This window comes from Zea mays, chromosome 1 (genome assembly GCF_902167145.1).
Source record: "Zea mays cultivar B73 chromosome 1, Zm-B73-REFERENCE-NAM-5.0, whole genome shotgun sequence".
NCBI lineage: Eukaryota > Viridiplantae > Streptophyta > Magnoliopsida > Poales > Poaceae > Zea > Zea mays.
The window spans coordinates 27,793,096-27,864,216 of NC_050096.1; the positions used below are offsets into that span (position 1 = coordinate 27,793,096).

At 46.3% G+C, this 71,121-nt stretch overlaps 4 protein-coding genes, 1 long non-coding RNA gene and 1 pseudogene across 12 annotated transcripts; 4 read left to right on the forward strand and 2 right to left on the reverse strand.

Moving 5' to 3' along the window:
• Positions 1-11,918: 11,918 nt before the first annotated feature.
• On the forward strand, positions 11,919-19,222 carry LOC100285543 (caleosin). The gene is made up of 7 exons (NM_001366730.1): positions 11,919-12,018; positions 12,185-12,339; positions 12,501-12,650; positions 12,731-12,816; positions 18,238-18,332; positions 18,466-18,591; positions 18,786-19,222. The coding sequence occupies exons 1-7, from the start codon at positions 11,942-11,944 to the stop codon at positions 18,931-18,933; spliced, it is 837 nt and encodes a 278-aa protein (NP_001353659.1). The 5' UTR covers positions 11,919-11,941; the 3' UTR covers positions 18,934-19,222.
• LOC103632908 (E3 ubiquitin-protein ligase XB3-like) lies at positions 15,775-17,846 on the reverse strand (annotated as a pseudogene).
• A 6,187-nt stretch (positions 19,223-25,409) lies between the features above and the next one.
• On the forward strand, positions 25,410-36,131 carry LOC103644518 (uncharacterized). 7 transcript variants are annotated; one of them, XR_004853047.1, is made up of 9 exons: positions 25,410-25,505; positions 25,593-25,865; positions 26,236-26,436; positions 32,882-32,989; positions 33,074-33,445; positions 33,552-33,664; positions 33,852-33,917; positions 34,332-34,418; positions 34,550-36,131. It is a non-coding gene; the product is annotated as an uncharacterized lncRNA (long non-coding RNA). The 7 variants fall into 7 exon arrangements; XR_004853052.1 differs by lacking the exon at positions 25,410-25,505 and having other exon boundaries at positions 25,536-25,865; positions 33,531-33,664; XR_004853048.1 differs by lacking the exon at positions 25,410-25,505 and having other exon boundaries at positions 25,536-25,865; positions 33,750-33,917.
• A 9,761-nt stretch (positions 36,132-45,892) lies between these two features.
• On the forward strand, positions 45,893-62,498 carry LOC100382193 (uncharacterized). 2 transcript variants are annotated; one of them, NR_159445.1, is made up of 11 exons: positions 45,893-46,168; positions 46,425-46,493; positions 47,541-47,636; positions 51,231-51,355; positions 51,433-51,628; positions 51,916-52,091; positions 52,369-52,498; positions 52,767-52,904; positions 60,329-60,396; positions 60,504-60,594; positions 61,884-62,498. NR_159445.1 is itself a non-coding variant. In NM_001366777.1 (11 exons), the coding sequence occupies exons 2-11, from the start codon at positions 46,437-46,439 to the stop codon at positions 62,098-62,100; spliced, it is 1,317 nt and encodes a 438-aa protein (NP_001353706.1). In that variant the 5' UTR covers positions 45,893-46,168; positions 46,425-46,436; the 3' UTR covers positions 62,101-62,365. The 2 variants fall into 2 exon arrangements, 1 of the variants encoding a protein (NP_001353706.1); NM_001366777.1 differs by having other exon boundaries at positions 52,767-52,927; positions 61,884-62,365.
• Positions 62,499-62,688: 190 nt separating this feature from the next.
• On the forward strand, positions 62,689-66,822 carry LOC100273765 (uncharacterized). Its single transcript, NM_001148170.1, is given in 5 exon segments — positions 62,689-62,945; positions 63,043-63,092; positions 63,194-63,299; positions 63,385-63,443; positions 66,594-66,822. Coding segments are annotated over 5 exon segments (405 nt in total). The 5' UTR covers positions 62,689-62,810; the 3' UTR covers positions 66,649-66,822.
• A 786-nt stretch (positions 66,823-67,608) lies between these two features.
• LOC100279836 (uncharacterized) lies at positions 67,609-69,403 on the reverse strand. Its single transcript, NM_001152790.2, has one exon. It carries the CDS (start codon positions 69,352-69,354, stop codon positions 67,795-67,797), a length of 1,560 nt encoding a protein of 519 aa, NP_001146262.2. The 5' UTR covers positions 69,355-69,403; the 3' UTR covers positions 67,609-67,794.
• Positions 69,404-71,121: the final 1,718 nt, after the last annotated feature.

Consider the following 71,121-nt stretch of genomic DNA (forward strand, 5'->3'; position numbering starts at 1 on the left):
ACACTGGACACTAAACAATGACTGAATGGTTACATTACATACTTCTTGTTGCAGTAGGAAGAGAGATGGTTGTTGCAGACACGTTTGGCTCATTTGCTCAGATTGTCCTGCTGATTCTTGGTGGATTCTTGATAGCAAGAAGAAAAGGTGAATTTGGTAAAGCATTTATTTCTTACAAGTCCCTTGCTTCAAGGAGTTACAGATGACTTCCAATGATTCAGGTGGTAAAAGGTTCCCTGTTGCATTGATTGAGACAAGGTTTGGTGCTTGACATATTAATTTGGAAACAAAATATGCTGCTCTGATCCCACCACGATTCTTACTACAAAATATAAATAATGTCAGTGAGGAAACTGACATCTATGCTGAGTGGAAGTGCTTGGTTCTACCTGATATTGATGTGGGAAAGAGCTACTTCTGTTGGCAATGTTTCCTCAAGTATTTGGAAGCCTACTGTTCCCAAGCCGATATATGTAGCATTTAAAGCTTGTACATGTGAACCTAAGAATCTGGCCAATGCAGCTGCCACAGAACTGCAATCGCATTTCAATTAATATGTTGACTTAATACAGTACAGCAGGACAAAATGCATGAAAAGACATACAACTCACCTCCCTAGATGATTGTCTGCAATAGATAGCACATCAAGGAGTTGCTTCGCATTTGTGAGGCACTCCAGAAGTATAATCACACCAATACTGGACAACTCACAGTTCTCAACTGTTAATCTCAGAAGTGGATTTTCCTTTTGAATAGACCATGAAATGAAAGGGATCACGATCTGCAATTTAAGAGAAACTGGTGAGTGCTTCAGTAAATCAATAATAAACAACTTGGCTGAGGCAACAATTATTCACAAATATTCAGAAGTACTATGCATAAAACCTTAGGTTTTGGAAAACAACTCTGCTACTAATATGGTGCTGCTGAGCCATATCCATTTGGAGAACAATTATACCAGTGTTATCGTCGTAGAGAAGAATTATACCAATGTTGATGTGTATAAAACCTCATATTTTTGCTATGCGGTGAATAAGCTCTAGATTACTTTCTAGCTAGATACAAAGTCAGAAATGACGTTATTGAGGCCATGATCAAGTAATAATGTCATTGAATATATGCAATGGTATACTGAAGTATTATATATTTCTAAACTACAATGGTATACAGATAATGCACGGACACCAGATCTACTACTCTATAAGGACGCAACGAGAGCGTCCACCACGGCTTCACCACGCCTCCGCCCGACATTGCAGCAATCTCCCCGCCCCGGCTCTCCTCTCCCTGCGCCGAGGCCGCAATCCCCCCGCCCTGGCTCTCCTCGCCCCCAGATCTTGCCCGCGGCCATAATCCCTGCCGCCCTGGCTCTCCTCGCAGGAAATTGTTGTACACAAATTTATATTTAATATATGTCACCTAAGTAGAAAGCAAAAGATATTTGCTATTATAGAGCCTCATGTCCCAAGGTGGAGATAAAAAGGGATAACAAAATCATATCATCAACCCATTTATATTTATACCGCCAAACTAAAAATTAAACCCCTTTGGGTTCCCCTAAAAAGAAATAAACAAGAAAAATAAGGTAGTTAGCCATGCAGCTCCACATGACAGTTATCTAGACTGGAGATCGTGGCCAAGGGCACCGTGCCTCATGGAAAGATGTTTAGCAACTTCATACTGGGCATAGATGGGTGAGGAGGGTATGTATTACATTTCTCACCTTAACATCTGATCTCTGATTTTGGCATCGATGATGTTCACTGTATTTACAATCTGCAAAGATGGATTCACAAAACATTTAGCAATAGCAGTTTAAAACCTCCTGTCAGGTATAGGAATTGTTGATGCAACACTACTTCAGTATGGTCTTTACAAAGTTGTATACTTGCACTTGAACATTGAGTGTTGGTGTGACATGTATGTATCAGATTTCATGGTGTACATATAAAAGACCAAATTTCCAGCAAAATTTGATATGCCGCTAGAAAGAATGAGTGATAGAATATGGATACTCTATTATTGATCTAAGAACACATCGAAGAACACGAGGTAGGAACCAGGCTGGACTGAATCGAACCAAAAGATTTTATACCATATTGGTTTGAAATCAAAACAATATATCAAGTTTTGTGAATGGCTGTATAGTATAGAGATGTGTTATTAAAATTAAATAGAGCATCAATCATGTTACATTTATTTTCTTTCTTCTCTACCAATAATCAAGTATGTACCAACATCAATTTAAGCCTCACTTTAAATACATCGACAACTATACTGGCTACAAAAGAACAGAGCTGCTTTTGTTTGAATAGCTAGAGGTAGCAGAAATGGATTGCAAGACAATAATTTTAAGTAATTCGATGTATACATGTGAAGATGCATATTTCCAATGCGTTGAGCTAAAAAGATCTCCAAGGCCATAAAAGAAATAAGTAAAGGAAGCAACATATCAAAATGGAAGGTAAAAATGCAGTCAACCTATTATGTGCAACCCAAAAATGCCACCATGTGTATCCATATGCAGATAAGCACTACTTTGCATCATACCAATTACAATCTGAGTTACCTCTGAGATCAACACAAAGCCCCTGCGAGCCATACTCAACTGATATTGCTTGTACAAGAACATCGTTGCGCTTAAAAGCTAGAGGCCAAGGGTAGCTGATTTTGGGGAATGTAGCAGTGGTACTGAGCATGCTATCAGTCCTAGAAACCGCTACTCGTGTGGCGAAAAATCCTTGCGAGGCTGAAATGCAAGGGCATGCAGCCACCATCTGCACCAACTTCAATCAATAAGCTTGATGTCTATGTATCTCCAACATTAAAATCTTGCAGCAAATGCGGTGGATTGGGTTACTTAAACAAGATGGTAGGGAGGTAAGCAAATGAAACAAATTCATGACATTTTGTCACATCCTCAGCCTTGACCAATGTCAAGAACCCTAACCGGCCTTAGGCGCTATAGGTGAGGCCGCAGATGAAGACATAGTGTAACCCAAACCTTGCAGAACCTGTTTTTCCTCTATTTTGCCCTCATTCGTTCGCTATCTGGAACATTGCGACGTGGGCTACTCATCTCCAAATTCTTCCAAGACAGGCATCGTTGTTGCATTGTAGAGGTGAGGGGATGGGGATTCCTAGCGAAGGGACACTGGAGGGGTGGGGATGACGCGGGCATACCTTCCTGCAGGGCGATAGGCGATGCAAGAAAGTCTAGAGGTGGACGCAGCCGGTACAGAGCTAGAGCGCCTCCTCCTCCGGCATCAGTTGCGTCACGACGACGTCCACGGTCGTGAGATCCTCGGCACCGGTACTAGCCCATGCATCCACCATGTCGCGTGAGGGGGAGGGGGTAGTATTCCTGACGGCGCGGCGACGGGGGGCGCTGCACACAGCTCCCTCGATGTCCTCCTCCTCCTTGGCGGGCTCGGCGGCGGGACACATCGAGTCATCGTCGTCATACTCAACATTTGCACAGGACTTGGTGGTGAGCGACGTGGGAGCCCAGAATACCTCCTTCTGTGGCGGCTCTTGCTGCTGCGCGGCCTCTACGTGCTTCTTCCTAGAGGACGGCCCAACCGCTCTATCCTTGTCGCCCTTCTTCTTCTTGAGGGACTCGAGCGCCATGAGCACATTGTCTATGTCAAGCTTCACCTCCTCCGCCGCTCGTTCCCGCCTCCCCCCGCCCACCATGCTCCTCGACCGTCGCGGTGGGACCTCGGTGAGGCAAGGAGACCCGAGCAAACCCCAGATCTGCAAAGACGATGGGGGCAGTGGGTCTGGTGCGTAGAGTTGCCGGACGGGAGCGCTAAACGGGGTGTCGAGCGGGGGCACGACATCCTACCTTGTTGGGGGGCAGCGACCTCTCCGCAGGCCAACCCGGCGGTTGTAGCGGCGGGGATGAGGGGAGGGCTGGGGGAACGAGGTTCCGGGGGACAGGGTAGGGATGACGCGACGGAGCTCGTGGAGGGGTGCGGGGCAGGGTTTCGGGGAAGGGCGGGGATCTGGCGGCGGACGCGAAGGCGGCTGTCACGGCGGTGGGGCAGGCAGGAGCATCACGAGCGGAGGTGGGGGCACGAGGTGCAGGACAGGGTTTGGGGGGAAGGGCGGGGATCTCGTGGCGGACGGAGGCGCGGGCATCACGGGTACGGAGGCGCGGGCATCGCAGGGGAGGGCGCAGCGTCGTGAGGGCGGAGGAGGCGGGGGCAGAGGCATGGGCATCGCGGCGGCAGAGGCGAGGGCACGCGCGGGCATCGTGGGAGCGGGGCTGCGGGGGCATGGGGAGGCAGAGGGAGCGAGACGGCAGAACCATGCACCATCGTCGAATGTGGACGCCTAGGATACAAACATAAGGATATGGATACTCTATTATCTAGACTGGAGATCGTGGCCAAGGGCACCGTGCCTCATGGAAAGATGATTAGCAACTTCATATTGGGCATAGATGGGTGAGGAGGGTATGTATTACATTTCTCACCTTAACATCTGATCTCTAATTTTGGCATCGATGATGTTCACTATATTTACAATCTGCAAAGATGGATTCACAAAACATTTAGCAATAGCAGTTTAAAACCTCCTGTCAAATATAGGAATTGTTGATGCAACGCTACTTCAGTATGATGTTTACAAAGTTGTATACTTGCACTTGAACATTGAGTGTTGGTGTGACAAATGTATGTATCAGATTTCATGGTGTACATATAAAAGACCCAAGTTTCCAGCAAAATTTGATATGCCGCTTGAAAGAATGAGTGATAGTATATGGATACTCTATTATTGTTTTAAGAACACATCGAAGAACACGAGGTAGGAACCAGGCTGGACTGAATCGAACCAAAAGATTTTATACCATATTGGTTTGAAATCAAAATAATATATCAAGTTTTGTGAATGGTTATATAGTATAGAGATGTGTTATTAAAATTAAATAGAGCATCAATCATGTTACATTTATTTTCTTTCTTCTCTACCAATAATCAAGTATGTACCAACATCAATTTAAGCCTCACTTTAAATACATCAGCAACTATACTGGCTACAAAAGAACAGAGATGCTTTTGTTTGGATAGCTAGAGGTAGGAGAAATGGATTGCAAGACAATAATTTTAAGTAATTCGATGTATACATGTGAAGATGCATATTTCCAATGTGTTGAGCTGAAAAGATCTCCAAGGCCATAAAAGAAATAAGTAAAGGAAGCAACATATCAAAATGGAAGGTAAAAATGCAGTCAACCTATTATGTGCAACCCAAAAATGCCACCATGTGTATCCATATGCAGATAAGCACTACTTTGCATCATACCAATTACAATCTGAGTTACCTCTGAGATCAACACAAAGCCCCTGCGAGCCATACTCAACTGATATTGCTTGTACAAGAACACCGTTGCGCTTAAAAGCTAGAGGCCAAGGGTAGCTGATTTTGGGGAATGTAGCAGTGGTACTGAGCATGCTATCAGTCCTAGAAACCGCTACTCGTGTGGCGAAAAATCCTTGCGAGGCTGAAATGCAAGGGCATGCAGCCACCATTTGCACCAACTTCAATCAATAAGCTTGACGTCTATGTGATCTCCAACATTAAAATCTTGCAGCAAATGCGGTGGATTGGGTTACTTAAAAAGATGGGAGGGAGGTAAGCAAATGAAAAAAAATTCATGACATTTTGTAACATCCTCAGCCTTGGCCAATGTCAAGAACCCTAACCGGCCTTAGGCGCTAGAGGTGAGGTCGTAGGTGAAGACATGGTGTAACCCAAATCTTGCAGAACCTGTTTTTCCTCTCTTTTGCCCTCATTCGTTCGCTATCTAGAACATTGCGACGTGGGATACTCATCCCCAAATTCTTCCAAGGCAGGCATCGTTGCGGCATTGTAGAGGTGAGGGGATGGGGATTCCTATTGAAGGGACACTGGAGGGGTGGGGATGACATGGGCGTACCTTCCTGCAGGGCGATAGGCGATGCAAGAAAGTCTAGAGGTGGACGCAGCCGGTGCAGAGCTGGAGCGCCTCCTCCTCCGGCATTGCGTCACGACGACATCCACGGTCGTGGGATCCTCGGCACCGGTACTGGCCCGTGCATCCACCATGTCGCGCGAGGGGGAGGGGGTAGTATTCCTGACGGCGCGGCGATGGGGGGCGCTGCACACAGCTCCCTCGATGTCCTCCTCCTCCTTGGCGGGCTCGGCGGCGAGACTCATCGAGTCATCGTCATCGTACTCGACATCTGCACAGGACTTGGTGGTGAGCGACACGGGAGCCCAGAATACCTCCTTCTGTGGCGGCTCTTGCTGCTGCGCGGCCTCTGCCTGCTTCTTCCTATAGAGGATGGCCCGACCGCTCTATCCTTGTCACCCTTCTTCTTCTTGAGGGACTCGAGCGCCATGAGCACGTTGCCGGTGTCGAGCTTCACCTCCTCCGCCGCTCGTTCCCGCCTCCCCCCGCCCACCATGCTCCTCGACCGTCGCGGTGGGACCCTGGTGAGGCAAGGAGACCCGAGTGAACCCCGGATCTGTAGAGACGATGGGGGCAGTGGGTCTGGTGCGTATAGAGTTGGCAGACGGGAGCGCTAAACGGGGTGTCGGGCGGGGGCACAACATCCTACCTTGTTGGGGGGGCGACCTCTCCGCAGGCCAACCCGGTGGTTGTAGCGGCGGGGACGAGGGGAGGGCTAGGGGAACGAGGTTCCGGGGGACAGGGCAGGGATGACACGACGGAGCTCGTGGAGGGGTGCGGGGCAGGGTTTGGGGGAAGGGCGGGGATCTGGTAGCGGATGCGAAGGCGGCTGTCACGGCGGTGGGGCGGGCAGGAGCATCGCGAGCGGAGGCGGGGGCATGAGGTGCAGGACAGGGTTTGGGGGAAGGGCGAGGATCTCATGGCGGACGGAGGCGCGAGCATCACGGGGACGGAGGCGTGGGCATCGCGGGGGAGGGCGCAGCGTTGCGAGGGCGGAGGAGGCGGTGGCAGAGGCACGGGCATCGCGGCGGCGGAGGCGAGGGCACGCGTGGGCATCGCGGGAGCGGGGCAGCGAGGGCATGGGGAGGCGGAGGGAGCGCGACGGCAGAACCGTGCGCCATCGTCGAATGTGGACGCCTACGATGCAAACATATGGAGTAGTAGAGATTTTTGAATTTCTATACTATACGTAAAGCATCAGTTTCAACAGTCGTCGTGCGTCATTTTTTACAAAAAAAGTCCCTATATTTCTTTTAAATCAACTCAGTGTAAAATATTAAAAAGCGGTGTGCGAGGTGGGGTTTGAACCCACACTCTAATGGAAGAAGAGTGGAAGACTTTGGGCGAAGTTGTCTAACCAATATCTTGCTCAGATGTTTATAATATTGAATATAAATTGTACATATGTATATATGATTTTTTTAATAAAAAAATTGTGTCGGGCCGGGCCAGCACTATGATCCGAGGCTACGGTCCAAGCACCGCACGGTGCTCGTGCCGGGTTGAACCAGACACTGTTAAATGGGTCGTGCCTCGGACCGGCTTGCCAGACACGACCCATTTGACTATTTATACCTCCGCACGATAATGATGGTCCTCAGCTCAGTTTTCACCACCTCGTTCGTCATTCTACTTCTTTTCTCTCTCTCCTCATGCCTCCACCTCCGCGCCACCCCATTCTCGGCAGAGGGTGTAGGAGCAGGCGCATCCTCCTCGTATTAGTTCGACACTAGGCCCAACATCGACTCGCGCGGTGGCTATTACACGTCCACGAGGACGTTTCGCATCATGTGTGCACCATCATTTTTACCGTCGTCGGACGTCCCGTTCGTCTTCCCTGCCTTCGCCCTGTTCTTCCATCCCAACATGCTGCCCCCGCCCATAGTCACAGCCGCGAGCCGACCAACGCTCGTCGACGCAGGTACGGGGCGAGTCGGTCATGCTTCTGGACTTTCTCCATGCGTGTCGTCGAGGAGGACATGGTGGCGCCTGTCACGCTTAGGTTATCTTAGCGATGAGGAGTCCAGGTCTGAGATATTAGATAACTAAGACCCATAGCGTGGCAGCAGTCGGCATATGTTACGGAGTTGGTGATGGTGTTGTGTCGCTTCGGCGGGTCCAGGGCTGGAAGACACTCGTATTCTCTCGCCCTTCTTGGACTGACGCCTGGTGCGGGTGCCTTTTGATTTGGAGCTGCTCCGGCTGGGCTTCTTTTTCCGCTTGCGTACTCTCTCCCTATATATCTAGCGGTATATTACTTATGTCGCATCTAGATGTCTAGGTCTTCGTCGTGTCCTTCTCCGACAACGAACAGGTATGCCCACCTCTTCCGTTCCACTCCTGCTCTATAAAACTTTGAAAGTGGGGAGGCGAGGGATAAGGGGCTCTGATTTGCTGACTATGGTACTCGTGCGTTCATAAAAAATATTATGCGAAGAATCAAAACAACCAATAAAAAATCTTGATATCTTTTCGGTGGATAATTTATATAGGTATTATTGTGAGCCGTCGCAACACGCAACGCACGGGTAACTAACTAGTATAATATAATACAATAATAATAAATAAATAAAAATTGACATGGGACCTCTCCGATCAAGCGCCGCAGGGACACCACCGTCACGATCGTCCTGTTCTCCAATCAAGCGGCGCTTGGGGCCTCCGATCAAGCGTCTGGGAGAAGATACACGTAAAGCTACGCCTGGGAGAGGATACGCTTGAGATCGCAAGGATTTTTCTGACGTGGGACCATATGTGGAGGGGAAGAGCTCCATGCGTCGACCAGTTTTGGGGAGAGCTGCTTTCTTTTTTTATTAGGAAAAATCCATCAAAGAGCTTTCCGTTTAATAGATTTTTTGAAGGAGTTCTGTTTAATAGATTTTTTGAAGGAGTTCTGGGAGGAACCATACCAAAGGGTCTTTAGTTGTTAGCTGCTCTAATCTAGCTAATAACTTATTAGCTGGCTTAAAATTAACTCTAGAGGATTAGAGCAGGGGTCTTACATAGGATTTATTTTTTAGCATGAATAAGCGTATTCAAGGTTGTATCGGTACTCGACATAAAGGATTTTTATTATTCTAATTAAGGCAAATCATATTGAAATCTGCTAAGTTTATGTAGAAGAACATTAATATCTATCTATATACAAAGTAAAGTGTGAAAGCGCATCATATAATATCTTTAATGAAGCTCGGTTCGCAAAAAAAAACTAATTCCGCTCATTTGATGCCATAATAATAATAATAATAATAATAATAATAATAATAATAATAATAATAATAATAATAATAATAATAATAATAATAATAATAATAATAATAATAATAATAATAATAATAAACTTTCTATAATTTTAATTAGATTTGGAAAGGTTTAACCAAGAAAAAATTAAAATATATTAGGATGGAGCGAGTATACGTGAAACTAGAAAGAATCCCCACATCTTTGGCGCGTGACGTCCATCCTCCCACTTGCCTCACGTCACGTCTAGGATTGAAAAGGGACGGAAAAAATCTCGTCTCGATTCGTACCGTTTTCTAAATTTGATCCGACTGTTTCTGTATTTACGGAAAAATATGGAAACGGGGCGGAAACGGGAGAGAGCTTATTTTGTCCGTTTTTGTGGGATCCCGTTTTTTTCGGATTGAACTCGTATTTATTCCGTATTTGACAAATATGAGACGAGCCTAATATGCATTAGTATATAAACTAAATCCTCGTGTATTTAGGTGACAAATTATAGCACAATTGACCATTGTAACCACCGGCTTTTTTCAAATGACAAGTGATCTAAAATCTTAAACAACATCGGATGTGACTAAATGTACATATTTAGCAACCAAACAACAATAGAATGTTGTCTCTCTATATTTATTTGTTTTATGTTATTATTCTGCCAATCAATCACTAGTTAAACGGCAACAACATTTCTATTTGTATTAAATTATGAGTTTTTGTTAGTATTTCCATTTCTGTTCGTTTTCGCAGTTCCGTTTATCTCGTTCCCGTTTCCGTTCCCGACTATTCCGGACCCGATCCCGTTTCCGATGATAAAACGCGGATACGGAAATGAAAGAGAGGTTTTTCCGTCTGTTTTCATCCCTAGTCACGTCAGGAATCTTGCAACTACAAAGTTTCGTAACTTTTAAAGACCTACAATTTTTATGTTGGTGGTTTTTTCATTCGAGATCGTTTTTAAAATTTAAATTTAATTTTTTTAAAATTCAGACGTAGTTTTCGTTGATAAGATGACTTTAAATGAAAATATTGTTAACTGCAAAATTCTATAACTTGTCAAGATCTACAAAATTTATTTTGGTTGTTTAGTCATTTATTCACCCCACACGATAGTTCTAATATTATTCATAAATCTTATACATCTCTTTTATAGTTTCATAAACTACGAGAGACATATGTTTTATGAACACATCTACTTTTATTTTGTCATATGAAGAAATGACCAAAATATAAATTGTACGTTTTGATGAGTTATACAAATTTATAATTGAAAACTTTTTTATTTAAATTAATTTACTGCTTCAAATGAGATTTTTAAATTGTCTTTGTCTAGTGTTGGAAAAAACACTCGGCAAAAAAAAATTTTTGTCTAGTGTCAAAAATAAAACACTCGGCAAACAGTTTCTTTGCCGAGTGTATTTTTTACTAGGGTTTTTTGCTTGACACTAGGTAAGGAGCTTCTTTGCTGAATGTCCGAAAGAAAACACTCGACAAATCATTTGGCACTCGCCAAAGAGCCGAATTCTGGTAGTGCAGACAACATGTCCATCCTCCCACTTGCCGCACGGCACGCCACGAACATTGCACCCTTCATTTTAGACTATCTCCAGCAGTTTATTCATTCGCATACTCATGTTCAAACTCTACTATATGAACAGTGTAAAACAGTATTTTAGATAAACTGTTGGACACAGTTTTATACAAATATAAAGTAAAACTAAGCGTTTCAATTTAGGTTTGTTGGCTCCACATTCATATTTATCTAATCAAAATAACGTAAAATATTTTTATGTTTTATTAAAATAAAATCTAGACATGTGATATATAGATAGCATGGCAACTTATATTTAGGTGGTGTTTGGTTTCTAGTGACTAATGTTTAGTCCCTACATTTTATTTCATTTTAGTTTCAAAATTGTCAAATATAGAAACTAAAACTTTATTTTAGTTTCTATATTTAACAATTTATAAACTAAAAAGGAATAAAATGAAGGGACTAAACATTAGTCCCTAGAAACCAAACACCCTTTTAATTTTCGGAAGTCAAGAGAAAGAAAGCAGTAATCTATTGTACTCAGATTGGGCGAAGCGAATATGCGAATGCAAGGAGGCCAACGTGCCAAACGAAAGCGTGTTGGCCATTGACCACATTCGACATTAGTTGCTACCGCGACACATTCGTGTACCGCTGGTCCCTGCCAAGTGTCAACAACCTAATAAAAATGAAAATAAAAATGGTTTGTGGACGGCACCATCTCCATGCACGTAAGGAAAATCAGTCACAACTCAACAAGCAAGGAGATCGCGCCACTCACACATCGGCCATGTGCGGCCAGTTTATTGTGCCGTTGTAGCCCGCATTAAGAATCGGAAATCAGTCATCCCAGTGCATTGCAGGTGCAGCAGTGCTGCATTGGGCAAGCGGGCGATCACGTGAAGTTGCTTGCACAGTTGCGCTGCCTTTGCTTGCTATACGTAGTGATCAGCCTCCAGCCCCCACCCCACTTTCTGACGGTTTATTTTGGCAAGCATTCGATGCTTCTCGCAGCGCTTCTCGATCGCGCCCGTCCGTCCACGTGTGCTTGGCCCTGTGCGCTGTTCTCCTGGTGGACGGAGGCGGGCGGTGCAACGTCTGCGCCGCGCCCGAGTGAGCGGTGCACGGTGCTTCAGTTGCCGCCCCGCGAAGCTTTAAAAGCAAACCGAGAGCGCACGTAGAGACATCCCAGCAGCAGGTAGCAGCAGCGCATGACTTTGTATCTGCAACTCGTTTCGACTAGCCTGCACGCCGGGAGCCCTCGTCTCGCCCTTCTCCACCTCCGAAGGTAGGGTACCTGATACTTCCCTGCCCCGCGCATCGCATCCGCGGTTTTAGTTTGCTGGCCTCGGTTCCGATCGATTCCTCGATCCTCCCTCCGGGCGGGCGTCCACCGACTTCATCATCCACTCGCCGGCCGAACCGATTTGTTTCGTTTGCCGTTCGATCCGCAGATCCTGCGAGTTCAACCCGCGAGTGAGCATGTCGTCCTACTCCCCGCCGCCGCCGCCGCCGCGGGACCAGTCCATGGACACCGAGGCACCCAACGCGCCCATCACCAGGGAGCGGAGGCTCAACCCCGATCTGCAGGAGCAGCTCCCCAAGCCATGTACGCGCCTCTCGATCACTTCTCTGTTGCCGATCGCCTATATATGATGAACTCAACTGATAATCGTTGTGGCCACAATCTGTTTCCTGATTAGGAGAGCCGTAATCCAGCTCGAGTGCATTGATTCCGTTTCCTTTTTGTCCCTCCCTCCCGGTTCGCAGATCTCGCGAGAGCTCTCGAGGCGGTGGACCCGAGCCACCCGCAGGGGACCAAGGGGCGCGACCCCCGCGGCATGAGCGTGCTTCAGCAGCACGCCGCCTTCTTCGACCGCAATGGCGACGGCGTCATCTACCCCTGGGAGACGTTTCAAGGTATAAATATATGATACATGGCAGTGGCACGGTTGATTGATCAGTCGTTTCAGGCGATCGATGGTGTTCGTTCCTTTCAGGACTGCGAGCGATAGGATGTGGACTCACTGTATCATTCGCGTTCTCCATACTGATCAACCTCTTCCTCAGTTATCCCACTCAGCCGGTAACGTTCTCTCGGCCTCCTGTACTGTACGTGCATGCTTCTGGACGTTCAGCTCTGGAAGAGTCTTGGGTACTGTCTCGTCAGTTCCGTTTTTAATATTTATTGAAGGAGAAAGACAGCTCTGCAATGATCTGAAGCCACTTTCTCGAGATCCAACATTGTTTATTTTCGTATATACTAGACTAGGTATGTGCCCGTGCGTTGCCACGAGAGCAAAAAATAGTATAAAACATATATACGGAACGACAGACATCACTTTGATATGCAAAATATGTCTAGCAAAATACGCCGTAATATTATTATAAATATGCTGACCTAAATAGATCGAACTGATGTTAAACAAACATTATCAATATCACACAAATTCTCTAAAGAGTCAATATAAACTCTTTAATGATAGCTAAAGCATCCCTAGTTCGATGCTCGTGCATTGCAACAATATACATATTATTAATAAAAATGTTACTGCATAACGATTATATGAAAACTAACAAAAAATATATCATTATCGACCTTAATATAATAATATCTCATACAAATCAAATTATACGTTAAAACAAACGTGGTGTTACTGTACATAACAAGCAAGAAACGATTGTTGTGTATAATGTTGCTATTCACTATGTTCAAAAGGTAAAAGAGAAATCATCAAAACACAAGATCGAGATACAATACCAATTGAAAGCACCAAGATAGCACCAAGATGCAAATGGGTTTAAAAGTCAAAAGATAAAGTAGCACCAACTTAATTTTATATACCTAAAACCTTTATATGGAAACTAAAAAAAGATAGTAGCTAATTTTAGATAAAGAACACCAATAAGCATTTTTTCACCTGAACAACTACACCTCCATTAAAATAGCCCTCCTCTCTAATAATGCTAAATATCTCAATAAACTCACCCTCAAATACAACAATTTTTAATTTTCTGAAATTGAGAGAATTAAAGTCAATTTAATTAAAAAGATACCAATAACATAACAAATGGACGTCTAGTATTAGATAGGTTTCGAAAATCAGTGGATCAAGTTCACCTACCTCATCGCTACAATCCTAGCCATCAATAAATTTATATGTTAATGAATGGACAATATATTTGCTATTTATCATTAGATACTTGAGAAGATTTAAAACTGAAGAAAAAATTATTAGGATTCAGAAATACACAGAACATGTTAGTCTGTTACCTGAAGTCCTGAACTGGCCAAACAAGTGAAGTCCTTGACTCATGCGATGCGGGCTGCTTCTCTCCTCTGCTTCTTATTGACATATATAATGCTACCTGATCTTCATATCGTAAATTATTCTAGCCCTAAATACACAACAAATTTACTGATTCACGATCGCACTTGACACACAGGACCATATGACCATAACAATAGAGCTGCTTAGAATACAAAATGCACCTAGGAACAGTTCATTTTAAAAATATGTGAAGCCTATAAGCTTAAAAAAGCATTAATGAATAATGAAATCATGTTCCTGGTTGGATTTCTTTCTAATTGTTCAACAGAAACAACTTGTGTACCCTTAAACCAGAATCTTCTTTTGCCATTACGTCTAAGAAACATCTAGTAGTAATGCAAAGGTTAGTGTTCCCTTAATCTATCCATGTGTACCTAAGCCCTGCTGAACTTATTGAGTTACACAAAAGAATGAAGCAAATAGGAGGATCCAGGGATAAATGATTACATCAATACTACAGGGAACATGACGATGAACCACACCAAACTTAAGAAAAATCCATAGGTGAATATTGTTACAGGATTCAATGGTTCACACAAAGATCATAGGAACATACAGTGAAAATTATCAGTGCTACCGTTCAGGAAAGCAAATGCTAAATCTATTTCTTGGATCCGAGAAGCCCGACACATGTTCAGATGATGATGAAAGGTCATTCATGAATAGAACGGAAGTATATAATGATATTCAACTTCCACACTGCTTTGTCTAGATCATTAAATTCAGCACCTACCAGCCCGTCTTTTACTCTTCCTCCGTCTGCCCTTATCATCAGAATCACTGTCAGACGCAGACTCAGATTCAGAAGATGATGATGATGATGTGTTGTCCCTCCTGTGCCTTCTCTTCTTCTGCTTCCTTCTGTGTTGTCGCTTCTTGCCCTCGGAGTCTGATGAACTATAACTTGAACTGCTTCCAGAAGAGTATTCAGAGCCTGTCACCCATGATTCAGATTCGGAGTCGAACACCGAAGCACCACTACTGTTGCTATCTGAATCACTCGGCGATCGATGCTTCCTCTTACTCTTTCCCTTTTTTTTTTTCTTTCGGCCTTCTCCTTCTTCTGCTTTTCTTTCATCAGCTTCTGCTCCTCTTCCCTCTCCCTTATAATATCAGGATTCTCAAATTGATAAGAAATCGATACACTTTTCTTCAGCTTAGGATTCTTCAACTTTTAAAATTCTAAGTTAATTTGTAGAAAGTATTAATAATATTTTTTATCTATAAATACATTTATTATAAAATATATTTAACGATTTATCCAACCATATGTATGAAGAGAATTAATTCAGAACCAGAATCAAGATGTGATTGAGACTAAATTCTGAGAGCGGCAACTGGCCAAAACCTGAGCGGCGCTGCCCCCATTCGGGCAATCATATATGAATCGGTCTCATGGATTTGTACCGTTTCTCATGGCCATGTCGGGCCAGGTCTCTGCGAATCAGGCATGTTTTCTCAGCAGTCTTTCAAGAACTCCATCCACGGACCACGGGGGGCATGGCCGCATGGGGGCTGACAGGCAAGGACGAGCTGCTTATTCGGATCATCGCTGATCGGATCTAGCCTAGACAGCACGCCAGCGCACTGACTCTCTCTTGAATGAACCTACACAGGTGAAGAGCTCACTTGCCAAAAAAATAATCTACAAAAGTTGTGCCTTGTTCGACGCCGACGTTGCAGGATTATCATACGCACCGATTTTCACATGTGGATTACGCATGGATGGATGCATGAAAGGAAACAATGATTTTGCTACGGCTTGTCGTCGTCGACCTGCTCGCTGCTCTCTGTTCGCCGGTGGCCCATCTTGCCGATGGAGGAGGCGATGCTGCCCATGAGGGTGCTGGTGCTGCCCGTGTCGGCGTGTCGCCGCTGAGGCTCATGGACCGGCGGGACTGGCAGTGCCTGGGAGACTCCAGCTTGCCCCGCTCCTCGTCGTCGCCGGCCCTCGTGCGCGTGGCCACCACCAGCCGGGCGATGCCGCCGCGGCAGAACGGGCAGGTCGGCAGCGGCTGGGACTGCGTCGCCGGGTTGGGCTTGGCGTGGCAGCACAGCGCCAGCGTGCACGCCGCGCACATCTGGTGCCCGCACTCCCGGACCTCGATGCTGCACGCCTGCTCGAAGCAGATGCTGCACACCTCCGCGTCGCTGGCCTGCACGGGCACCACGGCAGTCGTCTAATCAGGTTCAGAACAAGGCCCACGTCATGAGGGAACCAGGATCGTGCATGTGTAATCGTACATTGATTTGGGTGGCGGTGCTTTGAATAATGCTGAGGGCTCATATGGATTGGCGCGGTTGCTCAGATGTGCGGGAAATGAGGCCGATTGAGCAAGTGGATGCGCACATTGCTATGCTGCCCGCCGTTTGACAACATGTGCTAGGCTTGGCATTACCGATAAGCGCAGTGTTAAAATAGTGCCAGAAGCCAGTAGCAATAGCCATCACGCTGACAGCTGCTGGTTAAGCTTCCTTAGTATACACATCACCTTTTGATTGAAGGTGTCATTTGTTCTCTCGGGTCAAGAAGGATGCTTATTTATAGTGCCAGTACGTGTTGGAGCAAGTGACTCTGTTGTGAAACTCTAAAACGTCCAGTGCAGGTGACACTTGGGATTTGACTAAGTTCAGTAATATGTGATCTTATCAGCAAAGCAAAAGAAATTTACCCTGAATCATACCAAGACATGACGCCACAAATGATGAATAACAACAAAAGAGCGCCGTCATCGGGGTGTGATGGCGAGGGGAAGAGTCGGAATTTACCTCAGCTATGGCGGTGCCATGAGCGCCGTCATCGGGGTGCGATGGTGAGGGCAATGCATTCTTGGCGCCTTTCAGGGTCCTCCTCTCCCTCTCTCTGTTGGCCTCCATCAGGGCTGCTTCGAGCAAAGATTTGGCATCGGGTTCCAGCTCGCTGATGAACTTGAGAGCGGACGGCCAGACAAGGGGCTCCGCGGATGACGGGTTCAGCAGTGCCGCGCACGCGACGTGCCCTCGCTTCGCGGCGACCTCATACGGAATTCTCCTGCAGAAAATCAACCCGCCGCATCAGTAGCGAGATCTCATCAGTAGCCAAACATCTGCCTCGGCATTCCAGGCGGCCGGCGTCATGCCATTGCCGACTCTGGTGTAGTGGGGCTGCGAAAACAAGAAAAAAAATGCTCGCTCACCCGACGGAGTCTCGCTGGAGGCGGTCGGCGCCCCAGGACAGCAGTTGCCGGACGCAGTCCAGGTTGCCGTCGCGCGCGGCCAAATGCAGCGGCGTGCTGCCCGAGAATCTGCAGGAGCGAGCGCTCGAGTCAAATGTATGACACACAGCTTTCCTCAAAAGGAGCGATTTTTTTCACATAAAAATAAGTCGTTTGACATGATATGGGAGGGTGAGGGGGCAGCCGGGCAGGGCAGGGCAGGAATCCTCACCCGAAGGCGCCACTGGAGGCAGACACGATGGCGCCGTTCTCGAGTAGGACGTGGACGCAGCGCCGCCAGCCCTGCCTCGCCGCGAGGTGCAGCGGCGTCGCTCCGGTGTCGTCCCGCACGTTCACGAAGCGCGCGAACCCCCTGCACCTCCACAGCTGAGAACACATTAGCAAAGGGGCCAGAGAGCAGCGGCGAGACGGCCGGGGCGACGAAGGCCAACCAGGATTTCGAGACCGGCGCGGACTTGGCCGCCGCCGAGAGGATGGTCCGGAGGCAGTCCGCGTGCCCGTAGTACGCCGCGTAGTGCAGGCACGTCCGCCCGTGCGAGGAATCGGCGGAGTCATCGGCGTCGGCGTTCGTGGACCCTCACCGCGCCGGGCACCACCCCCTTCCCTCCCATCCTCGTTTATCTCCCTCTCCAAGCGATGATTGCGGGGAATGGTAGAGAAGGAGGGAGACGTGGGATGAGGGCGCGATCATCGCACGGTGATGAGGGCGGCTCGCGTGGTGATGAGGGCGACAACATTTTTTGGAAAGGAAGGGCGGCGAGTGCGCTGGAGACGGACAGTGACAGGGGAAGGGGCATTGATGGAGACGTGGAGGCAGAACCGTGCACCATATTCTGTGAACGTCTACACTACTGTCTTATATAGTAGTATAGATATGAGCTCTCTGCTCTCTTCAGTCTCTTCGCGAAGGAGAAGAGAAAACAAAAGGCTCTTGTAAGCTGACCCTCTTTCTGAATTCAGGGATGGTTACCTTCTCCTTTGCTGTCCATCCGTATAGACAACATCCACAAGGGTAAGCACGGGAGTGATTCTGAAACTTACGACACTGAAGGGAGGTATGTACAGCAGTACACTAGTACGCCTAACACACTACTTGCAGTCTCATGCTGCTATGGCCTATGGCCAAAGGTTTCAGTGCCGTTCCAGCCATAGCTAGTTTATGCTTTGCTTTGCTTCAATTCTGCACAGGTTTGATCCATCAAAGTTCGATGCTGTATTCAGTAAGTATGGTCGAACCCATCCTAATGCTCTAACAAAAGACGAGTTGAGCTCAATGCTTCAAGGAAACCGCAATACGTACGATTTCCTTGGCTGGTAAGACAATAGTTGAACTATCAGTGCTTCCGTATTTCGTCGACCAGTTCCATTTTGAACCGTTCTCGGATTAGCCCAATTTCCCGGTTTTTTGTTTGGTAGCTCTGTTTGGACATGAAGTTTATTTCAAATGTCTTGTTCTTTACTATGCTTCTGTTTTCTGAATGTTTTGGGATCTCGTCCCTGGCCTGCAGGTTGGCCGCTGCCGGTGAATGGCTCTTACTCTACAGCTTGGCGAAAGACAAGGATGGCCTCTTGCAGCGCGAAACTGTCCGTGGTCTATTTGATGGGAGCCTATTTGAGCGACTGGAAGACGACAACAACAAGAAGAAATCGTCCTGAATGCTGAGCAGCCTTGTACAGCTCAGGGAAGTGCTGTCAGTACAAAACTACCAGATATACCATTGGTCGTGTTCAAATAACAAATGCTTCGGCTTTGTTCATCCGTCATTAACTATGAGTGCTGGGATTTGTTTGTATGTGTGTCGTGCTACCAGTTTCTTCTCCTGTCGTCTCACACAGGTACTGTATTACGCATGTGTTTTCTAGTGTCCGTGCGGAAGCTGTATTATAAGCTGAAATATGTGCGTTTGAAATTTACTAGTTAGGCCTAGTTTGGGTACTCTTGATTGAAGTGGTTTGGAGGGATTGAAGAGTGTTTAAATCCTCAATAGATCAAAAACTCTCCCAATACATCTCAATCCACTTCAATCTGTCTCATTCCTAGAGTATCCAAACCAAGCCTTAAGGGTGCGCGCCCTGCGCGCGTGTATTGTATGCTTAAAATATATTGACAGATGTGTGCGTTTGAAATTTACTAGCCCTTTAGGTTTCACCTTCTTGAAGATGTTTATAGCGGCCGGATCACTGGGGAGTGGGGACTATAAGCGCTCGCAAACGGGAGAACATCTAAAATACTCGCGGCCTATGGAGTCGCAGGCCAGCCTGTGGGAGGTGTTAGGACTTAGGAAGGTGCCTCGTCTCCGTTCAAATACGATCGTATGGTTAAAAAAAATGACAAAGCAATGAAGACCAAAGCAACAAAGAGGAGGCTTAAGTACTCTTTCTAGCCACGACCTAATCAGCATAAGCTCCTCACCTCCATAATAATACGCTAGTAGATAGAACATTTGGGATCCCTCAAGTGGGATTGCCACCCACGTTCACGGTTAAGAGAACTGTTGGACACCAAAATGAGCGGACATGAGCGGACGGTTCGGCCCTTAGGCCCAGACGGTCCGCGTGTCTCGAGATAAGATTAACTCGGATGTTTATCCTTATCTCGTATGGTTATCCATCTAATCACGTGGGAGTTTGTTGGCTACCTCTTAGAAAAAGGTCCAAACCTCCTCTCCTATAAATATAAAGGGATACGGCCGATTGAGAACCCCCGAATACATTCCAATTGAACCAATTACCTTATTTACTTTTCATGTCCTAGGAGTAGGTGTAGCATAGTTCTAGTTATAGCCTTCGCATATCCACCTCCACCCCTATTCGACTCTACGTCGTCTAGATCCGTCTTGGATGGCCTGCCGATCCCAAGACGACCTTAGGATCTCACCTCTCCCAGGGGGTAAGATCTAGTTGTCCACTCGAGACCTCTTCCTCGAATTGATCTCTTAATTCCTAAGCGACTCCACATCGTCTGGGGACGCCCCGGGTGACCTGTCGACCTGGAGCACCTTAAGATCTTTTCCCCCTAGGGGACGAGATCTAGATTCCAGCAAGGAGGAAGATGACCCTGTCGCCAGGTCGCGGACCGTCCGGTCCAGAGCTGTGGACCGTCCGGTGTGACGCAGGAAAGACACCGCTCCTGCGCCCAGGTCACGGACCGTCAGGCCCAAGGTCGCGGACCGTTCGCGTCGCCGCGGAGGACACTATCAGGCAACCCGGCGACCTGTCGCAGGCCGCCGCCACTGTTCACCTCGCGGAGCCGAACCCAAGTATTGTTCATCACGAGAAGGTCATAGGGTTCGTTGCTATTTGGTCCCAAATAGGTGGTGACCACCATAGAGGTGTTGCCCCACATTTAGGATAACCACTTTATTTGACCCTACATCATCTAAAGGTGCCAATTACCGCCAAGTGGTTCATTATAGTGTTTCGTGACAAAAAAGGCACCAATATACTTTTGGCGACCCCGCTAGGGACGAGGTTGCAGATCTACAAAACTAGGCTTACATGGCCGATTCTAAAGATCTCAACAGTGCTTCTCCAAACAGCGACACAAGGCTGACTAATTTATCGGCCGTGGAGCATGAAAACTTAAAAGATGACATGAAGAAGATGGATGAGGAGATCCAACGACAACAAGATCAGATGCTCAAGGTGGCGAAAAAGTGGTACCTCTCGCACTTCAAGGTAGATCGCCACCAGAAGGTCATAAAGGAGAGGGAAATAGACGTCGATTACATGTCATCCGTGCTGCAACAGCTCCCCACGATAGGTGTTGCCAGGTCAGTCGATGATATTCCATCTATTAAAATTTCTTTTGATAATCGGATTAAAAGTATCAGAGAGGATATAGAAAGGATGGCGCATGCATTAGGAAAAACTCATATGCCTAGTTTTTTATCACATAAATTAGGCGCCAAAACAATTGTGCCAAACACATCGGCAACAAATGAGTTTCCCCAGCCATATTCTGGTATGCCGATGGACTCATATCCAGGACGACCGTCACCACCATCTTCGCTAAATGGTGAGTCAACTCTAAGCACGGCCGGACCGTCCGCACACAATCGCGGACCGTCTGGCCCTCCGTCAGACCGTCCGACACCCTACACCGGACAGTCCGGAGTTACACAGAGCCCACCACAAGGGTCACAGGTGTTGCCTGACATGACCGGACAGTCCGAGGATAGTACCGGACTATCCGATCCACCCGCAGTCCGACTGTGCAGGTCGGACCGTCCGGAGCATCAGAAGTCACCTATGATCTGCCTAGTGCGGAAGGCCGACATAAATATAATCGGAAACCCAAGCCCCAAGAACCAAAAAAAAGTCACATGTCTCTGAGCTTGTTTGGACCACTAAGGCCAAACCTTCTGTTCGCTCTCACCCACACTCGACACAAAAGGAAAAGGTTAAGTTCACATTTCTCTACTACTCTATAAGCCTGTAGTGTAGGCGTCCACACTCCGTGCACCGCGGTTCTGCCTCCGCACCCCCGACATCTTGCCCCCGCACCCGCTTCCTTCAATCACGCAGCACTCCCACCCCTGTCCGCTCCCCGTCATCGGTGCCTCCTCCCTCGCCCGAGACCCGGATCCCGCCGCTCCCCCGTCAAGCTCCCAGTCTCCCCCGTTCCCCGTCTCTCCTCACCTTCCTTCCCTCTTCCTCCCTGCTCGGTGCTCGCACACGCTGGCGCGGCTTGTCCCCACGCTACGCTCCCACCACCACTCGCTGATCGCCCGCCGCCGCCATACGGACCCACTCCTCCTTTGCCCTGGTGCGAGCAGGCTTCGGCAGCAAACCCCGTAGGCTGCTCCCGAACGAGGGAGAACGCGCGGGGCTGGGCTAGCTGCTAGCCAGGGGGCCGAGGGCGGAGGCAGCGAGGAGGTACGTATGGACAAGTGAAGCGTCAAGGCAGCAACTGCGTCGTCGCCGAACCCTAGCAACTTCTCCCCCGACGTCGGCGGTGAGAGGGAGAAGGCGGCCATCGCGGCACACCCGCTGTATGAGCGCCTCCTGGAGGCGCATGTCGCCTGCCTACGCGTCGCTGCCCCCATCGACCAGCTCCCCCACATCGACACGCAGATCACCGCGCGCCCCCTGCCGCTCGCCGGGGCCGCGGCCGCGGGAGGGCCGTCCGGTGGGGAGGACCTCGACCTCTTCATGGTATGGCTCGACATGTTGACAGATTTCAGGAAATCTCAGTTGAATTTCAATTGAATTTCAAACTCAATTGGTGATTCTTTGGAATTTCAAGCACAAAATTAATTTCGAACCTGACAAAAATGGATGAATTTCACCGAGGACTATCTCGGTCGAATCCATGCTAGCCATCGGTGTAGTGTGATGGCTTTTGGCCTTTTGCCTTGCGCCTAAAACAATAATAATGACTAATGGAATCAGCGGGGCAACATCCGATATATTATCTGATTGTCATGGCTGGTGCTGAGGCAGTTGTGTTGTGTGGTGGGCCTTAAATCCCAATTAGGCTAGGAAGATTAGATTCTAGGTTAGAAATTGCAATGATTTTTTAATTTACTCCTTCGGCTTACAGTTCTAAGAAAGCTATGTGTTTTGTCTTTGTATCATTAGTTTCCTCAAGATAGCTTCTAGAATTGAACTGAACAAACTTGCAATAGTACTCAGAGTATCTTCCTCCTGCACTGAATAAGACAACACTCCCTTTGATGTTGTTGAGGAACACCCGCATGGGAGGTCAACGGTAACTGTAACTGTAGCCCTAGGTGTCAATGGAACACCATCACCAAAATTCATTGCAAGCCCACTGAAGGTATTACTCTTGACGCTATCAGGTATGACATCCTACTCCACTTTATATTGAATTTCATGAATAAAAGCACTCATGGTGTTGCTGATAGCCTGACAATTGCATGCCATGGCCATCAACAGGTCCTCTGAAACAGAGAGACGCTTGATGGGCTAGATGAGAGATGTAGGCCTCGTTTTCTTTGATGGAGTCAAGCATGTCTTTGTCTTGCAACATTTGGCATGTTTTGCAAGGTTTATAGTTCGTTATACTTGTAAACTAGAAAAAACATAAAGCGCCAAAAAGGACAACATGATATATGTTATTTATCAATGCAGATTCAAAAAGGTACTTATTCGTTCATTCATTCAACTCAACACATGGATGTAGATCAAATGTGCCACCAATATTTCACTGTTACATAAATCCAGTAAGATTTATCTCTTTTCTGATCTTGTATAAAAATACTCTAGAATATTTTGCTTTCATAGTTTGTTACCACCTGATTTGAAGTGTAAAACTTGTACTATCTCATTTAATATATAGAAACCGTAGTAACGCACGGACACTTAACTAGGTAAATGTTTGTACGTTGCTACGGAATTAATATGATAAAATATATCGATATGCAAACTTAAATCACACAATTAAAAGAATACAATGCAGTGAGTTATATTCAGATCAGCACTATTTTTTTCATGCAATGTATTCATAGCAGTAGCACTAAATCTTTTAAGTGACTCATTACATTGGTACTACTGTGATTTTCCTATTTCTTTTCTGTCACGAATGGAATGATCTACAACTATTTTCTTGATTAGTGGTATACTCAAGTGACTCATTCATGTTTCTTGCTAGTTGTTTACGTGCTTCTAGGCGAGGAGATTCATCAAGTCTCAGACCTTGCCGGCGAGCGCATCCTCATCGACGTGTATGTAGATGTGAATTTTAAGTGCGTGATTGTTTTCAATCTTGTTACAATCTGTTAACATGTGGATGCATTCTTTTAAATCTGAATTCTGAACTACATTTATCTTTTTTGTTTGCCTTCTTTTTTGTAGTGAGACATGTGGTATACTCAGGTTGTTTTCCTGTTATACCCATTTACTATTTGATCACATTTCTATAGATTTTGTCAATTATTTTGACTCTTCAATTGGGAAATATTATGACTCGTTAAGCGTTTCTTCCTTTTCTAGACAAGATTCAAGTTTGTCCTTATCTAAGCGTTTCACCCACAGCACTCTGCTAACACATCTCTTTCTTATCCAGTTTCTTATATGCATTTTTCCATTGTTGATGACGCAAAGCTTGTGTCTAAGGTTGGTTAGCACCTATATTTTCCTTTATGTGATAATCATGCCTCTTGTTGCAAGCAGTCAGAAATAGGCAACACTACTAATTTATCTTTAGTCTGGTAGATTGTCATTCAAGAGCTAGGAAAACCTAAAGAAACTCATTTTTTTACAAGGTAATAGTTTCCCTTGTCTGAATAATTTATCTTGTTTTTTTGTAAATGTGTGCACTAAGACTGTTACTAATGGATCTACTTGCTGGAACAGAAAGAGAGACGACCATTACTGCAACTACTTCACCCTCTTTGATCAAGTTGTCTTTCTCTAGATGATCTTAAATTATTTTCTGTACCCTTCCATCCCAAATTATTTTCTGCAAAGTTTCTACGTACATAGTTTTTTTGCTTTTGCTTTGTACCTAGAAAAGTCAAAAGTCTTATACTTTGAAATAAAGGAAGGAGAATAATATTTTATTGTTAAAAGTACTTGCCTTGCAAACTGAATGAACCATGTTTCTTCGCTTCAAAATGAGTGCAAATTGAAGTAACCATGTTTTACTATATAGTGGCTACAAGTCATAAATCCATAATTATTTCTTACAATAGTTAATTGCTTCTTTTCTTTTACTCTAAGCTTTATTTTTGTCATCAGAGATTTCTCCTGAAATTGTTGCTGAACCGCTAGAAGCTTATTGATTTTATGATGTTATCGATTGTCTGTTCTCTTATAGCTTATATGGTAATTAAATTTGAGTAGAAAATTACATTTGTTCTCTATAAAAATTTATAGAGGTCACTTTGTTTTACAGGTGGGTTGGAATCACCATTGATACCATCCTGGCCACACTCCTAGGTGATCTACTAATCTTCAATTTAAAAAGGAAAATTCTATTTCAAGTAAGAATTTAGATAATAATCGTGTCAACTAGCTTGTTTACTGTAGCTGACATTTTCTGTTTGTGATTACACAATAGATTTTTGCCTGTAGTTGGTGAATGTTGTTCGTCACATATAATCATGCGAGGCACATCAATTTGGTTTCCTAAATATTTTATTTCTTTCTTACAATTGAACCTGTATCTTGTCCTGCTTCCACTTGATGGTCAAAGTGTGCCTAAACTGGAAAAGCTCTACCTCAGTTGCCTGCCAACACTATATGTTCGACATCTCTGCCAGGTTGGTTCCATAATCTTGTTGTTGGCCTTGATAAATTTAGTTTACCAGATGAATAAACAAAGGTTGTGTGCCCCTGCATCTTTCCAGTTTGTTGCTCTCCAGTTGTCTCGGCAACCCAAAGAAGTCGAGATATATATCAGGAAAAGCAAAGATGCATGCTTGTCAGCCAATTACACCCGTAAATACGAGACAAAGCCAGAACAACCTAATGGTTTAGAGAGACTGTGGGAAGAGAAGTCTCTTTCGGATCTCTACCCTTCCCTCGCCACCCGTCAAGGAGATCTGGTATTCTCACTCTCCAAATGACTGCCCAAGCACTCCTATTTCTACCCTTCCCTCGCCACCCGTCAAGGAGATCTGGTATTCTCACTCTCCAAATGACTGCCCAAGCACTCCTATTTATTTCATCGTTTCTTCTTTTCTAAAGCTGCTGCATCGTTTTCTATTTTTTGACCAAGCAAAGCTTTTTTTACCTGCTAGAGGAACTAGGTGTGATCTCACTGACATGGGCTATGAAGAGACATTTCAGCTCTAAACATCTCCTTTTTCCCTTTATTTCGAAATATGTGAATGTGATAGATTCCTTTTATACATACATATATTCAATATTGACTAGCAGAATTTTGTGGGGGGGGGGGGGGGGGGGGGGGGGGGTGGTTATAATTTTTTGCAAATTCTTAGATCCTCGATTACTCATTCTTTGTAAATTCACATGATGATACTGTGGCAGGCGGCGGCGCAGGAGGAAGCAGGGGCGTCCGCTTCTACTGCTGGTGCGGAAGAGGAGGAGCGGCGAGGGTGATTCGGCTGCAATTCGTTGCGGCGCTCGTGCTCGGGGTGGCCGTGCTGCTGTCGGCGCTCTTCTGGCTCCCGCCCTTCGCGGGACAGGGTGGCGGCAAGGAGGGCTCGGATCCGGGCGATGAGTTTGGAGGTGAGCTCCTTCCCCCGCATTGCGAGATCTCGGTTCCATTCGTCCATGGTCGCCGTGCCGGTTCTATGCTCGATCTGCGTCTGCTTTGCGCTGGGGTTCGTTGGTGAACGCTCAGCTTCGGATCTGGATGTGCATGGTGAATAGTTGTGGTTTCGGGCTAGAAATTTGAATTACATTTGGCTGCGAGGAACCTTGTGGAGAGTGGAGACTGGAGACATTGCGTGTTGGGGCCGCAAGCTGGATCTTCTGGTGGAGCTCCGAGCTCTCTGTTGGTGCGCGGATGTAGTCGCATATGGCTCGTTTCTGCTTAGGCTGTTGGACAAGTGTCGGTGCTCTTTTTTATTCAGCCGAAACAAGTGAGTCGTTATGCGTTTGCATAAAGTAAAGTTCAAATCAACTGGAACGAATGGGTCTGTTTTGGCATGTGTTAGTGCTATTTTTGTAAACATAGTAGGTTTATACAGGCAACAAAGCTTTATGCTAAAACGGGGCTACTATTCTGCGCTGGTCTGTGGTATTAGGTAATAGCTGGAGTGTGGTCACAACTCACCAGCTATTTTGTGTGGCATATTAGATTCCCCGTTTCATCAAATTTGATGATGCCAGGGCCCAAGGATATCGATTCTGTGTGCCTAACTAGATTTAGTGTGGCCACCTAGCTTTCTGTTAGCATTCCTTGGTTAGCTCAGATAATCAGTACACAGGAATTTGCCCTATTGCCTATTCTTAAACCATATGAAATACAATCTTGCACGGGGCTGTTATGACCGGCGTGCAGTACAAAAGGAAACAGCAGGCCAGGGGGCATGCGGCAGGAGAAGGGGATCAAGGCTGGGACAGCCAGCAGTAATTCAGTAATCCTAGGATTTATTTCCTTTTGAGAGTTTCCTTTTATTTAGAGATAAGCTTCCTTTTATTCAGAGAGATTAGTTTCCTTTTATTAAGAGATAAGCTGCCTTCTATTGAGAGAGAGGCTAGTATAAATAGGAGATGTAAGACAGGAGGAAGGATCATCAAAGAAATTACCTAGCCGTCTTCCCTGTGGAAGCCGGAACCTGAGCTAGCCTGTTTTCCCACGCCGTGAACACGGCGTCCCGGCGTCCCTCTCGCCCAGTCCCCCGCCAACCTCCAGCAGTACACCAGTACAGCTTGAGGGAGGTCCCTGGTAGGAATAGGAATCCTATCAACCTGGTATCAGCTATGTCCAGCGATCCTCCATTCACCAGCCACCCACCGCCACCATCGCCTTCCACTGTTCCAGGGCCGTCCACCACCATCTCTCCACCAGTTTCCACCACACCTACGCCAATACTCACGCTGGAATCTGTGGCCACAGCGGTCCACGATCTGTCCCGGTCAATGGCAGCCATGCAGGATTTTCTCCTGCGATCCATGTACTCCCAGCCAGCCCCGTCACCTACCATACCCCCACCACAGCCGCCACTCTATGCCCTTCCTCATACCGGGGCGACAGCAACACAAGGAGTGCCCATACACATGCTATCCATGCCGGCGTCACCATCACCGATCCCATCATATGCGATGGCATCCATGGGCGCGCCGCAGTACACGATGACGACGTCCCCGACACCGCCGGGAGCGGCCGGCATGCCATTGCCAGCGATGTTTCACCCACCTTACGGCATCGGCGCCAATTTCGGAGGCGTCGACGGCCTTGGACCCTACGGCTCGGTCCAGGGTGGCCGGGGACAATTTGAGGGGGCCATGTCGCACGACACTGCGCCACCTCCGCAGGGACAGGGACCAGGCTTCGGTCCCCAGCCACCTCTCTTCTACAAACTCGATTTCCCGACATATGATGGCACCGTCGACCCGCTCAATTGGATCAACCAATGTGAGCAGTTCTTCCGAGGCCAACGTACCCCGGCCTCGGATCGGACCTGGTTGGCATCGTACCATCTCACTGGGGCCGCCCAGACGTGGTACTACGCCCTCGAGCAAGACGAAGGCATGCCAGCCTGGGGCCGTTTCCGCGAGCTCTGCACCCTACGTTTCGGGCCAGCAGTGCGCGGCACGAGGCTGTCGGAGCTCGCCCGGTTGCCGTTCATCTCTACGGTGCACGACTACGCCGAGCGTTTCAATGCGGTGTTGTGCCATGCACACAACCTCTCGGCATCCCAGAAGGCGGAGCTCTTTGTGGGAGGACTGCCCGACCACATACGGATCGACGTCGAGCTACGCGAACCCCAGAACCTGCAAACAGCCATGCACTTGGCACGGGCGTTCGAATGCCGTGCGGCTGGCCCAGGGGCGTTTCCTCCAGTACGTGGCGGGAGGAGCTCGTCGCGACCACCGCCGTCCGGTCCACCCCGACAACCGCACGGGCTACCTTCATCGGGTTCGACGCCATCAACGGGTTCCTCTACACCGACACGACAGTTCCGCCGGCTAACACCAGCGGAACAGATGGAACGTCGACGGCAAGGATTGTGTTACAATTGTGACGAACCCTATGTCCGTGGCCACGTCTGCCAGCGTCTCTTCTACCTGGAGTCGGCGGACTACGTCGACGACACGTTCACACCGGAGGATCACGCCGGGGCCTTCAACCACGGCGAGCCCGGACATCCCACGGTCCCAGGGGCGGACGCCATGCAGGACTCCGACCCTCCACCGACGGTATCCCTTCACGCTATTGCAGGGGTCCGGACCGAGCAGGCCATGCTCCTGCCGGTGATCATTCACGGCCATCGGGTGGTGGCGCTTCTCGACTCGGGATCGACGACCAACTTCATCAACGTCGACATCATGCACCGCCTCAAATTAGCCACTAAACCCCGCCCCACGCTTCGGGTGATGGTGGCTAACGGGGAACGCGTGTCGTGCCAGGGCGTAGCATGGAACGTGGAGATCGCCATCAACGCCGAAGCTTTCTGCGTCAACTGTTACGGCATCAACCTCGTCGAGTTTGATCTCATCCTGGGCGTAGAGTTCCTTAGCACACTGGGACCTATACTGTGGAATTTCAAGGACATGTGCATGTCTTTCACGCGGGCTTCCCGGTCCGTGCGGTGGACTGGCTTGTGCTCGCGCAGGGGCCAGGCACGCACACCGACCTCATGTGCCATACCGTCCACACCCGGTCAGCCACTCATGGATCGCCTGCTCCAGCAATTTGAGGTGGTGTTCACCGAACCGGCCGGGCTGCCTCCACCTCGGCCGTACGACCACCGCATCCATCTTCTTCCAGGCACTCCTCCAGTCGCGGTTCGCCCCTACAGATACCCCCAGCTCCAGAAGGACGAACTGGAACGCCAGTGTGCAACCATGCTTGCCCAAGGCATCATTCGGCCAAGCACCTCGCCGTTCTCTGCTCCGGTGCTCTTGGTCCGGAAACATGACAACTCATGGCGCTTCTGCATCGACTTCCGAGCCCTCAACGCCAAGACATCTAAGGATAAGTTTCCCATTCCTGTCGTTGAGGAATTGCTCGATGAACTGCATGGAGCTCGCTACTTCACTAAGCTCGACCTCCGGTCGGGCTACCACCAGGTGCGAATGCACCCGGATGACATCGCCAAGACTGCTTTTCGCACACATCAGGGTCACTATGAATTCTTGGTGATGCCTTTTGGCCTCTCCAACGCCCCAGCGACCTTCCAGGCACTAATGAATGATGTGCTACGGCCCTATCTCCGCAGGTTCGTCCTGGTATTCTTTGACGATATACTAATCTACAGTGCCACATGGGCCGAACACCTGCAGCACTTGGGCGTGGTCCTCAATGCCCTCCGAGCACACCATCTACATGTCAAGCGCTCCAAATGTTCATTTGGGGAAAAATCCGTGGCGTACCTCGGCCATGTGATCTCCGCGGAGGGGGTAGCCATGGACACGGCTAAGGTGGTAGCCGTCTCCACATGGCCGACGCCGAGCTTAGCCAGGGGCCTACGCGGCTTCCTGGGCCTTGCGGGCTACTACCGCAAATTCATCCGCGACTTCGGCACGATTGCAGCACCACTCACGCGTCTCCTGCGCCGAGACGCGTTCACGTGGGATGAGGAGGCAACAGCAGCATTCCAAGCACTCAAGACCGCCCTCACCTCCGGACCCGTGCTCCAAATGCCGGACTTCGACAAGTGCTTCACAGTCGACTGTGATGCCTCTGGTGTGGGGTTCGGCGCCGTACTTCACCAAGGCGCGGGACCTCTCGCTTTCTTCAGCAGACCATTTGCACCACGCCACATGAAACTCGCCGCGTATGAACGCGAGTTGATTGGGTTGGTTCAAGCAGTGCGCCATTGGCGACCGTATCTTTGGGGTCGCTATTTTCGGGTACGTACGGACCACTACAGTCTCAAGTTTCTACTCGATCAACGGTTGTCCACTGTGCCACAGCATCAATGGCTCAACAAACTCTTCGGTTTCGACTTCGACGTGGAGTACCGCCCGGGCCACCTCAATACTGTGGCGGACGCACTGTCTCGCCGTGATGAGGTGTCCCCATCTTCGGCACTAAGTTCGGAGGGGGCCGCCTCGATCCATGCCCTCTCCGGGCCTTCCTTCGCCCTACTGGAAGAGATCCGGAACGCGACCAGCACCACCGACGCCGCGCAGCATCTTTTCCAGCGCCTGCAGGAGGGCACCCTTGAAGCGCCTTGGCGTCTGGAGGATGGCCTCTTCCTCCACGGATCTCGCATCTTCGTGCCCGACCATGGGGACCTGCGCCGCCAGGTGCTCACTTTGGCGCACTCAGCAGGCCATGAGGGTGTTCAGAAAACACTCCACCGCCTTCGTGCCGAGTTCTACATCCCCAGCGATCGCGCCTTGGTACAAGAATGGGTACGTACATGCAAAACGTGCCAGAAAAACAAGACCGAGACTCTGCACCCAGACGGCCTTCTACAACCGCTCGACGTGCCGTCCCAAATATGGGCCGACATTTCGATGGACTTCATCGAGGGGCTTCCCAAGGTGGGCGGCAAGGCTGTCATCCTCACGGTGGTCGATCGATTCTCCAAATACGCGCACTTTATTGCGCTGGGGCATCCTTACACAGCGTCGTCCGTCGCTCGCGCCTTCTTCGACGGCGTCATCCGGTTACATGGGTTTCCCTCCTCCATCGTCAGCGACAGGGATCCCGTGTTCACCGGCCATGTGTGGCGCGATCTCTTCAAGTTAGCCGGTGTCAAGCTGCGCTTAAGCACGGCTTTCCACCCTCAGACGGATGGCCAATCCGAGGTGGTAAACAAGGTGATAGCCATGTATCTTCGATGTGTGACAGGTGACCGACCGCGCGCTTGGGTGGAATGGTTGCCGTGGGCGGAATATTGCTACAACACATCATTTCACACAGCGTTGCGGGCAACCCCCTTTGAGGTGGTCTACGGTCGACCCCCTCCGGCCCTCTTGCCTTACAAGCCAGGGACCACACGGACAGAGACAGCGGATGCTCTCCTTCGCAGCCGCGATGAGGTCCTGGCAGAAGTCCGTCAACGTCTTGTTCAAGCACAACAGATCTCCAAGAAGTATTACGATGCCACACATCGGGAGATGGAGTTCAAGACCGGTGATTGGGTTTGGTTGCGATTGCTACATCGCACCACCAAGTCCTTGGATCCTCATGCCAAGGGCAAATTGGGTCCGCGCTATGCAGGACCTTTCCAGGTGCTGGAGCGTATCGGCAGCGTGGCGTATCGTCTACAGCTGCCGGAGGGTGCTCGTATCCACGACGTCTTCCACGTGGGCCTCCTGAAAGCCCACAAAGGAGATCCGCCTGCCATGCCGACGCCACTACCACCAATCCAGGATGGGCGACTGCTGCCAGTACCAGTGACAGCCCTCAAAGCACAGCTGCGCCGTGACATCTGGTATATTCTTATTCAGTGGCAAGGGATGACGCGCGAGGAAGCAACATGGGAACTACTGGCTGAATTCAAAGACCTCTACCCTGACTTCCAGCTCGAGGACGAGCTGTTTTCGCAGGCAGGGAGAGATGTTATGACCGGCATGCAGTACAAAAGGAAACAGCAGGCCAGGGGGCATGCGGCAGGAGAAGGGGATCAAGGCTGGGACAGCCAGCAGTAATTCAGTAATCCTAGGATCTATTTCCTTTTGAGAGTTTCCTTTTATTTAGAGATAAGCTTCCTTTTATTCAGAGAGATTAGTTTCCTTTTATTAAGAGATAAGCTGCCTTCTATTGAGAGAGAGGCTAGTATAAATAGGAGATGTAAGACAGGAGGAAGGATCATCAAAGAAATTACCTAGCCGTCTTCCCTGTGGAAGCCGGAACCTGAGCTAGCCTGTTTTCCCACGCCGTGAACACGGCGTCCCGGCGTCCCTCTCGCCCAGTCCCCCGCCAACCTCCAGCAGTACACCAGTACAGCTTGAGGGAGGTCCCTGGTAGGAATAGGAATCCTATCAGGGGCACATAGCAACGAGCATTCCATTATAACCTATCTTTACTAATTAACCTTTTTTGCAGCTGCTATAGCGGCAAGCTTTAGGCTACACAAGACAGTTCCTGAGCTAAGTGGAAATAAATCCTAGCTCGTATTGGATATCTGAGGAAGTTGGCATTCCTAATTCCACGGTAGGCCCTCTGATTGCCTTGATCTACACATTGCTTGATATTTGTATCCAGTTGCCCTAAAGTGATGCTCAAAGTTCTATACAGGTGGTTGTGAATAAGCTACATCCATTAGATGGATCAAACTGGACAAACATCATCTTCAGCATTGTCCCTTTCCCAGAGAACGCAACTATATCATCAACATGGTTGAGCATTCTTAGATCAAAGTTCATGTCCTTGGTTGTACAGCAGTCAACAATCCACTTGACTAAGCCTCTATTCGATAATTCATCATACTTTGAAGTAATTAAATTCCCAGGAGGAATAACAATTATCCCTCCACAAACTGCTTTTCTTCTTCAGAAGCCTCATGCGACATTTAATTTTACTCTGAACTATCCGATCTACAAATTACAAGACAGGACTAATGAGTTAAAGGATCAAATGGAGGCAGCACTACTACTCAATCCATATGAGGTTAGTTGTACCTTCTGGCCTTGTTTCTTTGTGTTTGTCTGTTCAATTTTATAGCTTCAAAGGAGGAAACATATGTACATGTAAGATTTGTTCATTTGATCTCCAGCTGTTTGCGTGTCCGGCTGCATTGTCGAGGAGTTACAGATGGACCAGTCCATGCAGCTGTACCTCTTGCGTTCGCCGCCGGAAAAAATTGATGGCAGATCAAATTCCAGAATGGTAAGGGTACTGTTCACATTTGTGCAAGATTTTGTTTACAGTGAACCAATCTATATTATTGTAAAGTTATGGTTTCTCTGAATAGCAACAAATTCCAAATCATTCGGTGGCTTACGTTCTTTTCAAATTGATAACGTGGTGATGAAAGATCGGGTCATGCTGACTTGTAGTTCAATATGGCCAGCAGCTCCAGCAGGGTGAGAAAGATCGTCATCAGGTTCTAAAGGATTTCTCAAAGTTGCTTGATGATCAGGTAATGCAATTAAATAGAAATATGTGCAAAGTCATTAGTTCAAACTCCTTGATCTGCTTTGACTTGCAGACTTTAGCTTCTCTCTAGATATTTAACTTGCTGATTGTAGCATCAACATGGTGATCAAGACGGTGCTACTGATCTAAATGCAGTGCTAGATGATGTCCTTTGCTTTGAGCTTTTAGCTATTGCTTGGGCCCTTAACACTTCTAGAGTTAATTTTAATAGTTGGTCGTATTCATTGTGATGTATAAAAAACAAGTGCTATATCACCTCACCAAATTTCATTCTAGCACCACCAAAAACTATCTATATATTTTGGAGTAGCACTAAGCTAATATTGGTTGCTTAGTTTGTTGTTAATTACTTAATTTAGTTTTTCATTTTGTGCTTGTATGTCTTGCTTGTTTGCAGGAGTTTAATAGTAAGTATTATCATCCAAGCAACGCTAGGATCTGGTTCTATGGTGATGATGACCCAAAAGAGCACACATTCTAAGTGGTAAGATGCAAATCTAAAGCAAATACTGATTGTATTCACATGGCTGCTGTTTTTTAACAACATTTTTCATGATCCTCCAAGTTTCCTGTTCCTTATCCCTCTTAAATGTCTATCTTTTTCCCCTTCTCTAGAATACCTTGATCAATTTGAAGATAGCCCTGCTCCTAAATGTTCGGCAGTGGTGTGCATGAAGGATTTGAGCTCCCCGTGCTCTGCTCGCCCGCCAGTCGACATCCCAGTCTTGTGCTGCAGATCGGTGTGCCCGTGCCTGATAGTGGCTAGCAGCTCTATTCTTAATTACTTTGTTTTTCCTTTTCTGATCGAACGTTTAGATTTAGATGAATATGGTTTTCACATCTTCAAAATACACATTACGGGATTTGGTGTGGGCGGTCTGCAGAGTACAGAGAGATGTGAAACATGGGCATCCTAAACACCTTTCAAAAGAATTGAAGAATTGCATGTTGAAAAATCTTGCCAAACTTCAGTGTTATAACCTCATAGGGTATAGTATATACTTGTAAGGAGGAAAGGCTTGACAAATTGAGGTTAAATTTAGACATAATGAAATGTGGCTTAACTATATTAACAATTTAGAGATCACGTATCTAATTTTGTGCCTTAGTGTGCTACACTATTTTAAATTTGTTTATGGATGGAATGAACAATCTGATAAATTTACCCTGATATAGCTGATTATTTGATTTAATATGTAGGCACTGTGATACTGTCCATACTATAGTAATGAGTTGTGTTATGTAATGCTAATACTTAACATAACTACCTCACATGCCTGATCTATTAATATGTCCATTATATATGTTTGGTTTTTCTTTGCTTTGTCCACGTTCAGTTTTTTTTAAAAAAATCTCCTGAAATGAGACAATTAGTGTGGACATAGGATTGTATTTTGTTGGTTCTTGTTCTGATCTCCAGATATATTCTTGAACCATCTTTCCCCTCTTGTTAATAATTTCTATTTAGAATCATTAATCTAGGACACCTATAGCATTATCAAGTTACTCCTTGTGCTGACGACTTTCTGTATTCTGATTTTTGCATGCTTAATGATATTGGTGTTACTCTAATGACTACAGAAAATGGCATCGGATTTCTTGGGTACTTCTAGATTTGGGTTGATGCGACTTGGTTTGTCTGTACAGTTTTGATCTAGCAGGTTGTTTTTGATGATAGAGTTGTCTGACGCCAAGGGTGTGAAGCAGAATTTAAAGCCTAAAGGCCATTTCAACTTGTCAGCTAAGGGCTCAGATGACTCGCCCTGCGAGTTTGATCTTGAGTTGTTTGATGTTGTCTATTTAATACATGTTGAATTAGCGTTTTAGATTTTGATTGTATTGGCCTTCCTATTTGCAGGAGAGCAAAGCAGTTGTTGTCCTAAGAACCATATGCTACCAGAACAAGAAAGATGAGAGCGGTTGGTGGCCAAGGCTCCTGAAAAAGGACCTGTGTTCTTGAAGGTTGACTGGACAAATGGTAGGATGAGGATGACGAAGATGTTGGATGTTAGTATTTCACTTTTGGTTGATTATGTTTTTTCTTATGCGCCTGACAAATCTAGATATGCAACCAGACATGCTTTATTCTTGTTCCTGTTTTGTTTTCCTTATGTATTAATTACTTCACTTGTAATGCACATGATGTTTTCCTTATGTATTAATTTCTTAACTTGTAATGCACATGATGTTTTCCTTATGTATTAATTCCTTAACTTTTAAAGCACATGATGAAGGCTGGTTGTCGGGTAAGTTCTCTTAAATTTTGGTAAGCTTACGTACTTTTGCTATGGATTTTTTGAACCAATTACAAGGTAATTCATTTAAAAATCGTAGTAACACACGTATACCTAAATATCATATATAAAAGTCTGCATGGTACTGATGGTTGCAATGTAGTGGTGAAATAACTAGATTAAAATAACAAAATTTCTATAACGAACCTAGTACCGTGGTATTATGTGTTTTCGTTGGAACGCACGGGCATTCACCTAGTAATATTACTAAGTGTGATAAAATATTTGATGAGTTGCTTAAACATGGTAATATTAAATTATCACATATAATTCCTCCGGTTGAAGAATTAAAAGGGCGTATATATTGTAAATGACATGGCTCCTTTCTTCATAACACCAATGATTGTGTTGTCTTTCGTCGACAAATACAATCGGCTATAAACGAAGGCCGGTTGAGGTTTCAAAAGGTGGTGAGGATTGACAGGCCACTTGCCCCTGCCACCACATTAGAGCCGACAAGCAAAAAAGTCATAGTTCGGCCCTGTGCGGCCGATAAAAGCAAAGATAAAAATATCGTCATTGGTGATCCCCGCACACCAAATATGTCACGTAGAATGGTTAATCGGAAAAACTCCGGACAAAAGAAAGACTGGAGGCACCACGGGGCAAGCACGATCGGACACCCGATCACGGTCACCTGTCCTGCGTACGTCGTACGATCTGGGTACTAAGGCCGAACAGTCCGAGACAGGAGCGGACGGTCCGGCTATAATGGTCGGACGGTCCGCAGACAGTCAGAAGCAGCAACCTCAGACCACCGGACCACAAGGTTCCAAAACAAGTGTTAGGAAACAAAATACTACTAAGACGTCTAGACGACTCAGTAGAGTCGGCCCTACTTTTGGTCAGTTGCTTGCCAAAGATACGAAGAAGGCCGTTCCATACAACCGACCAATAAAGCAGACGAAGTCAAAAGGGCGATCTGTGCAAAAGCAAAAGCCGACTAAACGGACCCAAAAGGTAGCACAACCAAGATCGCCTTGTCATCCTCCTTCGGGGATAGCATGGTGAGTCCCGTTCTATCCATCGCCGATGTGTTGTCCTGCTCATGTGTGGGGTGGTACGGCGATGAATTCGTATTACTAGTCCAATCCGTTTGCTTATTTGGGCTGGGGGGCACCACAAGTTTTTGCCTATTGACAGGTTGATCAGGTAGACATGGCCGAAGAGGGTGCGATCTAAAACGGTCTCTGTGCATTAAAGTTCCATCAAGTATTTATATTATCTGATCGCAAGAGCCGATGACTTGCATCGAGCTGAGTCCTTACTTCGGGAACAAAAGCTCATGAGGTCAATTGTTTCTGAAGTTTTCGCTGATGCTTTTGGTTCGCCAAGCTCCACCAAAAGGCAGGGGGGCATATGTTGGACATCAAAATGAGCGGACGGTCCGGCCCTTAGGCCCAGACGGTCCGCGTGTCCCGAGATAAGATTAACTCGTATGTTTATCCTTATCTCGTGCGTGGTTATCCATCTAATCATATGGGAGTTTGTTGGCTATCTCTTAGGAAAAGGTCCAGACCTCCTCCCCTATAAATATAAAGGGGTACGACCGATTGAGAACCCCCGAACACATTCCAATCAAACCAATTACCTTATTTACTTTTCCTGCCCTAGGAGTAGATGTAGCATAGTTCTAGTTGTAGCCTTCCGCATATCCACCTCCACCCCTATTCGACTCTACGTCGTCTAGATCCGTCTTGGGTGGCCTGCCGATCCCAAGACGACCCTAGGATCTCACCCCTCCCGAGGGGTAAGATCTAGTTGTCCACTCGAGACCTCTTCCTCGAATTGATCTCTTAATTCCTAGGCGACTTCATGTCGTCTGGGGACGCCCCAGGTGACCTGTCGACTCGGAGCACCTTAAGATCTTTTCTCCTAGGGGATGAGATTTAGATTCCAGCAAGGAGGAGGAAGACGACCCTGTCGCCAGGTCGCGGACCGTTCGGCCCAGAGTTGCGGACCGTCCGGTGTGACGCAGGGAAGACACCGCTCCTGCGCCTAGGTCGCGGACCGTCCGCGTCGCCGCGGAGGACACTATCAGGCAACCCGGCGACTTGTCGCAGGCCGCCACCACTGTTCACCTCGTGGAGCCGAACCCAAGGTATTGCTCATCACGAGAAGGTCATAGGGTTCGTTGCTATTTGGTCCCAAATAGGTGGTGACCATCATAGAGGTGTTGCCCCACATTTAGGATAACCACTTTATTTGACCCTACATCATCTAAAGGTGCCAATTACCGCCAAGCGGTTCATTATAGTGTTTGGTGACCAAAAAGGCACCAACAAGAATGAATCAGAATAATAGATTGTCTCAACTAAACCATGCTAATAATAGATTGTCTCAATTAAACCATTAGCATGGACAAGATGAGGAGAAATTCTGACCTTGGCGATAGAAGCAGCAGGCTCTGTCGCACCTGTCGCCTTAGCGTGCGAGGCCAGCGGCAACTTTCTACAGCAGAACTACGTTTCTTCGCACAATAGGAAAACGAAGAATTGAGGTGTCTTGGTCTACGTAACAAGATAATATTCAGATCCTAAAGTTTGCAAGCTACTAAATCCCGACGACCAGTAGCGATAAGGCATATGCATGATCTGAGCATGTTCTCGAACATTCGCATAATCGCATGGCACTGCGGAAGCTATCCGCGGTCGCGTAGGCGCTCAGCATGGCTCTCCAAGCGACGTCGTTCATGTGAGACATTCTGTCGAACAGAGCGCGTGCCTGATCCATGTGCTCGGCGTTGGCGCAGGCCGTGAGGAGCGATGTTAAGGACGACACGTCGACCGTACAGTAGACAACAGCGCCACCCAAAAGGGAACAGGCGGGCATTGAGATCCAATGTCACGGATGCGCTGTTAACGTCCTCCGTCACGCTCGCCGTCATCGCTATCGACGACCGCGAACAAGCGCATGGCGCGACGCAGTCTGTTCATGCTGTTGTGTACTTCATGGCGGCGCAGTTGGAGAAGCACGCAGCCATGAGGCTAGAAGAGCATGCGGCAACCAGGGACGAAGACGAGCGGGAGCGAGAGTGCGCGTTCCGAAAAGCACGCGGTGCTGCGCAGCGTGTCTGCGTGGGTCCACGGCGGCGCAGTTGGAGAAGCACGCGCCCACGAGGCTGTAAGACCAGCTCCAACAAGGAGCTCTAAAGGGTCCTGTACCCTAAATTTAGAGGATGAGGACATGCTCTATTCTCTCCAGCAGCGTCCTCTAAACGGTCATCTAAATTTAAAGGATGTGTTGGATCCTCTATATATAGAGTTTCTTTACACTGTTCTCTATCCATTTTAATACTTTAAACAACCGGTTTAGTAAAACTAAAATATGTACAATACATTTGAGAGTATGACAAATATGTATGTATAAAAATAAAAAATAAAAATATCTTTAATATAAATATTTGCATATAGAGGACGTGATTTAGAGGACGTTGTTGGATAAGAAGTAGATATAGGGGATAAAATCTTTTAGAGAAGACTGTAAATGACTGATATAGAGGATGTTGGGACGAGGACGAGTGGGACCGCACATTCAAAGAAGCGCGCGGCGCTGTGCAGCGCGTGCGGGCATGAACGCAGCGGTCGAAGAATTCTTCTGTTCATTTTTTATGCGGGATGTCGATGTTTCCAGTAGCATACGTGGCTAGGTTGAGAAAGGTGGCTTTTTTATATCGATGTTTCCAGTAGCACACGTGGCAGCATCGAGCGGACGAAGGTGGCCGACGAAGCGGACGAAGGTGGCCGTTACCGTCGGCCACTGATATTTGATCATAACGGTGAAGGTTAAAAAGAGTGACGTGGATGGTGTGAATGCTCTTCCTTGCTCCCGCGCTTAATATATAGAAATAGAAATGGGCAAAACTGCCTTCTTGGTCTTCAAATGTGAAATCTGGGTTTCTTTCTTTACCGAATTTCACGCTCCCTAGTTATCCTAAATATCAGTAACCAATAATAAGACGTCAATAGGCATTATTCTCTGTGAACAATAGCATTGTTTGACAATATTTGCTAACTGTACCCCTTATATACAATGGCGAAGCTAAAGTAAACCATAGGAGGATGTATATTCATTGAGGGTGTATAATAATAACTTGTGAATGGTGCATATATGATGCATAGTAATAACTTGTGGATGGCGCATATATATAGTGAAAATTTGATTTAAATCACTAATTTTACGATTTTTTGTGGGCGCAAATACATCAACCTACTCCGCTCCTGCTTGTATATATACAACAAGAGAAAGATGCTTGGACGTGTCATCCATTTTATGCAACAGTCGCAGAGTTAACCGAGGAACTGTTCCGTTTTTTATTTTAGATAAAATCGAACGGCTCCAAAATTGAAATATTGCTTCAATATATTATATCTCTAGGCTCTTAAAAAACGATCGAACCTACGTTTAGCTCCCTCTTCTATTTTGCTTCATTATAGAAACAAACTTAGAACGGAGTCGTTCGTTCTATACTTCTATTTGAAGGTTTTATTTAGAGGTAATAATATGCAAGATAGGTTGAATTAAGATTAAACTCTATTTCTATTTATTTTTAAAGTGAAATTATTTAACAGGTTAAACAAATTAGAAAAATGTTTAGATCGTGATGTATTATTATCTCTATTTATACTTCACTACAGAACCAAAATAAGGTTACTCGTTCTGAATACCAAACATAGAATGGAACCATTTTATTCTTAAAATCTGGAAACCAGACACTACCCTACACCAAGGCAACACACGACATTTGATTGATGACAAGTGAACCAGAACCACCACGGGGATTCACATCATCTGTTACTATAGTTGTCAGAATAGGGTTGTAAATATATTCTATCTAAAACGCTCGATTCCAATAAATAATAATGTATCAAAAAACTGTTTTCTGTTGATTTTACTTAAATATGCATAATTTCATTTGTAGAGTTTGAAACATCGCACGTACTGTTTTTCACTAGTTTTTTTTTCACTAGTTCGTCAGGCTACCTGGCAGCCAAATGGAAAAAAGTAGTCTTGTAGCACACTAAAAACTGTACTACCATGGATGTACCATTAACTAAACCACAAAAAAACATTTAACATTTGCTTCGTATCATCAAAAGATTACAATTATGATGTGTTTAGTTCAAATATTTGTAACGTATTGGGTAAATGATAAATCATATTTGTTTAAGTCCAACCGTATTCAGATATCATACTAGAAACTGATACATGTTTATTCAAACTTATTGCCGCTAATATTCAAGTGCGAGTTATTACTGTCATTTACGTTACATTTCGTGAACTAAACAACAACTATAATTACCATTTAGTCGACTTCCATTACAAAAGAAAGCAACTTGTAATAAAAATGAAGGGAGTAGATATAAGTATATTTGAGTTGTTCTTTGGATCGTTCCAATTGAATCAGCTCTAATTAAAGGGATGTTTAGTTTCTATAGACTAATTTTTAGTCTCTATATTTTATTCTGTTTTAGTTTTAAATTTTTTTTGAGAGAACAGGAGGGGGGCTACTGAAAATTTTATTTAAATAAAAAAAAGAAAACAAAGTTTAGAACAAAGAAGACAAGTTACAGGAGGTTAGAGAGAGATTCTACTGCTATTGCTATTCTATTGCCATTGCTGAAGCTATGCTGTGATGGCTGAATCGAATCTACCCCGAGCTCTGTGAATGACCAGGAGTAGCTCATTTGTAAACTCACGCTTGCATTGGTGCACTGTTGGATATTTGTTTTGAAAAAGCCAAGCATTACGACACTTCTAAATGCTCCAGGTCATGAGAATAATAATCTCCATAGAGAATGGGACATTGAGTTGCTGTTTTAGATTTGTCGCAGCCACCTCTGGACTAGCAATTCTAGGGGGAATCAAACCGATTGAATTCCAGCAGGCCTTCGCGAAGTTGCACCCGAGGAAGAGATGATAAAGGGTTTCCTCCTTCTGCCAGATGCAGTTCTCGCAGGTGTAAGACTCAAGAGTCATGTTCTTCCTCTTTAGCATATTCCTTGTGTTGAGCCTGTTTTTTAGCCATAGCCAAAAAAAGACCTTATGTTTAGGTTGACATTTGTTTTTCCACAGCAATCTGTAAATCTGATGAACTTGAGTCTGACCCATCAAATGCCTGTAAGTTCTTTTTGTAGAGAAAATTTCAGATCCTCAAATGAGCTTTCAAGTGTCTTTTGCGTTGGTCACCGTAATTTGTCCCCAAGCCTCGTTTAAATCAAGATACTGTTCGTAGGTTTGTACAGACAGAGGAAGATGAAAAATCTCAAGGAGAAGAGCTTTTTGTTTTAGTTTTAAAATTACGAAATATAGAAACTAAAACTATATTTTAATTTTCGTATTTGATAATTTAGAGACTAAAATATAATAGAACGAGAGAAAAAATAGTCCCTAGAAATTAGAAACCAAACACTGCCTAAATCAACTCAGGATAGTTCATCTAAGTAATCAATAGCGTGAAATCATTAGTTGTTTGGTCGGTATATCTTTTGTTTACACTCAACGGGGAGAGAGGATCCCCACCTGGAATCCGTTGCAGATGGTCGTGGAGACGACAAATTATATTGGAGTGGTACATCTTAATGCATAGAGAAGAATTGCACGGAGGTAAGGGGAGCAGAAGGGGAGAGAGAGAGAGAGAGAGAGAGAGAGAGAGAGAGAGAGAGAGAGAGAGAGAGAGAGAGAGAGAGAGAGAGAGAGAGAGAGAGAGAGAGAGAGAGAGAGAGAGAGAGAGAGAGAGAGAGAGAGAGAGAGAGAGAGAGAGAGAGAGAGAGAGAGAGAGAGAGAGAGAGAGAGAGAGAGAGAGAGAGAGAGAGAGAGAGAGAGAGAGAGAGAGAGAGAGAGAGAGAGAGAGAGAGAGAGAGAGAGAGAGAGAGAGAGAGAGAGAGAGAGAGAGAGAGAGAGAGAGAGAGAGAGAGAGAGAGAGAGAGAGAGAGAGAGAGAGAGAGAGAGAGAGAGAGAGAGAGAGAGAGAGAGAGAGAGAGAGAGAGAGAGAGAGAGAGAGAGAGAGAGAGAGAGAGAGAGAGAGAGAGAGAGAGAGAGAGAGAGAGAGAGAATGGAGCCACATGGGGCTTAGTGCAATACACCAGAGATCTACAAGAGAGAGTGTTTGCTTGCTGAGGGAGGCGGTGTGCCCATAAGCGGGTGTTGGCTCTGCAGACGGTCATAGTGCATTGGAGTGATATGTGCTGGTCCTCCCTGAAGATCTTGATGTTCCTTCTCTTCCGAAGGTGTCAGTAGCATAGAAGGATGAGAGTGTGTTGAAATTTTGTTCATGCAGATTTGGAGGACAAGGTAGACGATGAAGCATTTTGCAGTCAGCTTCCTCCATAATCTAGATGCCGAGCGCTGTGAATGTCATAGCGAAGTCACAGCGGCTGAAGAGGATGAGTGTGGTTGTTTCCGGTGCGGCGTAGTGGGTCTCGCAGGTATCATCTTCCCCAATGCCTTTTTTTAGGTTCACTCTAGTCTGAAGCTTGTCTTTTGATGCTAGACAAGCAAAAACTGCACTATACGAGTGCCTGGTTCTTCCAAATGGAAGTGGAGAGAGGGGAATACTCCTGATTTTGGTTCTTTAGCAAACTGTGGAGAAGGTCAGAGCAAGGGTGGACCCAAGGGGTGTTTTAGATAGGCCTCCGACTATCCTGCAATTTGGTTTAAAAACAAAGTATCTTTCAACGTTTAGATCTAAAGAAACAAATCTATATAACTTGCAACCTAATTTAATTAACTAGATGCATTATGTGACATTATAGTTATTTTCTAATCACGATCGAACCGATAGAAATTAGATATATATAGTACCGAATTATACACGGTATTATATGTTAATTTTTTTATACTCGACTATCCTAGGTCCACCACTGGGCCACAATGTAGGCTTTCATTTGGTTTGGAGGCTGCGCAGTGCGAGTCAGGAGCAACAGTGAGAGCGAGCATAAAGAGCTTTTCGTTCAGAGTGTCGAGCTCTTGCCTAGCTTGGTCCGAGAGACCGACGTTTGATGTGGATCGATTCGAGACCATGATTAAGCACATAATGAACGCTTAGACTGATTCCAACATAGCAGCTAAATGGATAGGTAAAGCTAAAATAGCTGTCCACGAGCTATTGTAGCAGTACAAAACACCTTCCAACAGGGTAGCCAGACCAATCAGGCAAAAAGGATGGAAAAAGAGAGGAAAGCTATATTAGCTATATTAGCTTGTACTGTGGCGGACAGTCATTTTCTTTTTCTGTGTTTGTGAACATGACCCTACCATCCGCTCCATTTGTTAGACTATACTACTGCTGCCTTTTTGCCTGTGCTGTTGAAAGAGTGTGTCATATGGCTGGATAGACAAACTAGAGACGTTAACCAAATGTTTGAATGGTTGCTCGATTTGCATGGCCTCTGATGGAGTCAGTCTTAGGTCTACGTATTTGACGTGGACACGAGGATCGAGAAAATAGTGGCAAGGTCACTGTTGGAGCACTAGGCATCGCGCTAGAATACAATGCTATGACTATTACTGACTTTTAGTGGCCACAATACCGGAGAGAATTAGAGTATCTTCAAGAGCTCACTAGAAGTCTCCACTAAATCAACTATTTTTTTTGAAAAAATATAAAAATGTGTCTCCAACAGTTCCCTAGAGTGCTCCTAACTTTTTCATGGCCCTTAAGGACCCGTTTCAATTTCACGGGATAAAATTTAACTTCCTGCTAAACTTTAGCCATATAAATTAAAGTGCTAAAGTTTAGCTCCTTATGGTGTTTGGACTACTCTAATAAAGTTTAACATATTAAAATAAAAAAAACACAATGCCCCTAACACGGAGAGAGAGAATGGAGTTAGAGGGTATGGGTCGAAAATAGGATTCCATGACCCACGTTTAGCTACTTTTAGCACCCCTTGAGCAGCTTATGGGTTAATAGATGCTAAATTTTATCATATTACCATTAGCTCTCCTGTTTAGATCACCAAATGACTAAAAGTAGCTAAAAAAGTTGCTAAAGTTTATTTTTTGAGATTGAAACATGACCTAAAACTCCCTCATTTGTAGCTATAAATGAGTTTTTTAGCTCCCGAGAAACAATCTATCGCTTTAAGAGATCTGTTGGAGAAAAAATTAAAATCTATCCCTATTAATTTTTTAGATATCCGTTAAAGCTAATTTTTACGAGTAATTTTCAGGTAAGCTTTTGGAGACGCTATTAGAGAGGCTAACATCTTCTTATTCAATTTAAATTTTAAATAAAAAGTGGAGGTTAAACCCTTCAATCCCTCCGATTTTAGGACACCAAAAACTAGTCCTACCAGTAACAATCACACGATGAGAGAATAGAGCATAAGAGCAAAGAGCGTTCCAGTGATCACCAGAAAGTTTGCCGGTAGGAGTGGCCAGGCAGGACGTGCTGTCGACCCCAGGACGAGCTTGTTTGGTCGGTATATCGAAGTTGTAGGGAACGAGTGATATATACTGTCTCTAGTTTTTGACATGGTTTGACTACAAAATTAGGGTAGTTTTGGTCGGTATCCTTTTATTTTCTATGTGACCCCGTGTACTAAAATCGTGGCTAAATATTTTTTAATGTATTGTCTATACTCTATACTTACGAGAAGCCGAAATGTACCCCCCACGGCCGGCGGCGCGTTTGCCACCGTCCAGTTCCATGTCGGCCACCGTGTTCTTTCTGCCCGCAAATCCAAGCTCGACGGCTAGTCCCGCTAACACTCTCCGGCAACTTACGCCGGCTTCCACCTCCGGAAAGCTCCACTTCGCGGCGTTCCCGCTCCGCCTCCCCCGCCATGCCTGCGCAAGGACCTATCGCTCCGCCGCATTCGGGAGGGGATCGCCTGTGGCCGGGCGTAGAGAGAAGGACTACTACGCCACGCTGAACATCCGCCGCGACTCCACGCTCCAGGAGATCAAGTCTGCCTACCGGATTCTTGCCCGCAAGGTGCTGTGCGCTTCCCCCTCCTCTTCCTACCGCGTTGTTTATATTGGTGTTTTGTTATACTGTATTAATTTCCATACGCTTATTAATTTGAGCCATCTACATAGTTCCTAGATACTAATGCTGGGAAGTAGTATAATTTTTGAAGAGTTTAGAAAATAAACCCATGCTGTGTTGGATCTGTTTTTGACATGTCTATAATTGTAGTACCAAAGCTACATACATTGACCATATTTCCCTGGTTTGCTTTGGGTTACAGTACCATCCTGATATGAATAAGAGTCCTGAAGCAGAAGAAAAGTTCAAGGAGATCAGTGCTGCATATGAGGTAATCTTCAGCCTTGTGGCTTCAGCTGAAGTGCTGAAGGAGAATAGCACTAGAACGCACTGAGTATTATATTAGTTTAGCAACATGTGTATATTTCCTATTAGATTAGTTTAATTCTAACCTGATTGATTCAATTTATCTGTGATTTTGGTATTACTTAAGTGATAGACATTAATCTACTATATCAACTTAGACATGTCTTGTGTAGAATCTGATGTATACTGAACCGGAGCGGTAATTCCTTAAAGTTTTTGGAAGACTTTTACTTAAAAAATGATAGGCTCTCTACATGTCTCATGACCTAACCATGATTGTTGTTTACTTAATTTCTGTTTTATGCCCCTTTATCTTATATAGTTTGAATTTCATTTTAAAGGAAGGCAGTGAAATGTTAATGTTACAAACCTGGTTTATCAATACTATAAAAAAAACTCGGCCGGGGAGGAAAAGACCGCCCTCCCGGTATTATATTAAGAAAAGACCGAAACATGGTCCCGATCGAGAAAATCCCGAACCCTAGCCCCCCATCACTAGCGGGCCGTTACCGCCCACTCTGCAACGGCCTAGCCGGAGGGTGGCACGTAGGACGTAACTCGAGAGCGGGCGGGGCACAACGAGGGGATTTTTTTAACCAAGCCCGAAATTCGCCCCCAAGGGTGATCGAACCCGGGACCTGGAGGTGCTACTCGGAAGCCTTAACCATTACGCTACAGGCTCTTTCGCTGGTTTATCAATAATATCTTGGAATCATAATGGAATTTACTTTGTATTTAACCAGTGTATTAGGATGTTGGTTAGTTCACTTGACTGCTTCTACGCAATATATAGAGCAGTGAGCAGAACACTTACAAATGTGATACTCCCTATAGTCATTATTACTTTACATTTCTTACAGCAAAATACAACCTCATGGTGTTCGATAAAAAAAATACAACCTCATGACAATTTGGCTGTCTGAAATTTCAATTGATATTAACCATAGGTAGTATTTGACGATGCTATCATATGACCATCCTTTTATGTGATCTGTACTATTATATTCTTCAGGTTCTATCTGATCAAGACAAAAGATCATTATATGATCGCTTTGGAGAAGAGGGGCTCAGCGGTGACTACAGAAATGGAGATATTGGCACACATGGGGTACACAATTTATTTAGCACTAAGTCATTTTCCTTTTTGACCAGTTTGATTATTATATTGGAATATAAATCTATTTTCCTTTAGCTGCTGATACGGGCTAATCTCTTGGGAGTGCGTAGGGGAGAGTGGGGCAGGGATCTGGATTGGGGAAGGGATCTCAACCGTTGAGTTTTCCTGGCCTGTATTCAATTTCGATGTCGTAGCCAAACAGTTTGCTGACTCGTGTGCTGTGATATGGTGGACAATCGCTGATCAAGTAAATACTTCAAGCTGAAATGATTTGTTCGAACTGTGAAAGCTCGGCCCCAAATGTAAGGTCTCCAATGACGAACCGCCTTGACGAGCCCAATTAGCTCGCGCTCGTAGGCTGGTAATTTCTGATGTTGAGGAGCCACTGCTCGGCTGAATAGGCGATAGCACCATCACCCTGGTGGAGGACTGTGCCAAAACCAGTCCCTGAAGCATCACAATCAATGACGAATCGCTTTGCGAAATCTGGGAGCTGAAGAATAGGTGCTGTCATCAGTGCTTGTTTCAGCAGATGGAAGGCTTCTTCGGCTTCAGTTGTCCATCAGAATGCCTCCCTCTTCAGTAGGGCAGTAAGGGGGGCAGCTACTGCGCCATATCCCGCAATAAATTTGCGGTAGTAGCCCGTAAGGCCAAGGAAACCACGCAATGCCAGCAGGGATTGGGGCTGGGGCCATGCCTCCACTGCTGCTACCTTTACGGAATCCATGGCGACACCGTCCTCAGATATGATGTGGCCAAGGTAGGGGACTGTCGGCTCGCCAAATGAGCACTTGGACCGTTCGAGGGCCAGCTTGTGCTCTCTGAGAACCTGGAATAGTGGAATATCTGTTTGACATGTTGCAAATTTGCTGTCCAAGATGGGCTGTAGACTAGAATGTCATCAAAGAAGACGAGGACAAATTTGCGGATGAAAGGGCGAAGAACAGAATTTATCAATGACTGAAAAGTGGACAGTGCATTGGTGAGTCCAAACTACATTACCAAGAATTCATAATGTCCGTGGTGTGTCCAAAACACAGTTTTTTCGATGTCATTTGGATGCATGCGCACCTGATGATAACCACTCCGTAGGTCGAGCTTTGTGAAGAATTTTGCCTCGCGAAGTTAATGCAGCAACTCATCAACTACTGGGATGGGAATTTTATCCTTCACTATCTTCATGTTAAGTTCACGATAACCAATACAAAATCTCCAAGTGCCATCTGCCTTTTTGACTAGCAATACATATGATGAGAAGGCTGATTTGCATTCCCTGATAATGTCTTGCTGCACCATCGCAACACACTGACACTCGATCTCATCTTTTAAGAGTGGTGGGTAGCGGTAAGGCCGCACTGCTACTGGCGTTGTTCCTGGCAGCAACCTTATGTGATGGTCATGGTAACGTGGGGGAGGAAGGCCCTGGGGCTCAGTGAAAATGTCGGAGTAGGAAATGAGCAGAGCGTCCAGAACCGGCCTTGAATCCAGCAACTGTTGCCCACCAATGCCTGTCCAATGTACCCGGTGGCCCTGGTGCCAAAACTCCATCGCCAGTTTGGAGAAGTTCCACAGAATCGGACCAAGGGAGCGCAACCACTGCACCCCTAAGACGTAAGACCATGTCGAAGCCGCCGTCCAGAGGTAGGGGATAGCAGGTTGCAGTGAAGATTGTCCCCTCGATTGATAGAGTAGCCTTGTCACAAATTCCATTGCTTGCCACCTGATCACCATTTGCTATCTTGACTGTGAGACCTGGCCTAGGCGTCACTTGGAGCCCAAGTCGCGATGTGATGGATCTGCGGATGAAAGTGTGGGTGGACCCTGTGTCTACCAATGCCACCAAGGACTGTCCATTGATGGTAACCTGAAGCTTCATTGTGTCGGCCACATCAATCCCGGTAATGGCGTGCAGTGAGATGCCCAATTCAGTTGTTTCTTCTAGTTCCTCATCGTCAACCATCTCCAACAAGTATACACCCCCTTTGGTTGCGCATTTGTGATCAGCAGAGTACTTCTCAGAACAATTGTAGCACTCACCATTAGCCCTTTTGGTTGCAAGTTCTTCCGGGGACAGGCGACAAAAACCTTGGTTTGGCCGCTGGAGATTTGGACAGGGAGGTAGTCAGAGATGGCTTGGCTGTCAGTGGTCCTGTGGTCCTGCTGCACGGCTTGGCTTGTTATCTGGGTGACTCTAGAGCACACATATCTCATAAGCTCTGGCCAGTCTCATGGCTGTCTGCAGATCTATGGGCGCATGAAGTTCCACGTCGGTGCGCAGTGGCTGTCCCAGGCCAGCTGTGAACATGTTGGTCCGCACTTGCTGCGAGAGTCCAGTGCAGTGACACAGCAAGGCGAGGAACTGCTGCTGGTAATCTTCCACCGACACCATGCGATACAAGTCCTTGAGGTCTGCCATGCTGTTGGTGCGTAGAGGTGGCCCAAAACGCATGTGTACAAACTCGACGAAGCGCGCCCATGGCAAGAGCCCATAGTCGGCTTCCAGGGTGCAGTACCATTCTGCCGCCTGCTCGTCCTTGTGGAGAGACGCCATCCATACTCGTTCATCGGCGGGTGTCCCCATGCCGCGGAAGTATGTCCGGCATTTGTTGATCAAGGGAAGAGGATCCCCCACACCATTGTAGCAGGGAAAGTTGATCTTAGGTGGGCGGGGTGCGTCCTCATGTTGATGGCCGCGACCGCCGCCACCATGTCCCTGCCGCGTAGATGGGTGGGAGGTCTCCGTCTCGGCGCTGGCAGGTGTGGTGTCCTCCAGACGCGGCAGACGCTGGTCATGGCTGTCCATGTGCGTGTTGAGGGTGGCCGTCTGCGCTAGAAGTAGATCTGGGAGTCGGTCAGGATCTTAGGATCGGAATCAGAGGCGGGCATGATGGCCGATCCTCCGGAGGTCTCTAATACCAAATTGATATGAGCTAATCTCTTGGGAGTGCGTAGGGGAGAGTGGAGGAGGGATCTGGATTGGGGAAGGGATCTCAGGGGATATGGACTGCGGCTGGTGGTCGGAGCTCCGACGGCACCGTCGTTGGCTGTGTAACCAGCCACGGTGACCAAGGAGCCGCCCATAGCCGGGGACTCTTTTTCCTTGATAAAAAACCCTAGTACAAACTACTTGGGCCCTTATAGATGACATGCACCTTATTCTCCAGGATAATTCACAAGCATTATCCCCAGCTAACTGACCAGCCTTATCTAATGGAACTACCAAGCCTTATCTGATCCTTATAATCCGGATTCAGTTAAGACTTGTTACGCCTATACTGCCGACCATAGAAGGAGTCGATAACAGCTGCTCTTTTTTCTGTAGCCAACACCCTCTTTGTTGGTAAGGTGCATTTATGCCCACCAGTTAATGTAATAGCAGTAAGAACTGTTCAATTTGATGTTCTTATGGGTGGACTTACTGGCTTCTCACCTTACCTTTAGCGAATGTTTTGATCTTGGAAACTCCACTTCTACATCAACCTGATTTTCTTTGATTGAGAAAATGGAAAACTGCTAGTTAATAGAGGAGTCATAGTTTGAATTTTTTGATGGACTTGATCATACAAGTTTTGTTTGATTTTGCAGATTGATCCATATGAACTCTTCAATGCTTTCTTTGGTAGTTCCGACAAACTTTTTGGGGATAGTATGGGGTCTGGGGGATTTCATTATAGTGCAGAAGCAAAGGACAATAGGGCACTTAACATCAGGTAACACTTTCAACTTAGCACCGTATCAGAATGTTAGATCTTGAATAGCTATTTACAACTCATTTTCCACTTTACAGCTATAATCTGCTCCTTTCTTTTGAAGAGTCCATCCTCGGAGGCAAACGTGAAATCAATGTTTTTCGCCATGAAACATGTGGCACCTGCCATGGAACTGGAGCTAAATGTAGCAATGACATTACAGAATGCACCCGATGCAGAGGTCAAGGCAGGTTGATGAAAACTCAAAGGACACCTTTTGGTATAGTTTCTCAGGTGTAGTTATTTCTTCGTGAAATCGATGTCTTGGAATAACTTTTAATGCTTCAACCACATCTGTACTTTCTCCCAAGAAAATGTTATTAATGGATTTGTCATCTATTTCTTTTTTTTTGTTAAATCCAAATGAGAAGAACCAGCAACAAAATGTATGATATTACTTGGTGTGTGTAACCTATTTAACATTATTGCTAACTTACTGTTTGCTCCATTTTTATAGTTTTATTTACTGAAGTTCAACATAATATAGCTTACGCAATATCTTATGTTGCTGCGTTCTGTAGATATCTTCATGCTTAAATTGTGAAGGCAGCGGGAAGGTAATTACTGAACATTGCACAGAATGTTACGGTTCGGGCAGAGTCCAAATTGAACGCATTATCAAAGTAGATATACCTGGAGGTATTGATGATGGCTCCACCATTCGAATTAGTGGTGGAGGTAATGTTGATAAGCAAAGGTAAGCATTGGTTAGCTGTTATATAATCTCTTAGTCATGTATCATTTGTGTAGTTTGTTATATGTTTGATTTGAGTAACCTATTTAAAGCTACGCTACTATAATCTTTATGAGATGACAAGGTGGTGATTGAATTGCATAACTGAGTAATACCACCTGATGAAATGTTAGCCCCATTTCAGTTATTACTAAAATTGGTTCATGACCACACCTACCTCATTTAAATAGACAGCCCCATTTCAGAATTACATGTTATGCATTTCTATCTTATTGTGCAGGGGTGCAAGTGGTGACCTGTATATATTTGTTCGCGTTAATAAAAAACAAGGCATCCACAGAGATGGTCTCAATCTGTACTCAGATGCTTCAGTTGATTATACTGATGTGATTTTAGGTACCACAGTGAAGGTTAGCTGTTAATTCGATTTCAGGAACATCATTCATATTATATTATTATGCCTTCTCAAACATGCAAGAGAGTTGTATATCATTATATTAAGCAGAAATATGCCTTGTATACCAATACCATGTGTTGTCAAAATAAATACGAATTTGACGTGTGTTTGATGAACTCAAGTCTAACTTATGTCAATTCCATAGTTCTGGCAACATTCTTATTCAGTTTTAGCAAACCTCCCAGTTCAGCTTAACCTAGCTAGTAAGTTTATTTTTTCAGGTTGAAACAATAGAAGGACTCAAGGATCTTCACATTCCTCCTGGCACCCAGCCTGGAGAGAACTTAAAATTTTCTCAGCTGGGAGTTCCCGACATTAAGAAGCCTAATGTCAGAGGAGATCACTACTTCATGATAAAGGTGAAAATCCCGAAGAGTATCAGGTTCAAATTCTGGCACTTTTTAACAGCTTTCCTAATTAGTCAGCCAAGGGCGTCCCATACCACCCTTGTGGTAGCACTTTTTTTTCGGGTGGTTCTCCATGATCCAATTAACATGATGATCTTATCATGAACAATAATTAAAACAACAACATAATTGGAACATGATCATAATAAAACATTAATTTTCCAAAACCAGGTAGAGCAATAGCAAATGTACCCAATAGTTCATCTGTTTGCAAGGTGGGGGATAACAATACTAGGGAAACCTATTAGGTCCCATCAAATTAACCTGAGCATGTCACAGTGATTAGCATGAACATTATTAGGTAAAGAAAAGTGATCAAGGGCACAACTTGCTTCAGACTCAAGATTCCCAGGCACCAGCTTGGTCTTCAAGATTCTCGTAATCTCGCTGCTAGTCGTAGCAATACAAACAAACATGTTATAAGCAAAATTAACATCACACCAAACATAAGAACAAACTTCATATAATATTCTACGCATCGTAACTAGATCCTAAGTTCGAGAACCACTAAAATCGGAGTTACGATTAAAGAGCCCTTGGTCTGATCTCCACATAAAAGTACCTGAAAAAGCTAGAGCTTTCTTCATGGAGGTGGTCATTACTGAGGTGGGGGATGGCACAAATACAAAGTTTTGGAAGGATAAGTGGTTATATGGTAAGCGAATTAAATATCTTACTCCAAGTTTATATAATATTATACCCAAGAGGATTATTTATAGCAGGACAGTCTATGAGGCAATTATAGACAGAAAATGAATCTCTGATATTAAAGGTCCTCTGACAGTGGGAGTCTTAACAGATTATCTTCAGTTGTGGGACATGACTTCAGGTTGGCAGCTGCAGCCTGAGGTTGAGGATAAACATGTTTTCAGTATTGCTCCTAATGGCATCTATTCAACAAAGATTGCTTACGAGGGCTTCTTTTTGGGGTCTGTAATTTTCCCTTATTGCAAGAAAATCTGGAAAACTTGGGCCTTGCCAAAACGTTGTTTCTTCATCTGGCTGGTTGCACAAAATCGTCTCTGGACAGCGGATAGACTTGCTAAAAGAGGGCTGAGTCATCTTGAGAAGTGCCCCTTTTGTGATCAAGAAGATGAAACTATTGATCATCTCCTTGTTACCTGTTCCTTCTCCAGGGAATTCTGGTACCTGTTGTTACGGATTTTTGGTCTGCATTCTTTGGCTCCTCAACCTGATGTTGGCTCATATCTAGCTGGTAGGAATCGGTGGGGAATATTGCTGCTGGGCTCACTAGAAAAGGGCTTGATTCCCTTATCATTCTGGAGCCTGGACCTTGTGGAAGCATAGAAACAAATGTGTTTTTGATGGCTGCAACCCCAGTGTTGCCATGAGTCTTAGAGCTGCTAATGAGGAAAGGATGCAATGGGAGATTGCTGGTGCCAAGGGGCTTTGCCATCTAGCTGTACCTTTAGCTGAGAGCTAAGGAAACTCTAATGGATTCTTTTTTGTATGCTTCTTACTGGCCTCCGTAAGGAGGCTGTTTTGTACTGGTCTTTCTTGGCCCCCTTTTATCTCTTCTTAATATATTATGAGGCGCAATTCTCCTGCGCTTTCGAGAAAAAATAAAGATTTAGGTGTTTAATATAGAATAAATTAAGTGCATAATTTTAATCTATGTTTCATGACAAAACAAGGTTACCAGATGATAAACAATATTAATATGAATTTAATGCGACTGGAATGGATCAAAAAGGAGTTACATTGAATTAAATATGAATTAAACAAGTTTCTAGAATTATTTTTATACTAGAAATCATTTTTTTGTTTTTTATTCTGAATTTCTCTAAAGATTCTGGACTGCAGACACAAAAACCAGGGAGCTCGGGGTCCCAATCATAAATATTAGGACTTATAATTCCCTATAGCACTCCCCGGACGACAGGTTTATTTCGAAATAAGGCAGGGTCTCTTTAATAAAATCGCCCGCGGCGAAGGGGTATCGATGATCGCGGACCGTAGATCGCTTGATCAGTGGTCGTGATCAGATTACGAACCGGTATACCACGACTGCCCTCAGATCTCGATCCGACGCCCGAGACCTAATGAAGGCGTGATCTATTTCGAACCGTAGGATCACGATCTAACGACTCCCTTTTTTACCAAAACGAATTGGTATCATCTGATCTAATCTCCACCGCTCATCACCCGCTCAACGGTCCACCAGTTGTCTTCTTCCTCCATCAGCTCAGCACGGCGGTGGACGCAGAGTTCCACCCAGACCGCACACCGACACTTGCGAAACATTGACCTACACACGGATCCTGGCCCCGGACCCGAATTAATCGAAGTCCCGACCATGCTGAACCTATTGACCTCCATCACGCCTTGGCCTAGCATGCTAAAAAGTCTTGCACAACGCACCATGGCTCCGCATAGCGACCATGATGGAGAGCCCCGACACAGGGCCCCCGGCGCCTTCCCAATTTAATCCAAAGGGCACTAATCGTGGCATAGGTGAACTCGAACCGCTTAAGGAGATGGTTACCGTGATTATGGGTGATGGTGTGGACACGAGCCCAACCGCGGCCATGCAGTCCCCTCTCTTTTCTTCTCTGCGCTTGGTGGCGAGGCGTATTATGGGTCGAGGTAGCCGTGATGCTTGGGTTAAATAGACGAGCGGAGCGGATTAGGGAATCCATGCATCGTCCATAACCATACCGCGATGAATCCCATCGGATTTCCTGGAATCACGCGTGGTTTGTTACGGTCGGCTTTGGGAAGAAGACGACTGACAGCACGGCCCCACCCATCAGCGAGACGGTGCGCGCGCGGAACGGGAGGGACTGACGGCCGGGCCCCATGCGTCATTTGCACCAGGGACGAGTCCGCGTGGGCGCGACTGAGTGGCCGACGGGGCGGGCCCACAAGTCAGCGCAACACGGCGTGGACACAGACTGTAGGTGTGGGGCTGTCACGTGGGGCCCGCACGTCAGCGCCAAAACCCACAGTTGGGCTGTGCGGAAGTAGAGACGATATTGGGCCGGAGGGAGGAAAACTAGCCCAGCTGAGGCTTTTTCTTTTTCTTTTCTATTTCTTTCAAAATTTCAAAATCCTATTTCAAATTCAAACCTGTTTCAACTTTCTGTTTTAAATTTCAGATTCCCATTCTCAAACATAATCCTAATGTGAATATAGATTCTACTGTTTATAATACTATTATTTATTATTATAGTTATTACTTTCCATTCTTTTAATTTTTTTATCATTTCTGTTTTGTTTTTCGACTTAAGGTAAAAAATTTTGAATTCAAATTCACACTAGGGTTTCTCTTTTAGATTAAATGCATTACTCAAAAATCCCAGCATGAGATGCACATTTTTTTATTTATTTATGGGTAAATTGATTAATTTTACTCCATTAATCGATTATGAAAATGGAAGGGAATTAATAAATCTCCAAAGGTTTCAAGGAAAAATTCCCAAAATCCTAACATAATTATATATTTTTATTTATATCATTATTTTTCTCTGATCCAAAATTTTGGGCTTTACATATCTCCACTAGGCATAGTGGTTCCTCTGGTATGAACTATAGATAATTGGATTCTAATTTGGCAAAAGCATTTCTTATTGTGTTATGGTGTTAGCATGGGTTTATGTGGTCCTTTCATGAGGATCTCTCTCGTGTTTTGTTCTCTTAATATAATAATGTGTAGCTCTACTGCATGTTCGAGAGAAAAACATGTTGCAACAACAATAACAGAGCCTTTTAGTCCCAAGCAAGCTTGGGTAGGATATAGTTGAAACCTAACAGAAACTATGTCATGTACGGTAAGCCGTGTCGTCCGCCCCTGTCCTCGCCATGCCCGACTTCGGCAAGCGGTTCGTGGTGGAGTGCGATGCGTCCTCCACAGGCTTCGGTGGGGTGCTCGTCCAGGAGGGACACCCGGTCGCGTTCTTCAGCCGACCTATTGCACCCCGCCACCGCGACCTCGCCGCCTACGAGCGCGAACTTATCGGCCTAGTCCAGGCCGTTCGGCACTGGCGGCCATACCTATGGGGACGGCACTTCATCGTCAAGACGGATCACTTCAGTCTCAAGTATCTCCTCGACCAGCGGTTGGCCACGATTCCCCAACACCATTGGGTGGGCAAACTTCTGGGATTCGACTTTACGGTCGAATACCGCTCGGGCGCCACGAACACCGTCGCCGACGCACTATCCAGGCGGGACCCCGACGAGGGCACGCTGATGGCCATTTCAGCACCCTGTTTCGACTTCATCGAGCGCCTGCGGCAGGCACAGGCTACGGATCCGGCCCTCGTCGCCATCTACGAAGAGATCCGCGCGGGCACGCGCGCAACACCATGGTCCATCATCGGTGGGATGGTCGCCATGGAGGGACGCCTCTATATCCCAGCCACTTCACCCCTACTACGGGAGATCGTGGCCACTGTACACGATGACGGCCACGAAGGCGTCCACCGCACCCTGCATCGACTACGGCACGGCTTTCATTTTCCCAACGTGCGTCATTGTGCAGGAATTCGTCAGGGCGTGCGGAACGTGCCAAACATACAAGTCAGATCACCTACGTCCGGCTGGTCTCCTACAGCCCCTGCCGATCCCAGATGGGGTGTGGTCGGACATCGGCATAGACTTCATCGAAGCTCTGCCCCGCGTGCACGGCAAGACGGTCATTCTCACTGTCGTCGACCGTTTCAGCAAGTACTGCAACTTCATCCCGCTGGCGCACCCATACACGGCGGAGTCGGTGGCGCAAGCATTCTGCGCCGAGGTGGTGAGGCTGCACGGCATCCCGCAGTCCATCGTCTCGGACCGTGACCCCGTCTTCACGTCGGCCTTCTGGAGGGAGCTAATGGCCCTGACTGGAACCAAGTTGTTCATGTCCTCCGCTTTCCATCCGCAAACCGACGGCCAGTCGGAGGCAGCCAACCGCGTCATCGTGATGTACCTTCGCTGCTTCACCGGCGACCGACCCCGACAGTGGCTCCGCTGGCTTCCATGGGCAGAGTACACCTACAACACTGCCTACCAGTCCTCGCTCCGCGAGACGCCATTCCGGGTGGTCTACGGCCGCGACCCACCGACCATCCGGTCCTACGAGCCGGGTGACACACGCGTGCCCGCGGTGGCGCATGAGATGGAGGAACGGGCCACCTTCCTCGACGACGTTCGCTACCGTCTCCATCAGGCGCAAGAATCCCAGAAACGCGCCTACGATCAGCATCACAGGCAGGTCGTCTACAACGTCGGTGACTGGGCCCTTCTTCGTCTCCGTCAACGACCATCGGCATCCCTGCCACGTTCCACCACAGGCAAGTTGAAGCCCCGCTACGTCGGCCCCTACCGTGTCAAGGAGATCATCAACGAGGTGGCCGTACGCCTACAACTTCCATCCGACGCCAAAATCCACGACGTCTTCCATGTGGGCATCCTTAAGAAGTTCGTTGGGGCGCCACCAACGGAACCACCTGCGCTCCCGGCCTCACTCAACGGCGCAGTGGTGTCCACACCTTTCCGTGTCTTGGCGGGTCGCCTGGCTCGCGGCGTTAGGCAAGTTCTGATACAGTGGCACGGTGCACCAGTGACGTCTGCGACCTGGGAGGATTTCGAGGATTTCCGGGCAAGCTTCCCCGCTTTCCAGCTCGAGGACGAGCTGTCTTTCGAGGCCGGGAGAGATGTCATGTACGGTAAGACGTACACAAGGCGCAGGCGCGCACGCGACATCCGGCGGGCAGCAGAGCGCGCCAAAAGTGCAGCAGCGCCACAGATGGCAGGCACTCAAGTTTAGGAAAGCAGCAGCCACTTATGGCAAGGGATAAATAGGAAAGTATCAATTTGGCTCTTATGGCAAGGAATAAGTAGGAAAGTAGCAATTTGGCACTTATGGCAAGGAATAAGTAGGAAAGTAGTATTTTGGCAGGGAGGATAATTAGGGAGCTTGCTCCATTTGTGTGGCCGCCGGCCCTATATATCCCCAGGTGCGCAGCACTGTTGAGGGCAATAAAATACCAAGTCATTTCCCACCTCTCTCTCTCAAGCCTGCGGTTAGGAGGAATACTCCTACCGGAGAAGACGGCCGAAGGCTATGAGTTACGTAGCCAAGGCCCGGCGAGTCAAGGGTTCGACGCTCTTGACAAACTACAAGTTAAGGTTCAAACACATGGACAATTGTTTTCCATGCACTCCTATTTAAGGTTAAATCTTTGGGTATATTTCATCCTTTAAATCTATTTTAATGCATCTTCTCATGTTAACTTCGACTTTTCCCTGCCTCATTTCCTGTTGCTATCGCGCCTTAGGATCCCACTGCGCACTGGTGCCTTTGAAGGTCTCCATTAGACATATCCAAACCAACCGGTGTTCTACGAGCTTTTCTTCAATTGATGATACCCCTATCCTATCTTGTATATCATCATCCCAAACTTGATCCCTTTTCGTGTGACCATAAATTCAACGCAACATACACATTTTTGCAACACTTATCTACTAAATATGTCGCCTTTTTGTAGGCCAACATTCTGCACCATACAACATACGCAGGTCTAATCATCCTATAAAACTTGGCTTTTAGCTTCGCTGTGTGTGTGGGGGTTATCCTCTTGTCACATAGAACACCAGATGCTTGACGTCACTTATCCACCCTACTTGGATTCTATAGCTAACATCCTCATCAATATCATTGTTTCTCTGTAATATTGATCCTAAATATCGAAATAATCCTTTCTGGGTGCTACTTGAGCTTCAAAACCAACATCTTCGTCGTGAGTAGTAGTGCTAAAGTCACATCTCATTTATTCGATTTTAGTTCTTCTGAGTCTAAAACTTTTGGACTCTAGTTTCTCGCCACAAATCTAGTTTTCTATTCACTCCTATTTGAGTTTATCAACCAGAACCAGAACTACATCGTCCGCAAAAAGCAACATTCACTTCTATGTCCTTTGTGATCTCATCCATCACCAACACAAAGGTAAGGGCTCAAAGCTGACCCTTATAGTCCTATTCTAATCTGGAAGTTATTTGTGTCTCGTCACTTGTTTGAACACTAGTCATAACATTATTATATATGTCCTTAATGAGTCCAACATACTTCGTTGGAACTTTATATTTGTCCAAAACCTATCACATAACATTCTTTGGTATTTTGTCGTAAGTCTTCTTCAAGTCTTTTGCTTTCTATATTGCTCCATCACTTGTCTTATTAAAAAAATAGCTTTATGGTTGACCTTCTAGGCATGAAATGAATCCAAATTGGTTCATAGAGATCCTCTTTATTTCTATCAGACGATGCAACGCCAAAACATACCATGTTAACATCCTAAATACTGTCTCGGTTTATATTGTTTTGACTTTTGGTGTATAACTTCAGACAGTTATTTTGACTTCTACAGTGGCCAGGAACGTTTGCTAGTTGAAGAGCTTGCTGCACTAAAGAAAGCTCAGAATATCTCAGTTCCAGGTGAAGTTTAATCTATTTTCCTGAGTTATTATTGTAGCTAGCATCTGTCTCACGGGTTGACTCCTGAGTCCTGAGCCTGTTCTGTGCCTTTTCTTTGGTTTATTCAGAACCTACAAAGATAGAAAATTTTCGGGAGAGAAACCATCATCCATCTGCAAAGAGAAGATCATTCTGGGGACGTGTCTGGAATTTTTTCAGGTAGACATCATTTCTCATTATTTTTCTTGTCATGAAACTTAAGTAGGCCTATACTGATTACACCAATATTATTTGTTTTTTATTGATCTTCCCTTATCTATTTTCCTTAGTGATAGATGAGGTCACGAGGGATATACAAGGAGATATCTCTTGGTGTATGCTTTTCGCTGACGATATAGTCCTAGTAGATGAAAGCCGGGAAAGAGTAAATAGAAAGCTAGAGTTATGACGTCAGACCCTAGAGTCAAAAGGATTTAGAATTAGCAGGACCAAAACCGAGTATATGAGATGTGACTTTGGTACTACAATTAGTGAGTATGAAGATGTAAGCTTGGGAGTCCAGGTAGTACCAAAGGACACCTTCTGTTATTTGGGATCGATGCTACATAGAGATAGTGATATTGATGAAGATGTTAGCCATAGAATCAAAGCGGGATGGATGAAATGACGTCAAACATCGGGAGTCCTATGTCATAAGAGAGTGTTACAGAAGTTGAAAGGCAAGTTCTACAGGTTAGCGATTAGGCCTGCTATGTTATATGGGGCTTAGTGTTGGCCGACTAAGAGACGACATCCAACAACTAAGTGTCGTAGAGATACGTATATTGCGTTGGATATGTGGGCACACAAGATTGGACTGAGTGAGAAACGATGACATACACGATCGGCTAGGAGTAGCGCCAATTGAAGAAAAGCTTATTCAACATCGGTTGAGATGGTTTGGGCATGTCCACCGGAGACCCCTAGAGACACCGGTGCACAGAGTCATCATAAGACGGGACAATAATAAGAAGAGGTAGAGGTCGACCAAACTTGACATGGGAGGAGGCAATCAAAAGAGACTTGAAGAAATGGAATATTCCAATTGATCGGTGTTTGGATAGAAGTGCTTGGAAAGAAGCTATCCATGTGCCCGAACCGTGATTAGACATTTTTCCTTTTAGTGCTCTCAATGGCTTTTTCCTTTCCCTTTATCTCTCTTTCTCTTTTTGGTGACATCTTGTTGGATTTCCACTCTAGCCTACCCCAACTTGCTTGGGACTAAAAGACTATGTTGATGTATTGATCTGCCAAGCTAGTTGTTTTAGTACCTAGTGCATGACGAAAAGGGCAGGCTTGGCGCTCTTGGAATCTCTAATTGCTTTTTTCTTGGAAAAAAATGCTATCTAAAGGCAATGCCATATGTATATGTGGTTCAGATGCCTAGCTTATCTACATTGCTCTCATTCTGTAAAGCTTGAATTTACTTTTGATAAGGCCATTTAATAATTCTATTCATTACATTCTAGGGATGATAAAGGTGATAAAAGATTTGCTTCAATCAGTGTGCAACCTATTATCCCAGGATGGAATTCTTGCCGAGGAACTGATACGGCTGTCCCCTTGCTATTAAAAGGATTCCTCATGACCGCAATATTCTTATTTGTAATCAGAAGTAAACTCAGGTACACTGGGAAGCGCATTGACCGTCCAACTCAAGCTGAAATACCTGTTGAGCCAGAGTGAATTTCTGTCGTCTTCATTTCTGAACGTTTGCGACATCACAGTTTTGATGATGATCATAAATACGTAACTTTGCCGCGCAAAGCTTCGTCCTGGGAAAAGAATCCGGCTTTGCTTGCAGTGTATGGTATCCAGACGCAGCAGTACAGGTTAACAGAATATGGGTTGCTTCTCATTAGTCATTTCTTGATTCATTATTCCAATATGTAGAAGACACCTGCAGCAATTCCGAGTTTTGACGAAAGCCACATGAAAGACATGAAGAAACATGGCCGTAGGCTAATGTACACTGTATGTATCTTGTCTGCACAAAGTTTTGTAACCATCCCGGCTTGATATCGTTTAACGATTTTGTTGCAACATAATTCATAAGCACTGAATTTATGCAAACAACAGTTCTGACGCGAGACGAATTGGAATAATCACAATTCACAAACACAACAATGCTCCTATTCACAAAAAAAATGCTCCTATCCATACAGTTCAAATGCCTCTGTCATGTTCAAATGGAAACGATTCGTTTCGCTTTGAGACGAAGCAGTTCAAATGCCTCTGCCGTGTTCAAATGAAAACGATTCATTTCGCTTTGAGACGAAGTAGTTCAAATGCCTCTGCCATGTTCGATCGATTTCCAGACCGAGACAAGCGCCGCAGCCCGCAGCAGAAGGCTCGCGACATCAGCTCGAGCCAGCTGACGGGATCCACACGGTGCCATGTCTTCCCGGCGGCCGTCGCATCCGTCCCACCGGAATCCACGGCGATTCCCGTCCGCCTGCTATCTTCTAGTACTCACCCTTGCCCTCCTCGTCGTCTCCGCCGCCGCCAAGTCCTCCCGCCGCCCCATCTCCGTACGTCTCCCCGCCTGACCCGACCCTGCCATCTCTCCTCCGCCCGCCTCTCTAGTCTCTATCCATCCCATCGCGCTTACCGAACTCCGTGGCGCAGGACAACGAGATCCGGCAGAAGAAGGAGGCCTGCTACACCGACGTCGAGAAGTACGTGTTAGTATGATGTGTTCTCTACTATTCAGTGGAACGCATCTGACGCGATGTTTCTGAGTTCTGACGGTGGTTTGTTTCTCTCGGCCGTGCCGTAGCGGGCTGTGGGGATGGGTGTGCAGGTACTCGCCGACGGAGAAGGAGAACTGCGTGCTGCGCTGCCTCTCGCCGGAGTGCTACGACCTCATATACGGCGGGGATCCGGTGAGTGGTGGCATCAGGATGTGGGGTTTCAGCAGCTGCGATATACTTGGTTTACTGATTTTTTTTGCTTGGCTGCCTTGTGTAGCTTGAGGAAGGGGAGTTGGACTATGTTCGAAGCCAGGAGTACAAGTATTGTATGCACAAGTAAGAATGACCAGAACATATCGAACATGTTCGTTTGGGGTTTCAAATGTTGAATTGGGCTGCTTTGTGTTGAAGATTGAAGGATCATATTGTCGTTAAGGTTGTCAAGTCGTAGATTATAAGTTGGGTTGGAGTCTACATAAGATCTCAATCATACGATCTTGATCTTAAACATACGAATCATAAAATGTGATACTATTGTTGACTGGAATTATAGAATCAGGCCCTTGATCAAGATAGTAAATGTGAAAATGCGTAAGACAGAAACATAGGTATTGACATGCATTACTGTGGGTGCATATGTAAATGAAGGGAAATGATAGTGATACTATGTCTCCCATGGTTGATTAGCTCTCTAAACATTCAATAAAACCACATGACTAGGAAGAGAACTGAAGTATTGAGTGATCAGGAACAAGTAGGAATGTTCAGACCCAAGGATATGTTCATTTCTCATACAACTGTGCTTTTTAATAGTCTTCATTTACTAATTTTATCATAACTATCTGTAAATCTTAGTAGGTGCTATGAGCAAATTAAAAAAATAAAGTAGATTATAACTCATCTGACTCAATTTTGTTTACCGTATTCTATCTAGCAACTATGGTGTCTAAAGGGGTAAATAGCGTGTAGGTAGGTGAGCTGTTATGGTCGTTAGATCAGTGAGAGATTGGAGAGGGGTATCGATGGGCAGGAACGTCGGCCGGGGGCCTCTGCCCACGGCCGAGCAAGAGGAGGCTTTCTCCCTTCTAATTCTTGCCTCCTTTATTTCTCATCATTGATTACATAAATAGGCCAACTGGCTGTCCCTATATAGCTAGAGATCCTTATCTCCTTAAAACTCTCTTAAAAACTCTCAACAACTACTAACTGATAACCTTCCTAGATAATCTCAACTAATCTTCTAATCTTATCTCTAACTATCCTTATCTAATCCTCTTGGAGGGCCCATGGTTGCTGCTGTCACAGCCCCTCCGTGGGCCTCCTTAGGCCCTGACACTACACCCCTCCTGGATAAGCAGCTCGTCCTCGAGTTGCAGCATGACGTGTGCTCAAAGACCGAGTCTACTTGACCCAAAACCAGACACCTAGAACACAAGCCTTTTACATCTCGGCTTATCTTATTATTCCGAACCTGAATTTTTTTGACCCCATAAGATAAGGCGGACACCCTGCGCGCATTGGACTTGCACGTGTGCAGCCACCTGGATCCCATGGACGCCATCTGGACGAAAAGGGAGCACATGGACGGGCACCTGGAATAGGTCGCGACAATAACCAGCGGAGGCGCCCTCGTGGCGGCCGGTAGCGGAATGTGGTGGCGCTAAATAGTGCGCCCTTGCCGATGACGAGGGGAGTGCCTTCCCTACCGCCGCTGCCGTAGAGTTGAAGTTCGTCGCCTGCGGGACACGTACCATGCTCGCACTTGGAGATAGCGGCCCGGTGCCGCTGCTGATGGCCGTCCGACAGGGCGAGGTCGCGCCCCCGTGTGCTGAGTTCAATCGTCACCAAGGCTGCCTTGAGCATCTACCGGCGCATCTCCCGCACTCTCCGTCGCGCAAGGAAGCCACGAGCAGCAGCTTGTATGCCCACAGTCGTCGACGTCCGGAGCCGCGCAGACAACGCCAACTGGTCCTGCTCATGTTGCACTGCTATCTTGATTTGCAGCAGCCCTTGCTCAACCTTTTGGAGCGTCGCTTGCATCTTTGCGAGATCAACCCTTATGTTGGTCCACAAGTCCTCCATCGATGGAGCTGGTGATTGCTGAGCCGTGACTGCCCCTAGCGGCGTCGTCCATGGGGACGGAGACGCCGTCAACGAAGATGATGTAACGAAATTTGGCGTTGTCCCTGGAGATAGGCACGCCGGCGTCCAGGATGTGGTGACAAAATTGGCAGGCGATGCTGCCCATGGAGATGGGGACGCCGGTTGCCAGGATGGCGTGACGAAGGTGGCATGCGGCGCGGCCCGTGGTGATGGGGACGTCGGTTGCCAGGACGGCATGACGAAGGTGACATGCGGCACAGTCCATGGAGATGGGGATGTCAGTTGCCAGGATGACGCCGCGAAATTGGTAGCAGAAGCCATGGGATCAGATCGAAACTCAAGTTAGCCAATACCAGATGTTATGGTCGCTAGATCGGTGAGAGATTGGAGAGTGATATCGATGGGCAGGAACGTCAGCCGGGGGCCTCTGCCCACGGCCCCACGGCCGAGCAAGAGGAGGGTTTCTCACTTTTAATTCTTGCCTCCTTTATTTCTCATCCATTGATTACATAAATAGGCCAACTGGCTGTCCCTATCTAGCTAGAGATCCTTATCTCCTTAAAACTCTCCTAAAAACTCTCAACAATTACTAACTGATAACCTTCTTAGATAATCTCAACTAATCTCCTAGATAATCTCAACTAATCTTCTAATCTTATCTCTAACTATCCTTATCTAATCCCCTTGAAGGACCCATGGTTGCTGCTGTCAAAGCCCCTCCGTGGGCCTCCTTAGGCCCTGACATGAGCATAGTATTTTCACCCAATGTCATTCCACCAATCAAACGTTGGCTTAACCTGCCCTATTGATTATTGTCTAAATTACCCAACCTCCAAAACTGCAGACTACAGTAGAACTGAAGTTTCAGTCTCTACTGTTCCTCACTCAACTAGAAGTATGTAATTAGGACAGTTTGTATCTGTAGTCTAGAAACTAGGATAATAGTTCTCTACGAGAAGATTATTTTCTTGATATATTTACATTTGGATTCACATGTTGCCGTTTTTATTATTCATTCTGTTCTTTTCAGTTTCCGAACTCTACTTCGGGCATTCTTTTGGAATTCTAATTTTTCCTTCCAGATATGAAAGCTGTAATAGATATAATCATCACATGGATTTCTCGAGAGGATTCTTTGCTTGATGTACTCACATTTGGATTCTTATGTTGCAGTTTTTATTATTCATTTTGTTCTTTTCAGTTTCCGAACTCTAGTTTCAAGCATTCTTTCATAAACGTATCTTTTTTTCCTTTAAGATATCAAAGTTGTAATAGTTATAATCATTGTATGGTTTTCTTTTTCTGTTTAGCGTTAGACTGTTTGGCCTTGAAGTTGGTTACCTGATCATGTCCCCACACACACACATTTGTTTTTTTTTTCAGATCATCCCTTGGAGAAAGCTTGGATGGTGTGAAGGGATCCTTCAGCTACTCATGAAGGAATGAGAAGAAAAAGGTTCTGTTAGTCTGCTGTAAATTTTATTTACAATCTTGAACAGACATGCATCTTTTTAGATAATGGAATTGTAATTCCAGACTTTGCTTTTTCTCAAAGCATCACCGGTGCATCATCTTATATTAAACTTACAAATGCAAATTAAACATTGGATTCATTTGTTGGCCACACCAATATTTCGTGCATATGAATATCACAAAGTTACAATTCGTTGAAATAATAATTTTAGCCAACACTTGCAGCACCAATTGAGGGATTTTTTAAGGGGGCAACTGAGGGAGTTTTTTAACGGACCAACCGTGGAAATTTGTAAATAGTCTAAAAAGAACTAGGGGCCAGGGCACTGGCCGCTGGGAAACCTTATTTCACACTCTTGGGACTAGTTTAGAAACCTCATTTTTTCAAGTGATTTTTATTTTCCCAAGTGAAATTAGTTCATTTTCTCTTGTGAAAATTGAAATCCTTTATGAAAACGGTGTTTCCAAACTAGCCTCAATAGATAATAAGCCACTGAAAGGCATACATTTCTATTTCACTTCTGCAACCATTACCTTGCTTTCCCTGCCGTGTGTCGGGTACCATGAAGGACGTCGCAGAGGCTTCATTTAGGTGCAAACTCATAGACCAGCATTGGAATTTCTACATCTAAACAGCAACCCAAGAGCCTAAGAATATTCTTGTGTTTAATTTCAGACTGGATCTTGATTTTTGTTCGCATCTTATACGAATTAACTTTGAACTTTAAGCAACCGAGAGGTTTTTCCGAGAGAAATAGACGAATTTAGTGGATTTATTCACGTATACGCGGCACACCATTTCCAAATGTTCAGAGCAATGTTTTCAAGTCGGACGATTTGTTGGTCGTTCGACCGACTAGGGCGATTAGTCGTGATATCGGATGATTTGGGCGTGGGCGATAATCATGATTGGTCCAAACTGACTTGGACGATTAATCGCGACTATCCACGATTAATGAGACGATTTGAAAACATTGGTTCAGAGACAAGCGCATTGAGCAAACCACAGTTTTGTTCAGGCTCGTCGGTGAACAACAGCTTTGCCTGCCTTGTGCTGCTGCAGAGGCTTCATGGGTGGCTGATGGAGTTGCAGGTTTGTGACAGCAGCTCGTCAGTCCCGTCTCTGCTTCACGGTCACAGGTAGCCCGTCCGCCATCCGCAGCGTTAGCGACGCAACCTGCCGGGGCCGGTACGCGCCGTCAACCGCCACGTCGAGCTCCTCCAGCACGCACGCCACGATGGACTTCATCTGGATGTACGCCATTTCCTTGCCCAGACAAAGCCTCGGCCCCGCGTGAAATGCCACGAACCGAAAGGGGCTGTCCGGCCGGAACGTTCCGTCTCTGGGGTTCAGCCACCGCTCCGGCCGGTATTCCCGCGCGTCGTCGCCCCACACCGACTCCATCCGCCCCATCCCATATGAATTGTACGCCACGAACCACCCTGCACGCACGGCTGTGCCGTCGGGCAGGACGTCGTCCGTCTCCGCCAGCAGCGAGTTCACCGGCACCGGCGGGTACAGCCGCATCGACTCCGTGATGGCCGCGTGCACGTAGTGCATCTCGCGGATCTCGTCCAGATCGAACCCGACGACGCTATCGACGTCGTCCTGTGCCCGTCGGGCGCGCACAGCAGCGACCTCTTCGCGGATGCGGCGCTGCACGTCCGGCCGCGAGGACAGCAGCCAGAAGAACCAGGTGAGCGCCGAGGACGTGGTCTCGCGCCCCGCGAGTAGGAAACTGATCACCACGTCGCGGAGGGGCACCTTGGACTCGGAGTAGGTCTCGTCCTGGCTAGCCATGAACCGCGACAGAAGATCGTGCTTCTCAAAACCGGCGCTCAACATCTCCTCCCGGCGCGACTGGATTATGCGATCGGCGAAGTCGTGCACCATGGCGATGGACTCCCGCAGCCGCTTCTCAGAACCCAAGTTCAGCGCTTTCTTGATCTTCCAGAACCCCGGGACCGCGTACCGGAACCGGCCCGCGCTGAGATTCGCAGCGTCGCGGAACGCATCGGCGAAGCTGCTGTCCGCCGTGTCGTCGCCATCGTCCGGGAGCTGGCGAGGGTCGTGGTCGAAGGCGACGCGGCAGATATTGTCGAACGCGAACCGCTCGAGCACGTCCTGGAGGTCGAGGGGGGAGCCGGACGCCGCGGCGCGGCGCAGCAGCGGGAGCAGGCGGCCGTGTAGCTCGGCGTGCACGCAGCGCGCCACGAAAGCTCGGAGCGAGCGCGTGTTGAACTCGTGGCTGGCGACCTTCCGCTGCGCGCGCCAGGCCTCGCCGTCGGCGTTGAAGATGCCCCGGCCGAGGAAGTCGTGCAGCAGCGACGCGAACCGGGGCCCCTTGGGGTAGTGGTCGAAGCTGGTGCGCAGGAAGTGCTCCACGTTCGCCGGGTTCGCGGTGATCGCACCCCGCACGCCTCCCGGCCGGCGCAGCACGAACGTGCACGTGGTCGTCTGGCGCGCGAGCGCCTCGGTCATCCAGTCGAGCACGCGGTGCCGGTTAGCCAAGAACTGTGGCAGGTGCCCGATCAGCGGGTACGGCTCCAGCCCCGGCGGGTACCTCGGCCCTGCCTGCCGCGCCTTGTTGACGAAGCTTTGAGCTCTCCATGTACGAAGAACAAGGACTGCGCTAGCGACGAACAGCAGCAGCAACCAGAAAGCAGCCATGGGGACTTTACTGGAGGGTGCGTTCTGTCTATGTCTGTACCTACTGGAGTACTGGGCAAAAGATAAGGGGTGCAAGAAAGAGTGGTGACTAGTGAATGAAGCGGTTTTCGCTGTCTGGAAGCGCCTTGGCCACGTGCGTGAATTTTGTTTGATGCCCCATATGACCGGCACTGCGGCCCGTGTTATCGCTCGACCTCGACGTGGTCCTGCTCGGCTTTCTAGACTTGTACTAGCCAAAAGGGATCGGCTGAAAGCCTGAAATGAACTACGGCTCGTATTTGCTAATGTAGTAAAAACACAAGAATAGTAAAAATAAGTTTGTATTATGTTGAGGCCTTCCCTATCTCAAGATCCTCAAAACATTAATTTGACAATTGTTTATAAGCCGGTCTAAGATACAACATAGCAATTGATGAATGATACCTTTGTCGGACAATGATGTACAACCAACACGCAGACATGAAGACGAAGCAATAACCTTCGGCTCCACAGTGTGAATACGTCAATAGAGATAGAAGATGAGATCCTCGAGACTCACGACTATGAAGGAAATAACAATAATGCTTAGTTGATTTTATATTTCATATGTATAGAATTGAGGACATGATTGTAATTTTTATAAAGTTGTACCCTACCACTATAAATAGATGTACATTGTCATGCACACGCGCCGATTTTTCCAGAGGCTTAGCCTGGAATTGTTCTGCCTTCGAAGTTGTGATTTCTCCACCTCTGGCATTGTTGCTTTTACTTATGAAGGTATATTTACAACTATTTACAACAAAAAAGCAACAATAAAGAGAACATAATGATTGTTTTCTCCACATATTTTTAGCATGTTCGAAGATCTATTACTTTCATAATCTTATTCCTTTAATCTATTCTTTGGGCAGATCAAAGGGATGAAGGTCATATGTCATTAATTATGTTGCCTTGTTTTGGTCTCCCATCACTAATCAGAGCAGGTGACAAACATTGGCAGCCACCTCCGGTGAATCGACGACTACAAACACATCTTCGTCACGCCTTCGAAGAAGTCAGCACCTGTCAGTCCTGTTCTTACTCCCAAAGATCAAAATCGAGATGAAGAAGAGCTCCTCCTCCAAACACGAAACCAGAAGAGGAAGGTCATGAACCCCCTACCACAAGATGATCTCGACCAAGAGATCTAGAATCTCAAAGCTATCCACTAACAGGTCGAGAAGCGCAAGGAGAAAATGCTTCGAGTCTCAGCTCCAGAAGCATATCGTCGAAGCATCAGAGCAACCATGTCACATAACAGTATAACACAACAAATTAAACAACCTGAAGAACCACATCACCAGAGAAACCTCCACCATGAAGAGCATAACTATGATGATTACATATATGATGATACTTCTCCTCTGACACCAGAGTTGCAAGCCATGCCATGACCACCATTGTACATGCCACCTCAACTACCAATGTATGATGATTTATCAGACCCGAAGCAATTTCTAATGAGCTACGAAGCTACAATAACATCGTACGATGGCAATGCAGTGGTGATGACAAAGTCATTTGTCATGGCAGTCAGAAATGTAGCTCAAACTTGTTATTCCTCTCTTTGGTCGGGCACTGTCACATCTTGGTAGAAGCTTAAAGATATTCTTCTAACTAGCTTTCAGGGTTTCCAATCGAAGCCCATTACGACACAAGCTCCGTTCCAATGCACACAAGAGCACGATAAATATTTTTAGGCTTATGACTGATGGTTCCTTCGGTTCCGGGCTCAAGAACCAATTG

Bases quoted from the DNA above. Each gene is read 5' to 3' on its own strand.
- LOC100285543 (NM_001366730.1), top strand. From the start codon at position 11,942: ATGACTTTGTATCTGCAACTCGTTTCGACTAGCCTGCACGCCGGGAGC. The intron at 12,019-12,184 runs GTAGGGTACCTG...TTCGATCCGCAG, and splicing joins GCCCTTCTCCACCTCCGAAG to ATCCTGCGAGTTCAACCCGC. The intron at 18,333-18,465 runs GTATGTACAGCA...AATTCTGCACAG, and splicing joins ACTTACGACACTGAAGGGAG to GTTTGATCCATCAAAGTTCG.
- LOC100382193 (NM_001366777.1), top strand. From the start codon at position 46,437: ATGAATAAGAGTCCTGAAGCAGAAGAAAAGTTCAAGGAGATCAGTGCT. The intron at 46,494-47,540 runs GTAATCTTCAGC...TATATTCTTCAG, and splicing joins AGATCAGTGCTGCATATGAG to GTTCTATCTGATCAAGACAA. The intron at 51,629-51,915 runs GTGTAGTTATTT...TGCGTTCTGTAG, and splicing joins CTTTTGGTATAGTTTCTCAG to ATATCTTCATGCTTAAATTG.
- LOC100279836 (NM_001152790.2), bottom strand. From the start codon at position 69,354: ATGGCTGCTTTCTGGTTGCTGCTGCTGTTCGTCGCTAGCGCAGTCCTT.